This window comes from Bactrocera neohumeralis, chromosome 5 (genome assembly GCF_024586455.1).
Source record: "Bactrocera neohumeralis isolate Rockhampton chromosome 5, APGP_CSIRO_Bneo_wtdbg2-racon-allhic-juicebox.fasta_v2, whole genome shotgun sequence".
Classification (NCBI taxonomy): domain Eukaryota; kingdom Metazoa; phylum Arthropoda; class Insecta; order Diptera; family Tephritidae; genus Bactrocera; species Bactrocera neohumeralis.
In genome coordinates this window covers 30,013,789-30,078,499 of record NC_065922.1, presented here as the reverse complement: position 1 = coordinate 30,078,499, position 64,711 = coordinate 30,013,789, and the positions used below count along the sequence as shown (strand labels likewise).

Below are 64,711 nucleotides of genomic sequence, written 5' to 3'. Positions count from 1 at the left end.
GTAGGCACTCAAACACTGTGCTACACTTAGCACTTTATGTGCGTCGCAAATGTTATGCAAGAGCAATATGATAGTGTGCACTAAAGTGGAGGCAGCGCTTCACAATTTACAACGCAACTTGATTACAGAGTTAACTGCAGGCAATTTACTTTACCGCCGATAACTTTATCAATGGTTTTCCGTTTCTCATTCACTTTCGCTATTGACACTCACTTGTTATGAGCGTATCGGGATCCGCTAATTCAGCATCGTCGCCATCGTGTTGTTGTTGTTGTGTCAGTTTTGAGTGCTGCTTAAGTTGCACCTTCTTGCGCAGTTTCTTCAGATAGGCTTGCTTATACTCCTCGCTGGGTTTGCCGCCCAAACCGTAGCTGACTTCGAGCACTGTTAGCGGGATGACAGTCGAGGAAACGGGTACAAGATCTGCTTGGAAACGAATGTTGAGGTTATAGGGCGAGAGTGGATATTAATTGGTGATTTGTGTTTTCAGAGCGAAATCGAATCTGTTGCCTAAAAATACCTAAGTTCGAGAGCTTTTAAATCGAAGGAAATCTGAAGAATAAAAATACAAAATTTCCGACGGCGGCACTTGAAGTCTTGCTGGAACTCACCCCGCTACACCTAGTAATCGGCCATCGCCAAACACACTCTACTTCAAATGATAGGGTTTGGCAGAGGAAAGGTAACCTCTTCCCAATGTGTGAATGAGCTAAGTGGCCTAGGCATAGCATTACCAAAAATGTTGACTTCATTAGGAAGCTTAAGGTTACCCTCAGCAGTTAGTATTGGTGCAGGAGTGTATAGAACGACTGAATAGTCTGTCAGAACGTAACCAAGTGCACATTATTTTGGTGTCAGGTCACAAAGGTATAGCCGAGAATGAACTGGCTGATGAGTTTGCTCGCTCCCCAGCATTCACCAACATGGGAGGACCGGAACATTTTATTGCGATTGGTCCCCACAACATAAAGGAGCTGTTCCGCAATGATGAAGCAGTTGGTAGGGAGAAGCATTAGCAACAACTCCCAGGCATGCAACATGCCAAGTTGCTAATGGGTGCTTACAACCTCAAAAGCTTTAAATATGCAATCAACCTTCCATGGGAAAATTCAGGCTACTTTTCGCCTTATACACTGGCCATTTTAAGTAATTGCCGGTTCTGCGACTTGGAGTCTAAAACGCCAGATCCAAATTGGAGCCACATCGTCTCAATAGTACCTAGCCGTACTTTGGAACTTATTAATTTACCGGGGATATTTGAGATGTTGTGAATTAGAATATAAGGCACAAGACTCTAGGTCGCGGAGCAATCCTCATCTTATCTAATCTAATCTGAAAGCACTATATAACTGAACAAATTCGACTTAGACATGGTACATTTATAATGCGAATGGCGCTCTAAAAATGAGCCGAAAAGCAAAATTTGCGCTGAAAGCCAATCCAGCTTCTACCAAGTGTATGGACAACTGGAATTGTATTGGCTCAGAAGCTTATTTTGAAGGCGATAAAGTTTTGTATTAAAATACGTGAAAAAGTACCTTTTTTTACCAGTCCGGGTCAAATTTGATCAGATAGTATATAATAAATCAAAACCTGTAGATATTGCAAAAACTTATTCTAACCCGTGTTTGTCAGTCCGAGTCAAATTTGATCAGGTGGTACATAATAAACAAAAATCGATAGATATTGCAAAAGCTGATTCTAACTCGTGTTGAATAAATTTATGATCTCGAAAATGCATGAACGATTGGAAGAGGTAACACTAAGCTCACCACAAAAAATTATAATCGGGCCTATCGAAAACTCTGAAACTCTTTTTAAACGATTTATATATTTTCAATATTTTTAAATTTTTTTTTTAAATTTATATTATATTATTTATATAATATTTTATTCTCATTATGTTTTTCAAAAGACCAATAAGCCAACTCATGGCGAAAAACTAGATTTTAGATCAATATTTCCTGTTCCTCTATTTAAGCAAATTCGAGATTGCCTTATCAGCAACAGCTAAACTCATTTCACCCACATTTTCAAAACTAACTCGAATTAGCAAACCAAATTTGGCGGCTAAAACCAACACCACAAATCACTAGTTGAAACGTTGAAACAGATTCGAAATCACTCAATTAAAACACCGAAAGGTAAAGCGCATTAACACATCACCTGCTTCGTATTTGTCTTGTGGATTCTTCTTGTAGAGCATCGGTGTGCCTTGTGCGCAATTGCAGCATTGCAACAGCAACAACAACACAACAGCTAACCAAACAAAAGGTAATTTGTAGTTGAAACTAATCGTTTTTGTTGTCATTATGAAGGTTTCCTGCTTATTTGTATTATTTGTTGGGTATTTATTTGTTTATTTATGTATATGTTTGCCAGTTGCCTTCAATTGAATGGCTTTGGAGATTGTGTCTCTCTCTTGTTATAAACGCAAGCAATTAATGTTTTGATTTTATTTTGATTTGGTTCAAGTTTGTGTACAACTAAAATGCAATAAATAAACCACACACAATACGCTCGCTATTGAAGTATGTATATACGTGTGTGTATCGTAATGAAAATGAAAATATTTTCGAAACGATATTTTAGTTGGTCCGTCCAACTGGTTTAAACGCTCGCGCACAACTGAATCGCTGACGGCGCGCGACTTGAACAACTTGTAGCGGCAGCGATCGTTTTCATGCGCTTGCAAATTTGAGACGCCGCGGTTTGGCGGTTCACTTCGCCAGACTCAACTCGCGTTGGCTTGTTTTGTTGGCCATTATTATGGCATTGCGGCATTTTACTACAGACATGCAAGCATGTGGGTATCTAGACATATAATTGTAAATAGAAGCAATAAGTACTTGCGCTCGTAATGTCTAAGCAAATAGTTGCTGTTGCTGCTGCCGTCGCATTGCTCGCCGCAAATAAAAGTGAGAGGCGTCTGACGGCGCGTTACGATTTTCATTAATGTCAGTTAAGTCAGTTATGTGTGTAAGGTATTTATTGTTTTTGTTTTGGCTTGTATATTGTTGCTTTGAGAATTTTGAATTCATTTTAGCTCTTTATTTGCTTTGTTACATAATTAGTTTCGGACTTGTTTGAGTTGTCAGTGACACTGTAATTAGCAAACCTGTAGGAAATCAGTTAATTACTATATGTATATAAAAAACATAACTGTAATCTTAATTTTGTATGCAGTCTAACAGCGGCCGAGGCTATAATAAACTTCTAAGGTGCGATTTTTATAGCTTAAAAGGGTAGAAAAGCAACTTGATTTGAATCGGTCAATTTGTATGACAGCTATATGCTATATTAGTATCGATCTAATAATATGTTCCGAGGAATATATATAATGGGTTGTCAAAAAAGTCTTGCGGTATTTGTATTAAATTTTTTTTTTATTGAAATTGAAATGAATTTTTGATGACTCATGCCCAGCTCTTGACGGATGCTACGGCTGCTATTATGCCGGTCTCTTTCGACCAATTCAGCGATTTTATCGCAATTTTCGACGACAGGCCTTCCGGAGCGTGGCGCATCTTCGACCACCTCTACACCAGAACGAAAACGTTGAAACCATCGTTGTGCGGTGGAAATGGAAACTGTATCGGGTCCATAAACTGCACAAATTTTATTGGCGGCTTGAGATGCATTTTTGCCTTTATCGTAGTAGTACTGTAAAATATGCCGTATTTTATCTTTTTTTTTTGCTCCATGTTTGCGACGCTATAACTCACGAACGACTTAAAAGAAACGACAATCAATCAAACACGTGAGCTTTCCAAAAAGGTATAGCCATGACCCGATGCGACGAATAAAACTAGAACTACGCGCTTTCAGCGCCAACTAGCGAAAATACCGCAAGTCTTTTTTGACAACCTAATATATAATAGGCCTTATTTATATTAGTAATAATCTATGCCACATTTCGTGAAAATATCTTTAAAAAAAAAGTTTCCCATACAAGAACTTGATTTTGACTGATCAGTTTGTATGGCAGTTCTATGCAATAGTAGTTCGATATCGGATATTACGACAAATGAGCAGATTCTTGGGGAGAATTGGATATGTGCAAAATTTTAGATCGATATCGCAAAAACTGAGCGACTAATTCGGGTTTATACAGACGGAAAGACAAACAGTAGCCACGGGCTAAATCGTCTCATCTCGTCACGCTGATAATTTATACATACATATACTAGTATGAGCAAAATATAGTAAAACTTTGTTCATAATTTTAAATTTTTCAACTTATTATTCGAAATACAGTTGTGCGAACGTTTTTTCCAATTCTCGAAAAAGTTATTGCTGTCTTCAATTGACCCAAAACGGTTTCCCCAGAGCAGTCGCTTGAGTTTGCTGAATAGCCAGAAGTCACATGGAGCTAAATCAGACGAATACGCTGGTTGCGGCACAATCTTTGTTGAAAATTTGGCGAAAAACTCAGGAAGAATAAATGCAGTATATCCGTACGACGGTGCATTATCATGGTGCAAAAACCAAGAGTTTTTTTATGAAAAGCTTCGTGTAAATGAAGCATAACACTCAAATGGTATTCTTGTTGACAGTTTGGCCGGTCGGAAGAAATTCGGAGTGCACCACACCTCCCTAATCGAAGTAAACTATCAACATAACCTTGATTTTTGACATGATTTTTTCGGCTTCTGCTCAACTTTGCCACGATATTCGTCCGATTGATCCGGGTGTTACCGGGTCAGAAGCATAGAGCCAAGACTCATCGCTAATAATAATAGGTTTTATGACATCCTGGTAGTCGGAAAGCATTGTTTTACAGACGTTAAGGCGACGCTGTTTTTCGAAAAAATTTAATGATTTTGGTTTCCACTGATCCTTCCGATCTATTATCAAACATATGTAGGTATTTTTATGTGCGCTTAGACTGGCCTAATTCTTTAACATAATTTTAATTATAAAAGGAAACCTTCCCAACTTTTTTATGTTTGATTGATATTTTGTGTTTCCACTGGAAACCCAGAAGTACTTTGGAAAGTGTACTTTATTGCGACCACGAGTATTTTCGTGGAAAAACACATTCAGTGAAGGTTGTAAGGTCACCGAAAACGTCTCATGAAAGTCTATTAATGACGATGAGATCTATAAAATCGAAAAAGTTAAGAATACAATGCTTGAAAATTGCCCGGTTGTTAACAGAGAGATACCAGAAGATCTCAATGTATCTTCTTCTGGAAATTCAACGCAGGATTGCTCTTCTGAAAGCCGGGAATCTTTTGCAAAAACGACTTCGAGTATAGGCCGCAAAAGAGATGCTTGCTAATGTAGTTGAGGACCTTTCGTTTATTCATTAAACGCATCATGGTGATGAGGGGTGAACAATCTAGCGAATACCGCTCAAAAAATTAACAGAGACTAAGAAAACCGAAATTCGATGAAAGCACTATAGGCCATCGCAACCGAGGCTTATAGTAAGTCTAGGGAAAATTTGATTTAACGTTGATATTCGCTGAAAAGAAGCATATTTTGAAGGCGAATAAGTAAATCATTTTTTTTTAAAGTCCGGGTCAAATTTGATCAGAACGTTTTTAAGGAAATTTTCTCAAATTAAATAAAAATTCCATTAAATGAAATACGTGTAAACAAAACCGACTGCCGCATTAACAACCTAACCTAAAAAACATAAACAATCGTATATATGGTGATGGACTGTAAAATAAACGAAAAAAATCAAGCAAAAAAATTTCCTACACGCCCCCGGCTATTACAGCACATATGCCGCAATGTTACATAAAAATAAACACACTCTGTTTTCTGTTTTCGCATATAAAATATTCTATGGTAGAATTTACAACAACATAACAACCTGTCAGACAATCGTAAATCAAATATATGCAAATGTCATGCACAAAAATTATCTGATAATGAAAAAAGCAAATCAGCAAAGCAGAAATTGAACAAATATGCAAACTCACAGAGCCATACGTATGTAGTAGTAAATACATACATATGTACATATGTCTACATATGTATCCATGCAGGCAGGCGCATAATGGCAAAATAAACGCATTGCGATAAAAGTGAATCGCGTTTAACGGTAGCCGAAGAAATAAACGAAAGTGAAACATGTGTAGATGGGCAATTATATTAATAATTCAAAAAATCATACACACACATACTCATGTGTAGGTGTTCGTGCGAATGTGTCTATTTGTAATTGCTGGCATGACGATTTGTACTGCCGATGGCATTTAACGATACCCAATAGCCATAACCATTTGTGGTATTTGCAACTACAAAATTTAAATATTTACGAAGGAGTGTGTGCGTGCATACCGCTTGAACTGGTATTTACCAATGTTAATAATTAAAATACCAGTAATGCTCGGCAAACGGGTAACGTGAGCGTTTAAATCGAATGAGCGTTAAATGGATGGAATTTACTCGTATGAAATAGTTATGATATGAAGTAAATGAATTTATACATATGTACATACATACATATATACTATGTATGTATATACATATGTACATAATTGTAAATATATTATAGCAAACAAGTAAGGAAGGGCTAAGTTCGGGTGTCACCGAACATTTTATACTCTCGCATGATAAAGTGATAATCGAGATTTCATTATCCGTCATTTACATATTTTTTTATTTTGCTGTAAAATTAATTACATTAGTAGTTCCTGAGATATGGTTTTTGGTCCATAAGTGGGCGACGCCACGCCCATTTTCAATTTAAAAAAAAAAGCCTGGATGCAGCTTCCTTCTGCCATTTCTTCCGTAAAATTTAGTGTTTCTGACGTTTCATATTCGAACTTAACCTTCTTATGGAGCCAAGAAATACGTGTACCAAGTTTCATCATGAAATCTCAATTTTTACTCAAGTTACAGCTTGCACGGACGGACAGACGGACGGACGGACGGACAGACAGACATCCGGATTTCAACTCTACTCGTCATCCTGATCACTTTGGTATATATATAACCCTATATCTGACTCTTTTAGTTTTAGGTCTTACAAACAACCGTTATGTGAACAAAACTATAATACTCTTCTTAGCAACTTTGTTGCGAGAGTATAAAAAAAAATAAATGTATATAAATACACAAAAAAATGTAAATTATGTGGATACCTGAGGCATTGAAATCTTAGGAGCATGGCAGATATTCGATATGGTATGCGAATACGTCATTAGGGTGGTCTTTTAATACAAAAGAATGTTGACGTTGACTTTGAGAATGTATGTGGCTGTAATGTACACTTGCGGTCAATAAAAACGCACCACTACTTTTGTAGACTATCTGTAACTATAAACTGTACTTAGTACTAGTAGGTACTGAGAAATAAATTATTTTTTATGAAATTGGGTTGAACACATTTCAGTTATAAGTAGTAGTAAATTTATAAGAAAGACGCTCCGAAAAAAACCATTATTACCACAAAAAATTAAGGCTGCACGACTTTCTTGGGCTAAAAAGTACCAAAACCATTGGTAAAAAATTCACAAAATTAGTTTTGCTTGCGCCGTTCAGGTAGTGGGAAGTTCGAAAATAAATGTGTGGTAAAGAAAATTAATTTTCCTCAAAGACAAGTGGTTTGGGGTTGATCTTCATACCATGTTTTGAGACCTCTACACCTTGTTCATGGAATATGGTAATGAATGCACAAAAATATGCTAGACAGTGGATAACAATTGTGTTGTAACCGGATTGAAGAGCATTATCCTTATAGTACGTGTCGCCTAATCTTCCAGGATAATTCAGCGCTATTCCATCGTGCAAAATGGCTAAGTTTTGATTGGAAACAAATCATGTATAAACCATATTCTGGTTCTGGTTCTTCTAAGTATTCAACGCCTTGATTGGTCTGGAAACTTTCCCAATTTAAACTCCTTTGAGCACTTATGGCACATAATGAAAGGTGAAATTGCTAAACAAAAGCCAATAAATAAGTTAATTGGTAAAGATTTTATAAATAGATTAGTATTGTCCCGTTATAAGGAAATCAATTGAGGTCCTAGTGAATTCCACACCTTCAAGAATTAAGGAGGAACGACTCGTTATTAGAAGAGTCCATTTTGAAGCCTATTTTTATAGCATTTTAATTAATCATAAATAACATGGATTGTACATTTTTCTTATTTTTTGTTTAATTAATTGGTTATTTTATATAAAAATCATTTTCGAGAAAATTTTTTGTGTATAACTAATTAAAACTAATATTCTAACTTTATATTGCTAATGTGATCTTATTTCAATTATTGGGTAGTCGAAAAAGTCTTTTCGTATTTTGTCAATAGATGTCGTTGCAGTCGTATATCTCCAGTGCAAGTAAGGTCACTATACCACACCACATAGTGTGCCATACCATATAGTGTTGGAAAGGTGAGATTCGGGGAAAGTGAAAAAAAGGCTACAGCTGTTCAAAAATGAGTGAAAATAATGAAAAAATTCGCTAAATTTTGAAATGTTTGTATAAAAAAGCAAGCCATGTGAAGTTTACGGAGACGATGCTGTATCAGTTCGTGTAGCACAACAATTGTTCGTTCGCTTCTGTTCTGGAAATTTCGGAATTTCGATTTACACTGATGAAAGTTTTACGCTGATAGAATAATGTCCCTAGCGGAAAATTGACAAAAAGTGGTCGACCAAAATGGTATATAGTATATTTATTTATTTATTTATTATTATAAATATAAACAAAGTTAAAATTTGATTAGAAATACGAAAAGACTTCTGCGACTACGCAATAGTTTGGTATGGCCTCATTACAACAAAATCAACTGAGGTCCTAACGAATTCCACGCCTTCAAGAATTAAGACAGTTATTGAGGCTAAAAGAGAAGCGACTAGTTATTAGAAGAGCACAATTTGAAACCTATTTTTCTAACGTTGAATTATTTAATGAATGATAATAATGCGCTTTAATAGTTGTAATTCATTTTGAAAAATTGTATATTCCCTTGATTCATTAACCGATCTTCAGCAGGACCTCCGAAAAAGGTGTCTGTCGGTGAGGAAGATTTTTCTGCTTAAAATTATTTCAAATCCATAAACCCAAAGGAAAATATAATTACTTAAATGAATAAATTAAAATTTTCATTTTTGACAAAATGGTGGCTTCCCAAACAGAAAGTCGTTTTTTTGTGAGAAAATTTATGTTTAAAAGCCCGAAATTATTATCAACAATTTTATGCCTTTGAACATTTCCTGACTTTAACAGCTTGTGGCGGCCATGTTTGTTTGACAAATTGTGTCAAATTTTGTCAGTATGTACAGTAAAATTGATAGTTTGGACCTTATCTCTTTCGAAATGAGGCAGGAAATGCCGTTAACATCAATAACGAGCGTTATTAGACGATGTTGACCGACTTTTTTCCCCAGAATTTCATGACACCGATGTGGACGATCTCTATTTCCAACAGGACGGTGCGCCGCATCATGTTTCACATCTAAACTTGGGCACATTCCGCTCGATTTTCTCTGGAATTTGTTAAATCAAAGGTTTAGAACGCTAGGTTTAGGAACGCTAGAGAAGCTTGAAGACAATATGCAGCGCACTATAGCCGCAATGCTGCACCAAGTCAACGAAAATTGACGTAAACGGGTGGAGGGAGATATGCAAACAGAGCCGTTGTGGTCATTTTCCGGCATTAGAAAGGGCATACAATTTCTGCATAACAAAAAAAAAAAAAACATTTTAACCATTCTAAGTCATTCTTTTTGGTAGACCCTTTATATTTATATCTAAGGAGGTCGTGTGAATACTTCAAGTCGATTAGTGTGTATAGATAGATTAGATTAGTCAAACGTTTGAGACAAATTTTTCTCACCGTCTCTTATCAAGCGTTGTGTTAACATTTGGGTATGAAGCGTAGCATTAACCCGCTGGACTCGTGTCAAAAGACCTAAGCGACTTAGAGTAGATGTCGGAAAGTTGGAACTTGACAACATAGTTGAGGACCCTACGGTCATCAAAGTCACCATTACTGGCGACGAGACGAGGGTTTATGAATATGACATCGAAACTAATACAACAATCTGACAAATGGCGTTCTAAAAATGGCGCCGAAAATTGGACTAAGCCTTGGAATGTTTGTTTGATCTCAAAAGGAGCCTATTTTGCAGTAGATAATAAAGATTTAGGAAAAAAAAATTTTTTTCAGCGATAATAAATGATTTGTATTAAAATTTTCAATCAATGATTTTCTAAAAACAAGAAAAAACAAAAAAAAATTTTTTTCGTAAATATGTATATCTTGTCGATTCAAATTTGATTAGATGATTAATTTCGACCAATTTCTTATCATTGTTGTCTTAGAAAATAAATACCAAAAAGATACATTTTCAGTTTTCCATCAAGAATGATTTTCTGACAAATAATTGTCAATTCAAATGAGCAGCTTCTTGAAGAGAAAATGACGTTTGCAAAACATGGCTAAATTGACTCAGCTCAACATACCGATCATTTATATATATATGTATACTTTATAGGGTCTCCGACTCTTCCTTTTGTACACAAACTACATATGTGTATTCAAATAATATTATATGACATGGAATATGCTAAATTCAGATATTTGACTAAAAACATGCATACAATCAGATTAAATACACACACACACACATGCTTCTACATATGGTACAATCATTCAGCTAATTGCCTCATTTGCATTTAAAATCGTTTGCCATTTCCAAAAACATACAGTTACATACATATGTATGTATGTACGTATGTAATTATATGGTGGGTGTGTGTGTGCACATGCGCTTGCAAATGCTGTCAAATCCAGCCGAAAATGAAATGCATTTAAAACGCTTGAAATCCCTCCTCAATACTTATAATCTCTTCGCCACTTTCACATTCACGTAACATGTGTATGCATGTTTGTTAGTGTCTGCACTTGCGGGAACAGACATAAACAAATACGTACATACTGGCAAATATAATGAGTCAAAAATTAACTGTCATAAAAACGCATTGCAGCGCCGTTTTTGCACAACTTTTTAATAGTTTCCGCTCGTTGCAGTTTATTTTCGGTTTTGTTTTCCCTCTGGGCAGCTGATAGTAAATTTGATTGCCGCGCTTTGTTTTCATTCATAATAGGTGTTAAAATGTTAAAATGTGCACATCCGCGCATGAACACCGGCGAACTTAGTATACATATGCACAAGGGCGTATGCATACATTGTTTCAATAATAACAACAACAACAGCAATACAAAAAGCATAATAAAAACAAAAGTAAAGTTGTCTCTTCACTCACCAGTTTATGCAAATGTTTTCCAAATATCGTTTCGACGTGTGTTGAAACTAAACTCGCTAAGTGGGGTGTGTAGGTTGTGGCAGGTTTTCGGTCAATGACGGTCGAGTGTAAGTGCAACGAGTGCATAGATACATATGTATGAGTATGTGAGTCATTGAACTTTTTGACAGCTGAAATTAATAAAAAATAAATAAATAAAATTGGAACAAGTACATAACGTAAGTAAAAAATAATATATGTATACATACATACATACACATGTACATATGGAGTAAGAAACATTTTTATATTGTTGTTGTTGTTATAGCGGGTATGTAGTCCCCGTTAGGATGGTGGGGATTAGCTAAATTGTCGTCGACGTCATCCAGCGGAAAGCCCAAGAAACGTGCTGTTTCGACGGGGTCGGACCAAAGGGAGAGGGGTGTCAGATGAGTGGGGTTGGTGGGGCATGCAAACAGGTGGTCAGTGTCATGCGGAGACTCATTGCACGCAGGACATACATATGAATGTATATTGGATATGTCGGGGTCTATTTCTGGATAAGAGAGCTGGAGTTTAACCTGCTACATTATCCAGAATGAAGCTGCGCAAGGGCCACTCTCGTTTCTCGCGGCAACTCGAGCTCTTCGTCTGCAATTTTTATATTGTTAGTGAACGGTCAGTTTGCAACAACTTGCTACCCGATCTGAGCAGCATATTCGGAGACTAGCTTTGTCATGCACAATATTGTATGCCAAATTTTGTAAATATGCATACATAGACAAATAAAACAGTTTTTCACACAAGCACTTGAGTCAGATTCTTCGGTTCGGTTCGGCGATGCCTTGGATAATAATCTGTGACAAATTTCATAAAGATACCTTGACAAATAAAAAAGTTTTTCATACAAGTACTAGTGATCCAATTTCGGCGGTTTCGAGTTTCAGAGCGATATTTCGAATGTCATGGCAAACTTAAAATATCTAGTTCAGGGTATGATTATATAGAAAATAGATAAAAAATAAGTAATATTGGGAGTTGGAGCAGTTGGTTGAGATAACTTCCACCTCTGATTCAATTCCGAGTGGTTTTTGTTGTTTCTGTAGCGAATATTTAGAACCTACATAGGAGAAAATGGAACTTAAACCACCAAAATCATCTAACGTGAGGTCTAACATGAAACTAGCTGTATCCACAAAATTGGGTCCGACAATAGAGAGAATAGGTAAGAGTTTCGTAAAACACAATACACCAAGCGCAAATTCATGAAGATCACTCTTGTTTCACGTGTTCCCCTAGGTAAGGTGTTGTATATCGTCGACGCACCATAGGAATGTTGTTTGATGATCGTGGAAGACGGTTGCGCAGTAAGCAGCTAACTGCAGGATGCTTTTTGCGAAAATATTCAAGCTGAAACTGCTTGTAGAAGAACTGATTTTGTTCCCTAATTGGGAGCATACACGCTTCATTGTGAGAATATTCTCTACGAGACATCAAAAGACACAGGTTGTCTGGGTCGTGGCATTTTTGTTAGGTCTGTGTCTTCTTCAATTGTGTCTTAATGAAGCTATGTGACCATATCGATTCGGCGCGGTTAATAACCGACCGTCCGACTGTTTGTATTTTATCTGCAGCATCTCGTTGCCTTTTCTTTAGTTTATGGTGGCTAGCAACCTTGGGATCTTGTTGCAAATATGTATGTGTTATTTACCGAGAGAAGGAGACACGGTTATGTTAACAAGAACTTCACCGACAGATGACTTTGAGAAACCGTCCTTTAGTGGTAATAATATTGCGCCATGTTATCTTGTGATATCTAGAAAGTTAATCCGCAAGGGTAGGCCAGAGAAGCGCGCCCTGCTATTATTACAATTGTAGGCTCAACTTTTAAAAAGTCACTTTTTTCTATTACTATATAAAATATTTTACATCTCAAACTTGTTAATAAAATTTATAACACATTTTGTTGGTTGGGTAATTCGTTAAACAATCTATCGTGAATTATCAAACGTCAGCTGTTTTTAAATCAGCTGATTGACTGTTTTTAAAGTTGAAAAATATTCGATTTCAAAAAGTTGTTTAAAATTCATCTATTATAATTGTACACTACTAATTCTTAAACTTATTTTATGTTACAAGTGATCGAAAAACAAGAATAGCAAATTTCTACCAACGTAAGCCGAAACGATTTATATACCGGTGAAATTAATACAAAAATATACTGAAATGGACGGAGACAGTGCAGATGACTCGTTTGATGATGTGCTAGCAACCATCGAAATTCCCAGTGAACCTAAAGTACCGAGAATCGAGAAACCACAAAACAACTCAAGTAAGACCACAGCAAATGGCGTAACGGCACAAATTAGTGCTGCCCCGCCAGTGCCGCTGCCAAAAACTGCATCAAATCCACATTGTATACTAGTAAATCCCAAACAACGAGGTAATCCAGTACTTAAGTCCATCGTGAATGTTCCAATCGAGTTTCGAGATGATATCATACCAGATTATGTGGTGGGACGCACTTCATGTATACTTTATATATCTCTAAAATATCACACACTAAATCCAGACTATATATGCCAAAGGCTCAAAGAGTTGGGCAAGCAATATGAATTACGTGTACTCTTGGTTCATATCGATGCACCAGTAAGTGACCAATTATGTTTTTAATTGAACATAATATTGGATGATAGTTGTTTGCAGGAACCGCATTCTGCTTTGAAAAACCTGACACGTATTACACTCTTGACGGATTTAACGCTCATGCTAGCATGGAGTGCGGAAGAGGCAGGTAAAATTATTGAGACCTACAAGCAGTTCGAAAAACGTTCACCAGATTGGATAATGGAACGCGTTGAATCGAGCCCACATCAAAAGGTTATTTTGTATGTTCCCTTAGTGACATATTTGCTATAAATAATATCCATTTACAGCTGGTTTCTGCGCTCACTAACATTAAGCCTGTAAACAAAACTGACGCTGTCACGCTCCTACAGAATTTTGGTAAACTGGAAAATCTTATCAACGCTAGTGAAGAACGATTATCTCTTGTGATTGGTTTGGGTCCAAGAAAAGCTTCGAAGCTTTACAAAACTTTACACGAACCATTTCTAACAAAGTAGTTTGTCTTTCAAGTACATCAGCACATACGTTTATATTTTTTTGTAAAATGAAATAAAGCGCTACTAAATAGTATTGAATTCTTACCTGTCTATTCTACGTACTTCCTCCTTTATTGCTATATTGCATAGTTATCTGGCACGGCGAAACATCATAAATAAAATGCTCACCGGAAATTGTACAAACATAATTCCACACAGTCTTATTATCTGGTATGGAAATGCCTTTCTCATTACCAGGTGAATAGCGCGCCATACTTTTAATGTCTTATTATCACTACACGATACCAAACGTTCACTGTCTGCATCGAAATCAATGCTCCACACTATACTGGTATGTGATTCCAATGTAGAAGTGCAATATCAATCATTGTTTGTGGCATTTTCAGCGTACAATTTCATTGTATCATCATACGCATATGAAGCCAAATTTCTTTCTTTGGATACCATACCACATGCTTCACATCGTGTGTGTGGGAATTAAGCTCAATCAACTTCATCCTGTCCGGCTAATTCCCAAATCCAAAACAATTTGTCACGCGAGTACGAGATTGCCTGAATGGGACCAACTTAAATTTTTCACTTAATTTCCATGGCCTTCCAAAGTGGTAATGCACTCAAATTAACCTAAAAACAATAGATTTTAGAACAGACTTGTTGCTGAATTTATTAACTAGCATACCTGACGTTTTAGACCATATTGCAGTTGTCCCATTGAAGCTAGCGTGTAGTTTTCGTGGCCCATGTGTTTCCAGATAACAAACAAATGCATATTGCTTTGTCCTCGCTGCATGAGGCGAATGCATTAATTTTTGAGTGGCATAATACTACCCAAATTCTACATTGTATTTCTTGGTACAGTATGCTCCAAAGACAATTTTCTCACTTTCAAATGGTTTAATTACAAAATAGTAATACAAATTTTACTTTTTGAATGACTTACTTAAGTATGTAGGTGTATTAATTGTAATTTAAAATGACAAATCACTCAAGTATGGATGCTTCTTCTTCCTTTGTTTTCTTATCAACTGTTATAATTACAGCGTACAAACGGTAATTTACAGTTAACGGACTGTTCTTACAGTAGTGCACAGGTGAATTTTTGCACCCTACACAGAGTATATTAAGTTTTCCGCGAAGTTTGCAACACTCAGAGGGATGAGACCCGAGATCCTATAAAATATATAAATAATTATATAAATGATCATGGTTTAGCCATATCCGTCTGTCTATATACATAAATACAAACTAGTTCCTCAGCTTTTCAGATAGCGATCTGAAGTTTTGCACCCGTCCTATTCGATTAGAGCCAGTATAAAGAAATCTTAGCGTTAAATACTGTTAACTCATTACAGCTGTGAAAACAACTGTGGGGATACTAAAGGCAGAGCAGAGGTACTAGAAGACATCATCTTCGATGCCTTCCATGACAGCCGTTTTCTGACTGCCTCCAATCAAAAAAATAGAAACCCGTGGTGGTCAAACAAACTTTCGACACTAAGGAAATTGGTACGTAGACTTTTTAAAAGAACGAATCGCACAATACAACAAAGAGACATGGAACGTCAAGAGACACATAGTCAGAAAGTTTTGAGAGGATATGTTTAAAACTCCAGCGGATTCAGGGGTACAAAAGGCCCTAGCCAAAGGAGCTGTAGAGACAAAGATGTCAATTACATGATTACACTTTCCTCATCAATCACAGCCTTGTCCTGCTTATAACCCAAAAAGTGCAGGAATGCAATAGTTATCTTCCTACCGAAAATAGAAAGAACCTACAAACCTATTATTAATATTTCTTTCCTACTAACGGATATGGAAAAACTAGTTAACAACCACAAAATCCACTGCATCCGAACTAGTAAGCGTACAGAGCTGGTAGATCCACGGGTACAGCTCTCTACAGTCAGATCACCGACATAGAGGAATATTTCCAAATAAATTAATTTCTCTTCATTCAAGTACATATGTATGTACATACGTTTATTTTTTCTAAAATGTAATAAAGCGCAGCTAAATAGTCATTAGCGTTGAATTCTTACCTATCTATTCTATGAATTTCCATAATTTTATTGTACCATCGTCACTACAGGAAATTAACTGTCCTTCTTGTGATGGATTCCATTTAACGGCATTCACATCTTGTAAGTGTGCCTTATCTTCGGATGTGATCATTGAAAACGTTGGCTCATTTTTCTGTGAGTTCGCATCTTCTTTAAATATGCGTATTGCATCATCGCCACACGCAGTGGCAATAAGACCAGTTTTCTTACACCACGAAACATCGTAAATAACTCTGGAATGCTCTCCAGATATTGTACAAACACATTTCCACACCGTCTCGTTATCTGGCGTGAAAATGCCTTCCTCATTACCAGGTGGATAAGCGCGCCATATTTTTAATGTCTTATCATCACTGCACGATACCAAACGTTCACCGTCGGCATCGAAATCGATGCTCCACACTGTACTTGTATGTGATTCCAGTGTAGCAGTGCTGTACCAGTCATTGTCTGCGGCGTTTTCAGCGTACATTTTTATTGTATTATCATACGAAGCTGAAGCCAAAATCTCTTTTTTTGGATGCCATACCACACGCTTCACATCTTGTGTATGTGAATTCAGCACAGCAGCGCAATCAAATTCATCATCTCCTGCTAATTCCCAAATCCATACCGATTTGTCACGCGAGCACGTAGCTAAAAGGCTGCCTGAATGGGACCAACTTACACTTTTCACTTCATTTTCATGGCCTTCCAAAGTGGCGATGCACTCAAATTCACCTACAAACAGTAGATTTTAGAATATACTTGTTGCTGAAATATATTTGCATACCTGAAGTTTTAGACCATATTGCAGTGGTCCCATCGAAGCTGGCGGACGTCAAATACTGACCGCAAGGTGACCAACTAATTTCACGAATTGTGCGCTTATGACCATCAGATAGTATAGTTTTCGTGGTCCATGTGTTTCCAGATAATGACCAAATGCGTATAGTTTTGTCCTCACCGCATGAGGCGAATGCATTTCCTTTTGGGTGCCATGATACTCCCCAAATTCTACCTTTATGACCTTGTAAAGTATGCTCCAAAGATAATTTGCTCATTTTCAATTTGTATAATCACAAAATATTATCACAAATTTTAATTTAGAATATCCCAACTGTTTTGATTGTAATTTATAATGGCAAATCGCTTTAGTGTGAATGCTTCTTCTTTCCGTATTTTTTATTCACAGCTAAAAGAACAGCTGTACAAACGGCAATTAAGAGTGAATTCACTGTGTATACAGTAGTGTACAGGTGAAATTTTTTCTTATCAGTGTATGGAAATGGAGTGAATTTGTTTTTATCAAATATTTCAGATAAAAAAATAGATTTTATCAACATGAACGGATTAATTGTGTTTAATAGTGCCAACGATGTTGTTTTTCAACAACTAAATACCTCATTGGCTGAGCATTTCTTCGCAAAAAATCCCGATCTATTTCCGGAGAATGCAACTGCAGCTTCGATAGATGGAAATATTATCCTGCAGATTTTCAGTCCAATTATCAATTCCCAACGTATAATGCATTGCCAATTTGACAATACTTACTCAAGTTTTCAATGCGAGAAAGGACTGAATTTTGCTTTTGGTGATCTATTGGGATATACATTTGTTAAAATTGGACAACGTCCAGTAGAGATACTCAAACGTCATCTGGGAGTGGCAATTGCCCTGACTCGTCATCTATATGGTGCAAATTTATTTGCTCCACAAGCTAGCAGCGTGCAGGAAGAACTGCTGTCAACTTGCTTAGAAAGCTATGAAGAACATTTGTGGGATGAGGAACAAACAATGTTGTTGGAAGCGCTACCACGCTTGCTTGTCAATAATGAACTTAGTCGAGTTGTTCACAGCGCACTGGATGCTGCTTTAGAACGGCTAAGAGAAATGGGTCATCAACGCACACACGCACTGGTCTTTGTCACAAATAAGTTTGTCGCATCGGCTGCATCGAAACAAGCGCTCCCTTTAAGTCCATCTGATCTGATATTTCTAACATTACTTTCACGTTCTTTACAACGTCAAAACCGCCAACTTAATCGTTCTGTGGCAGTATTTTTGCAAGGCGTTTCGCATGACCCACAATCCGGTTGTGTACCGTGTATCGCACACCTGTCGCAACTATCGAAAGGGGTATTGTTGATACAGGTGATCGAGTATGCAAATCTGCAAGTAGCGAGCAGCATGTATGATACTTTCTTCGTGTTACAAAAAATCGTAACTCTGCAAATACAAGGCGACGCCGATGCAATGAGGCCCACATATGATAGTCTTGAATCCTTTGTTAAACAAACATTAGAAGCACTCAAGCGCTCCAAGTTGAAAGGTGATGAAGTGGACAACTCATTGAAGAAATTCATCAGTAAATGGGATAACTTAAAGAAAATGTATGCGGATTTCTTTCGCTCAGTGGAAAGAGAGTTGTTAGTACGAATTGAGTCCAACATTCCATCATTTATGGATGAATTAAAGCAGCTCTTTACACTGACGTGCTGTGACAGCTCCAGTATTGCTTTGGATCAGCTACCAGATGTGGCTGCACTAGTTGAAGGCAGGATTTTGGAAATTTCTGAATTTTTGGCCGTCAAAGCAGAGCGTAACATTACAATTGACGCTTACTTGGAAGACTTCCCTGGTAAAGTTAAATACCGTTATTATTAGTAGTAATCGCTCTGAAATAATTATTAAACTTATTTTTTTACAGGACTCATTCATTTTGTCTACGTTAACCGTACCACAGGCCTGATGATTGCTCCCGATTTGCGTGCAAATCAACTTATTTCAAAGGAACGCCTATGGTCAATGGTTGCATTCACACGCAATTACTTGAAGAAAGGACACACCACTGTAATGTGGAAGGATAAAACTTTCAACTACTCGTATTTTCTCTGGTTTGAGGACCAATCGGGGGTGCCTATGAAATCAATCGATATGCAACAACACATGGTAGCTTCGGCATTGTCCAGTAACGCTTTCAAATCACAATTTGAACCGGGTCTACTTGCCGCTGACTATTACCAGCAGCTAGCTGAAGTTTGCTTCCCCAAGATTACGCCTGGTAAAATAAAATGCTACGAACTGTTTTGTATTCACTTGGGATTAGTTACGTCAACTTGCGCTGTGGAGCATTCTAGACGTCTTGTGGCAACTATAGCTGATTTGGCCGGTGAAAATAATTAATAGAACTTAAAATATTACTCGTAATTCAGTTCAAATTGGCACATTCCAAAGATACTCATTAGATAATTTTTTTTTTTACAAAATTTGTTATTTGTAAGATTATTTTAACTTGAGCTTTAAACTTTAGTATTTAACATAAACAATTCCCGAACAAAAACTTTGTTCATTGTTTGAAAATGTATCAAACATATAATAAAATGCCTAAATTTACAAGCAAGTAACCTTAATTTACTTTTGCAGCGATTACTTTCAACTAGTCTTTGACGTACTCGTTATTAAATCAATTATGACTATTTTATTTTTCGCTTCTTTGATGCGCCACCAACGACCTAGTCGGTGCTCCTGCCCCACAGCCGCAAAAAGTTTTGTGCCATTACTATTAAACGCTAAGGCATTTATAAAGCCCGGCATTGGAATTTTTAAAATCTCTTTTAGTTTACGAGAATTGTCCAGTGACTGCCACAGACGTATATAACCGTCGCAGGAACCTATTGAATTCAAATTTCATTAATGAAAATGTCGTAAAAAATTAACATAGAAAAAAAAATGAATTTAAAATAAAACGTACCTGAGGCTAATAAATCTGTGTTTACCACACATGCGATCGCCGTTATCCAATTGGCGACACCATTGGTTTGGGCACCGTGCGCTAGCGCTGCAGTGCATAGCGACTTCTTTTTCAAAGCACTCCACATGCATATTGAACTGTAAAATATATTATGATTAGTACTTTAATTGATAAAATTCCATTTTACCGCATACCCATCTTCGCCACCTGAGACGAAATTTTCATCGTTTATGAATTTCACACATTCAATGCCATTCTGGTGACCATTATAAATCAATTGTGATTCTTCGGTTATTTTCCATATACGCAATGTACAATCAATACCACCCGACGTGATGGCACGTTCCCGGCTGAGTGCGTCGATACTTGTAATAGGCGCTTGGTGCCCAAATCTGCAAAAAAAATATAATCAATTACAACTTAAACTGATATATTGGCGAGTTTCACTCACAAGCTCTCCACGTAAGCCATTTCGTCGAGTGACCATATTTTTACAGATCTGTCCTTCGAACCCGAATACAAGTCATGCGTATCTTTTCTGAACACTAGCGATGTAACGACATCTCTGTGTCCCTTAAAAGTCTTCAAATGTTTCAGTTCTTTGGGACACCAAATTTGTATATTTCGGCCACCTTCGGCCAACGCTAAATATTTCATATCACTTGATAAACATAAAGCAGTTACGTGTGAGCGTCGTCGTGTGTCACTTTCCACATCTTCCGTATGCGGTTGTACATTGAAAAAACCTTCCAATTTGACTTGACCTTGTACGTGCCACTTTAAAACAAATTGCGTTTTGGCGCCGGTAAACACATATTTACCATCGGGCGACACAACTAACGCACATATTGGCAGATGTTGTTTTTTATGCTTAAGCACAACTATGTTCTCCGCATCGTAATCTTCAATAGACGCAGCTATATTACGACGCAACTTTCCCACACTATCCAGATATTCGGCTTGCAGACGCTGCGAGACGTGATCGTGTAATTCGCGATCTTCTGTGCGTTCAGCTTCTTGTTTTTCTATTTCTTCTAAATATTGCTTTGCTAACCGAAGTCGTTTGTCTTGTGGTGTTTCCTCCTCAACTTCATCCGATGAGAAAACAAGATTTGTTGCATCACCTTCACCGTCCAAACCACTCTCGAATTCTTCATCACTGGCAATTTCTTCATCTTCTTTCTGTGGACGTTTACGTGCTGGCTGCGCTTTGTAAGCGGACGCCTTTTTATTAGCTCCTGCTTTTTTACTACCTGTTGGAAGTGGTTCCTTAGCAAGCTAACAAGCGGTATGTTGATGGGAACGAAAAGTATTAGTTTATGTGTACATTATATATTAAAAATGAATGTTTACCTTCCGTTTTTTATTTGCCTTTGGCTCTTTTTTCAAGAAGAATGATGAGGACATATTGTTTTTAAATTACAATATGTATCTATTTATATTTTATACAATTTTATTGAATAAAACGAATTTATTTGAATCGGCGTGCACTTTAGCAATTGTGCCACACGTGAATTTCGGTTTGTTTTGACAGCAAGAGCAGCGACCGAAGCAGCGCGAAGCTGTCAGAATAGCTGTTAGCCATTCACAATAGAGCAAAGCTGGAGAATACAAAAACTGTTATACTGTACGAATTAGTGTATTTTGAAATTTCAGTTTTTAATATTGAGATATACATACATACATATATGTACGTATATACATATGTATATGCATATATAAATATTTTTTAATTAATAATAATAACAATAATAAACATTCGAATATCATAATCAATATGTTAGAAACTCTTCATATACGTAAATTATGTTTAAACAGTTACTATTTTGCAGTTAAGTATATTAATGCCGTTATTCTGCTTGTCACGATTGTCGATTGTCTCATGTCTCCAAAATGTGACTCCTGACTAACAGAGTCACTAAATTACGATTGTGACAATTAGAGACATGAGACAATCGTGACAAGCAGAATACCGGCATAAGTATGATCAGCAGGAGAGCAACCTAACAGAACGTAACTTCAATCATTTGTTGTGTAGCGAGTAGATAAGCTCTGTTTGGGAAAAAGGGAATAATTTTTCAACGAAATTACCGGCCAAGGGCTGTTATTTTGAAAATATAACAGTTTTGATCGAATAGTAAAAAACCACCTAATCCGTTGTTGTCTAATCCCTGTTTGGGAATAAGGTTTAAGTAGGTTAACATCGAAATCATCTAACGGGTGGCCCACAAAACATGCTGTCGACGGAGTCGGACAATATAGATTATGGTATTAGATGAGAATCATTGGACATGCAAAGTGGGGGTTAGGGTCTAAGAGTTCAACCTGCAACAATATCCAGAACGAAGTTGCGCAAAGGTTTCTTTAGATTCAAGGAGCAACTCGAGCTTTTCATCTGCAATGGGTGATGGATTGGCTCTGGTTTGAAGTACGCCGTTCACTGGGCAGAAGTCGGTGAAGGGGTTATTGGCTCCACTGCGTATAGCGTTTAGTGTGTGCCTCAAGTTAGTTGTGTTTGTAGTCCGTTCAGCGATGTCTTCTATGCCGTCGCCGTAATGAAGGAATAACCTCTTGATGCTCCTAGGAGGCGGCTCCATTGCAAGTAGCCGACTCCAGGAATAGAGAGCAGTGATTGGTGGTGTAAGCCTAGATTGTTCGATATCAAGGAACGTCCTCCACACGGTGGTTTCAGATGTAGATCTAGAACTATCTGGGCGTTTAAGAAGCTAAGTGCTTTGGTAGTGCTGTTCACCATGACCATGGGAGGCCATGTTGATAGTCTTCTAACTCAGCTGGTTAGACAAGGTCGGAAGTAACAATGCCTCAAGTCTCTTCACTACTGGGGAAAGAAAAGCTCTCTTAGGTTGACGGGTTTCCACACATTGAGTATACATATTAAGTTTGGTCAGTGACAGATTGAGGACCTTGGATGTATATTTTTTCCCCGTCGAGCCTAGATGCTTTAACATCAACATGCTTGTTCCGTCTGGTCCAATGGATTTTGACGATTTCATTCTAAACTTCGGGGCGGACATTTTGCCCAGCTGCCAGGTAACATGTCTTTGACTTTGTCATTTGAAGGATTTAGTTTAAACTGCCAGTTAAAATAACTCCCGCATTTCTTTGGGTTTCATTGAATTGGACAAAGCCTTGACAGACGTACAGATCTTTCTAACACCGGTGGAGAGTTTGATTGCAAGTGCTTTACCCATTCCGTTCGTCATCCGTTTACGCGGATTTATAACTTCCTACATCTTCAAACTGAAATCACTTATGCGGGGATCACAGGAATTGGCCTGCGTCAGGGGTCGTGTTCATTTGCTAAGATTGCTGCTTCGTCTGGGAAATTGGGGCGGACGTCTGCGATGACTCTGCCAAACATACACTTTTAACAAAGAAATTCTGAAATTTTTGGAAAAAAAATATTTTAAACTCGGCCATTGCGACGATATTTCCGGAGACCCCTCGGAAAAAAGATGAGCCCGGGTTGGCCGGATAACTCCTTACAGGATCATCTAAAGTGAAAAAATACGTGTTTTAGTTAAAACTTTAACTTAGAACTTGTACGAAGAAAAAGAAATTGAAAATTGGATTTTTGGCAGACATTTTTTACAAAAAAATGGAAATTCCAGTGAAAATTTCGCGACATAATCGAAAAAAAAATTATTCGTCCAAGTCTTTAAGAATTGTATCTCAAAGACCTGTGTAAAATTTCTTGGAGGTCAGTTGAGTAGTTCTCGAGAAATTTTGACAACCGACTTCAAAAACACAGCTTCTAGAAAAATGCCTTTAAAGGCGGCGCACTTGGCCTAGCAAGCCTCGAGCACCCAAGTTCTCAAGGCTGTATCTCGGAAACTATTACTCGGCTCAACCTGAAAATTTAGGACAATAGTCTACAGGTGTTGAAGAGGACAATAAAAACATCGATTTTTAGAAACCCGTAAACCCATGTAACCCCTTAAGGCTGTTACACTAGGTGTGCCCCTTAATGTTACTTACCGATCTAAATGGGATTATAGCATTAGTTCGCTTAAAACTCGCAAACCAAATATAAATAAAATAATAAAATATAAATTAAAATATAATAAATAACATACTAAAAATCATAACATTTTATAATAAAATAATAAAAATATTAATTTAATAATAAATAGTGATATAAAAAGTTTCAATAAGATTTCAAAAAGTATATTTTATTATTCAACAAATTGACAGTTATGGGATTTTAAAGTTGAACTCCATATTCTGTATAAGCTCTCCATCGACTTTGGTGGATATGTTTCCAACATTTGCTGAGCTACATTCAATTCCTATTTAAAATTGGGCGGCAATCGCATTTGCGTTATCTATATTTTGAAGTCAACCACACACACGTACATACATGTACATATATTTTTAGACTTAATGCCACGCAAAAGCTTTATTTTGTCGCTCGTCTAATTCTTAACAAATTCGAACTGAATACATGCATACAAATATATATGTGTATATAATATATAGTATATACATATATACTTACTTATGTAGTTATATAATAATTAAATAATTAAGACCTAGATAAAACGCTAGTACACTTAGAATGAGTATTGGTTCATAACTCTAAAATAATTATATATTAATTAGTCGTAGAGATACATTATATGCACATATAGCAACACTAATTAATAATTACTTATTGATAAAATCATACAAATACAAATAATGTAGAAAATATGGAAAACGTATATACCAGCGCAGTGGCTAGGCAGTAGTGGCCCCCCGATTCAGTCCTCCTCCTCTCATTTCCTAACCTACAAATCTTGCAGCTATTGTTGGAGGCGGTGGCTGCGCTTTGGACTGTGGCGTTGGCGTGGGCTCTGTCAAATCGGTGACTGTTGTCAAAATCGACTCATCCACCGAGGCGACGCGCGATGCGCTGACCGGTTGTGTGGCTTCATGCGCGCTGTGTGTGGCTGTAGTGGACGGCGCTACATTGTGTGCTGGTGATGAAGTTGTCATAACGGTTTCAGCGGCGGCAGTTTTTGTTGTAAACGCGCCAGCAGTCGTTGCACTTGCAGTCGTTTTGCGTGTCGTTGTTATTGTGTCCGCCACGCTGGTCACGCTCGACACGCTCGGTTGGAATAGATGAAAGAGGCTGGAATGTTTTGCAAGGGGCGGGAAAATCAGGTGACCGACAGCGCGCAACGGCCCGAACATGTCGTGATGTCCATGTATCGTGTGTGGTTGCTGTTGTTGGCGCTCTGCCGCACGGCCATTTAATTTGTGATTAGTATTATTACTATTTCTATTGTTATTATTATTGCTGTTATTGTTGTTGTTCAACGGTAGCTGACTAGCCTCGCTATGCAGCGCTTGCTGCTGCGCTATGTTGCCATTACTCGCGCTGGCGCTGTTGGTTTGTATGTTTGTCTGCGTCGCGTCATTCGTTTCGGCGCCATTCGCCAGTTCTGTGGAGGGCGTGGTGGCCGATGACTCGCTGGTGCAGGAAATCGTTTGCCTGTGACTATTCGTGCTTTTCACCACTACGGCCGTCTTGTTGGAGTTCTTGGTTAGACGCTGCGACTTCTTAAATTTACGCTTTCGACGCGGCGACAATGGGCTCGTATCATTTTCAATGACATAAACTCCGGAGTTGCTGAGACCCGACTGACTGGATGCGGAACCCGAATACAAGCCAATGCCGCTGTGCTCAACAGCTTCAGCATTATTGCCGGCGGTGTTGGCTGGCGCTGCTTTATGGGAGCTAAGATCCTGTTGTGGCAGCCGATATTGTCGCAGCGTGGTCAGCAATCTACCCTTTGCAGGTGGAGTGTGGCCAGCGCTTTGCTTTTGTACATCGTAGTCACTGTACGAGGAATCGGTGAGTGCGCGCTGATTGCTCAACACTTGGCTCTGGTAGTCTGTGTCATCGGAGCGTAGTTTCTCGCGCATTGCACCCGCTATCATTTCGCGCTGCTCTGTATTATGTAAATGTCCATTTGGCCTGACGCTTGCCACGCTATTACTGTCGCTGCTGTTGCGGATATTCGGTAGGAAGACTTCATCTAGTTCGGACTCATCCGGACTGACGTCATAATTGCAATTGTTATATGAGTAGTCGGGTGTATTGCAATGATCGAGCGAGGAGTCACGTCGCTCTTGTTGTGATAGGGGGGTTGGCGGCGTATTCGAGCTTCTATCTAGCGGAAATTCGTAATTGACGTCTTCCAGTTCGGCGCCACTTGAAGCCTCCATTATGTTCCACATATCACGTCCGATATCGGTGGGCACTGAGGCCACCGCGGCTACCGTTTGGTGTATGTTGTTCAAACAGGGCGTGATCACGCCACATTTGGGCACCAGCTGCGAGCTCTTGAGTGTCTGCTGTTGCTGGCGCAACCAAATTGGCGAATCTGCAATTCAAAAGAAAAATGTTTACTACAAAAACAGAATATATGTATATATCACAGTTACCGACCTATATAAATACGTGGCTGCAGTGAGTGCCGCATGCTGGCGTCGATGGAATGTAAGCGGTGCTGACTAGCCACCGAGAAGCGATGCATTGGATCTACCGGTTGTTCCACCTCAATTCCCATTATTTTCAGCAACAAATTCTTCAGCGCCAAACGGAAATCTTTCAAATGATATGCATACAGCACCGGATTGCCCGCCGAGTTCAGGTGGGAGAGTATAATGCAGAATAGTGTCAGCTTCCCAGGCACCTGACAATTCGGGCAGAACGCCTTGATGCAATTGATGGTGTATAGCGGAAACCAGCAGATCATGAAGAACAACACAATGATGGAGAGATTCTGTGTAGCCTTGACATCGCGTTTGCGTGATGCACCTAAAACACGCAACATCGTGCCGCCATGACAAGGACGTCCCGCTTGAACTTGTGTATTCGAATTGCGACGGCTGCTGTCGCTCATCGGATTCATGGTGACTATTTGCCGCACCTGCAAGCGTGAGGGTGGTTTTAACCATAAATTACTAGATGTTCGAATATTTTTCACGTTTCCTTTAGTACCCACCTGCTTGACAATGACGCGATAGATGTGTGTGTAGAAGGCCAACATTAGCAGCGCTGGCGTAATTATGGTCGCAAAGTACAGGAACACCAAATAGTTGTAGTCCATTACTTTGACGAAATGACAGGTCATGTCCGCTTCGTTTTCGGGCTTTACGTGCCAGCCAAATAGCGGCAGGAAGCCCACAATTGTGCCAGCGACCCAACACAACGAGATGATGACTGTAAAGAAAGTGCAAAGCGTTGAAAAACAATTAGTTTATGAGTAATTAGAAAAAACGGGGAGGGAATCTAAACACAATGGAGTAATGAAAGTGAAATTGTAATGCAAGCGACGCAATTACGTCATAGCTGAAGCCTTAGATGGGGTAATGGTGTGTGATTGTTTACAAATTCATTTCCATGTATGAATATACAAGGCTAGTTTGATAAGCTATAATAATAATAATAAGTATAGTATATGTATGTATATTAAATTCCGAAACCAGCTCTGATTCCCCTTTTGACAGCCGATCCCCAGAGCAATACTAAAAGCTTCGTCAGGATCGGGAAGGACTTCTCCGAGCCCTTCAATACTATATGAGGTTTCGGACAAGGCAACTCCCTATCTTGCGACTTCTTCAATCTACTGCCGGAGAAAATAATGCGAGCTGCAGAGCTGGATAGAGAAAATATAAGTACGATTTTCTACAAGAGTATTAAACTGCTGGCGTACGCCGATGACATCGATATCATTGGTGATAACAGCCGCTGTTAGTTCTGACTTCTCCAGGTTGGATAAAGAAGCGAAGCGAATGGGTCTGGTAGTGAACGAAAGCAAGACGAAATATCTCCAGTCTTCAAACAAACAGTCGTCGCACTCGCGACTTGGCTTTCACATCACTATTGACAGTCATAACTTCGAAGTCGTAGATAATTTTTTCTATCTTGGAACCAGTATAAACACCAACAACAACGTCACCCTCGAAATCCAACAGAACAGGTGCTACTTCGGTCACTTATTATCTCCGTCCTGCCATATGCTGCAGAGGCATGGACGATGTTGTCATCTGATGAGTCAGCGATACGAGTTTTCGATGGATGAAAACACTGCTGCTCTGAGAGTGTTCGTCGCAGTACCCGCCAGGGGAAAGAGAGGAAGACCACCACTCCGTTGGAGAGATCAGGTGGAGAAGGACCGAGCTCCTTGGAATCTACAATTGGCGCTTAACAGCGAAAAGGATTAGCAACTGGCGCCCTGTAGTAAACTCGGCTATAACCGCGCAATAAAGAAGAAGAACTTCAATAAAGAAGAAGAAGAATTTTTATGGCATAGTCTAGTTACATAAGTATGTATATATACATATGTCGTTGCTCGCTGATTGGCGGTCGGAAGACCATTCTCACGAATTTTGTCTCAGTTTTGAAAGTCTTAATCAAAGTTTTTCACGACAAATCTATAACTTTCGACTTTCCTGACTTTGGAAAGTTATATTCTCTCTTAATACTCGTTCTCAGTGGCATTGTGTCACTTTGTTATAAGACTAGTAAGGTTGCCGGGCTACAGCAGAAAGGGTAAAGCTGACTGGCAAGGAAAGGCATCTTAGCTACTGATAGCAGAGTAGCATCGGAACGGTTCGGTTAGCCACTCTACACATGAGTTCTACAACCAAAAGCTGGGTTTCTGCCACTGCTGTAAGATTGTGAATCTTACACGATGCTAGTTGCAGAAGGCAGCAAGCGTTGTCTAAGCATAACAACACTTCATTCTTGATTGTTCTGCGTTTGCGAGATTAAGATCCTGGACAAGACATCGAACCACTGCTGAATGGTGCACTACATACTGCTTCATGAGAATCTCTAAAGTAGTATTATCCAGTTTGTTGCATAAAAGAGCTCAAGCCTTGTCTCGATTATGAACTAAAAAGTTTGTCAAAAAATTAGACCTCTCTAAATGGACAGAACTTTGGACAGAAAGTTCTATTCTTTTTGTATATGTTCTTGCTTCTACACAAGAGGCACGAAAATTTGCCTTTCCTTTACTAATTGCTTGACCTGGCTGCTCAGAGAAAAAGGTGTTTATGAGAGCCTGTTTTAAGAGATCGAAAAGCTTGGCACTGCCTGGCAAAAAATAATGACTAATAATGAAAAACTTTTCGATGTTATTTAGAACTCGAATCTAATCCAGGTAGTGGGTAGCTCAAACCACAAGGCCATGACGGAGCCCTGAACCAATAATCCTCCTATAATATCTAATCTACGAAAGTAGAAGCGCTAAAGAAGGGGCTTTAGCTCAGAAAACTGGAAAGTGACAAAGTTCCGGAAAACCTTACGACATTACTCATCATTTTTATCAAACTACCCTCGTGCTGAATCAATAAACTAAGCATTTATAATTGCTCATTTTCTGCCAGCTAACAGCCAACAGATCACGTGAGGCAACTTCCAATATACGCACATAAAAAACGAACTAAATAACCACCCACAAGATGCACAAGAGCTGCCAAGCGCCTATTATGTCCACCCAACAAGTGTCAATTTCTTACGCAAAGCTAATGAAAAGAGTACAGTTAGGCTAATAGGCATACAGGGCAGCGGCACTCGAACGAGCCCCTAAATTACACGCCTGCAATACATCTTCTTTACATAAGCACGCACATAACGGCAGAACTAGTCGGGACGAGCCCACTATTGACTGCGCATTTAATCCACATAAATTTCTGCCAACATACACGTTAATGATTGTACTCGCCCTGTCGCTGTGTGCGAGTACTGTGGCTTCACACCGCGCCTCTTCAATGGCTGCCAGAGCGAATGAATTAAGTAAATGTGCGCGTCCGCCACTTCAATTGATTGCCGAGGCATTTCGCCGTGGCACATTGCATGTGTGAATCAACAATGCGAATACAATTCGACATTCAACTGCATATTAATGGGACAGCGTTCGTATGCTGTGAAGAGATTATTGCGCTTGACTTAATTGAAATAACTATTTTTAGTTGATTTGATTCATTCAATGGGCCAAAGCGGTCGAACTGGTGTCTGTCACTTGACATCGCGCGATATGGAATTTACCAGAAAAGCAAGCTGCGTGCTGTTGACGCTAGTCCCTGTAGTGTAATGAGCGGTCTGCAGAATAATAGAGGAGGAGTGTAGAACACTACAGTCCATATTTATATGGAGCTGATACACACAAGATAGTTGACATCGAAATTGATATACCGATAATAGTAAACAAATGGTACAGTTATTTTTTCCCGCTGACTCGACGATTCTCCCTTGATTCGGTTGCGGTCTGAATCCAAGGGGATCAAATCCCATTTTTTTTGCGATTTAACACATTACATAAGACTCATCGCTCTTGATGGCCTTTGTCTTTTCAAAATATTAATTTGAAAAAACTTTATTTTCTTCTTCTTTATTGGCGTAGATACCGTATATATGCGGTTATAGCGGAGTTTACAACATCGCGGCAGTCGTTCTTCCTTTTCGCTTTTTGGCGCCAATTGAAGATTCCTAGTGTAGCCAGTTCCTTTTCCACCTAGTCTTTCCAACGGAGTGATGTTCTTCCTCTTCCTCTGCTTTGCCGTTCGGGTACTGCTTCGAAAACTTTGAAAGCTGGAGTATTTTATTCCATTTGGACGACATGACCAAGCCACCGTAGCCGCTTTCTTATTTCACAGAACTCGCTGTGCCAATGCACAAAGAACCATAAATCTTCCGCAGAACCTTTCTCTCGAAAACTCGTAACGCCGACTCATCAGACGTGGTCATCGTCCATGCCACCATATAGCAGAATAAGGAAGATGAGCGACTTTTGAATTTGGTCTTTGTACGTCCAGAGAGGACTTTACTTCTCAATTGCCTACTTAGTTCGAAGTAGCACCCGTTGTAAACAGTTATTCGCGTTGGATTTCGAGGTTGACGTTGTCATTTTTTGACATTGGTGATCAATGGTCTGTACGGTCTAATGAACGCTTGCTTCTTTAGACGGGAAGCACTAAATTTTTCAGCGCCATTCGCAGCAACTCCATCTGACGTATGAAACGACTTGGCGAATTTACGTCGAAATATTAAATTGAAAGCATACAATGTACAGCTTATGCAAGAACTGAAGCCGCTTCACAGTCCCAAGCGGCATCGCTTTGCTCAATGGGTTCTTGAAAAGTTCCAAGAAGATCTGACGTTTTCGAGCCAAATTTTGTTTAGCGATGAGCCTATTGCTGGCTCAATGGGTATATAAATAAGCGAAATTGCCACATTTAGGACAAAGAACAAACTGAAGAGATTCAAGAGCTGCCATTTAATCTAGAAAAAACATCGGTTCGGTGTGGTTTGTGCGCCGGTGGAATCATCGGTCAATATTTCTTCAAAAATGATGCCGGTGAGAACGAAACCATCAATGGCGACCGTTATCCCGCCATAATAACCGACTACTTGATGCTTGAAATTGAAGATCGTGATCTCGGCGATATTTAGTTTCAACAAGACGGCGGTACTTCCCACACATCGCATCGACCAACGGATTTATTGAGAGAACACTCCGATGAGCAAATAATTTCACGTTTTGGGCCGGTCGATTAGGCACCAAGATCGTGTGGTAACACACCGTTAGACTTTTCCTGTAGGGATATGTGAAGTCTAAAGTCTATGCAGACAATCCCGCATTGATTCAGGCCTTGGAGCAAAACATGACGCGTGTCATTCGCCAGTTACTAGTCGAAATGCTAGAATGAGTCATCGAAAATTGGACTCAACGGATAGACCATCTGAGACGTAGCCGCGGCCAACATTTGAAAAAGATAGTCTTCAAAAATGAATGCCATAGAACATTTTTTCGATTGATAATAAACATTTCCCATTTTTAAAGTTTCTGTGTTTTTTCTTTATAAAAGTAGAGAACCTCGAAATGGATTACCCGTTAGAAGTGAAATTATTTTTATCAAAATAGAAATTTGAATACTTTCCCAGAAGCTTTATTGTTGCACCCAAACTAGTTTCATTGGAACTAGTTATCGACATACACTACCTAGATGTCTGTAATATAATATTTTCTTATCTCTTGACCAGTCAATAATTCTAACTTTCAACTTTGTATGTCGCTTGGCCTCCATTTCGTATGTGTCTTTGCACTGAGCTGAACCGAAGACAATTGCAATTTGCTAAAGATAAATGAAATGCGTCACGTTTATTTGACGTCGTGAGCGCAAGCATTACAAGTATTATACCCACATATACATATGTATATGGACATGTGTTGAGGATAATGCTGACGCGCGGAAGAACGTGCTCTCGTGTGTTTGGTTTCGAAATAGCGTGGCAAGGAAAGCGTGATAAATGATTGTTTTTCGCGCGCGTTAACTCACGCACTCACACGCATTCGAATTGCTCTTTAATTAAGTAAACAAATACCGTTGTTTATTTGTGTGGGAATGCCAAATGCTGTGGATTCGCACAGCTACTTCCCTACATTACTTAGGGGACGCATAATTGGTAGAAATTGCTGCTCGAAATTTGTTGTTAATTAGTTAAATGGTCATCGTCGCTAAAAATAAAGTCACTAGAGGTGAGTGAATCCTTTTAATGGAACGGATATTTGGGAATAATTTTGGTGAATTTATTTACTTTTCCAGCGTTTGCTAAGTAAGTTTGCGAAGGTCATTTACTGTTTGCATTCAACCTTGAAACGAATTGCCTTGCCCTTCTCAAAGCTTTTATCAAATTAATTTTACAGTTATAACTTAAGTATTGTAGAGCGCTAAAACTCATGACTTGCTGGAACATTTTTTTTAAGTATTTTTCGAGAAGTTAGTTTAAATAGTTAGAAAACACTGGATTTATGTAGAATTTATCTTATGAAGACAAAAAGAGCATACTTATAGCCGAGAGCTATCAGGATTCGTAGTCGATAGCGTTCAATTCATAATCTGAGAAATTTAGATTAGGTCAGGTTTTATGGCTGATTCTCAATAAGTGAAAGGAATCCCATTTGAATTGTTAAGGAGAATCCGCGAAGACACGTGATCTCTTGAGCGAGTTTCTTTGCGGATCTATTTTATGTCAATACGAATGTTTGCCTTGAACTAGTGCAGGGTTTACAAAATAATAGTGAATAGTCCTGAAATCCTCCAAAAGAAGTCATAAAAGGGGAAGCTTAATAAGGGCGAAGACCTCACTGGTACATTTTCGACTTATTTTGGGTTACAATGATCTTGTGACTGCACAAGTTTAACAGTTGCCCAGCACTTATCATTGGAATCGGACTACAAAAGACAGAACTTTGTAAAGCCGAAAAAATTCTACCCCAAGCCTCGGTAAAGGGTCTTGAAGTCAAAACAAATCTCCTAAGGCTTTCTAGTCCTTCTAGTTTAGTTATATGTCTGAAGGTGTCAGATCACGGCAATTTAGTCTTTATCTCGTAAATTCGGAATTGGCACCCAAACCAGTCTGATCATCAACTAACTCGATGCCTAACAGAGGCCAGGCGGCGTTCTTTAACTAATCTCGAGTACAAAGCCAACTGGACCAATGCTATTACCCCCGCCATGTTATCAGAAAAGAATATTGCTTGTTTGGAAGATTGCGGGGCAATACATAGATCGTTTATTTTCACTTCAAAGACTTTTCGAAGAAGTCACGTCAAGTCAAACTTGAAGAAATATTTGAGGACCTAGAGAACTTTTATTAAAGAAATTGATTAGTTTATTTAAATTAGAATCTAGCAAACTGCGGTCCAAATGGCTTAGGTTTTTAGCAATGAGGTTTCATGGATCTTGAATTGAACTTTTATTTTCCAAAGAAGGCAACTTTAGTGAGGTTTCAAAGGATGTCTAACTTTTGAATTGCTTTATAAATATCTAAGTTGTTCAATGTTTACAGATTAGAACAAAATATGGGCCCATCGCAGTCCAAAATTGGAATGGATCCAGTATTTTTCTATTAGTTTAAAGGTCAAATCGACGGCATTCTTCATATTATTTGTTGATAAAACATGAGATTTTCTGCTGAAGGAGCCTTAGCCTGAAACTGCCTTTGAAGATCATCCATTGGTCTTGTTATATGTTATCTTGCGTCAGATCTAGCACTGAACCAATGGACCTCGGTGCACTTAGTAGGCTCTGGTCTGGTCGAGGGGTCGCTCCTATGCGACTGCAATATTCGTTTCGCCGAGAGTAAAACGCAGGAGATCTTTTCTTAGCCAATAGCAAAGTTCATCTTTCCGCAATACTTAGTAGCAGAAATTTTCACTGGAGATTATTAAATACATAATCATGGTAAAGTTAAACATTTTGGGCGTCAATTTAATAACACAATGGACCGTACCAAATGGACAAGTGAGATCCCTATAATAATCAACCTCTTAACCTAACCTAATCTACTTTTGGGGACTGGAAAATAACCAGATTTTTTACCAAAACCACTGAAATTACGGATAACGCTTAATTTGGTTACCACCCGCGAGCACAATAGGCCTAATGATAGACTAAGTGCGGCCGCCTGCGCGCCTCCCTTTTCAACGAACCAACCTTATGTTCTAAAATTATAATTCATAAAATAAATAACTTATTGTATTACTTACTAATTGCAGTGCGCGTGCGTACATTCCTCGAATATGCCATCGGATAGAGTATGGCCCAATAACGATCCACTGACACGGCCACCAAGCAGAATATCGAAATCGTGCACAATACAACCAACAGCGAGACGGTGAAGAGGCAAGTATACAGATCTTTTGGCAAACCAATCGAAGCCAATATGGCAAACGGTACACCCAACGAGCCAACGAGGAAATCCGCCATCGCCAACGAAACTATATAATAATTGGTGCGTCGTCGTAGTTTACGGTCGCGTTGGAACACAACAATCACCATGAAATTGCCGACAATGGCAAAGATGGCAACCAAAATCTCAAAAACCATATACGGTACATTCAAGTCATCGGACATCTCGTTGTCATAAGCGGGTGTGCTCTTCGTCGAAAGCGCAAACGGCAAGGTGAAGAGAGACGAATCATTGCTGATGTATTGGAAATCGGCCAACGAAAAGAAACGAAACTCGGACATGTTTGCGGTTCAGTGCGCGGGGGGCGGACGGGCGTTGTAGTGGAATGTTTGTGCTTGTGTTGGGGAATACTTTTGTTGGTAGTTGGAATTTGGTTTGGTTTAGCTTTTATTTTTCTTATATTATTATTTCTTATTTTTTATAATTCGTTTGTTTAATATTTTTTCTAAAAATATTATTTTTTTTAATTTTTTTGTTCTTAATTTTTTTTACTTTTATTTTTTAAATTTTTTGTTTATTTCTTTTTTATTATTATTTATTTTTTTACTTATGGATTAAAACCGATTTTTTTTATTTTGATGTATATTTTTTTTGTTTTTGTAGCTAATTACTCCTTCGTATATTCTTCTCCAACACTTTGGCGTCTAATTGTTTGCTCGGTCACCTGTTGGCGCCGCTTTTGCAGCTTGCGGCAATTATACGATTCACCGAAGCGTCCTGTGGAAGCGCGTGGGTTTGCAATTATTTTGTACAAGAATTTCACTTGGCACGCCACCACGGTCACCACTGCCGCTGAATTCTTATTTACATGCGAGTCTTAGAGTGTGTGTGTATGTGTGATGTCTTGTTTACCGAAAGGATATTTCTACGGAAAGTTATTACACACACAAGCGCGTGGTCGCTCGCTGCTTTCATTTAATTATTAAAAACTTGCGCAGCGTGGCTCGTTAGTGCACTTTTCAACACTGTTTTCATTCGTTTTTTTTATTTATTTGTTTTTTTTTTTAATTATTTTATTATTATTTTTATTTCTTTTGTAATTTGTTTGTATTTACTTTTTTTACTTCGCTGGTTGTGATTTCTCTTGCATTAACGCTTTGACATGTCTTTCATAGCTCGTAAAATGCCGTCTGCACTGTCTTAGTGTGACATCTAGTTGTTGTTATTGTTGTTACTTCAGAATTTTTTGTTGTCGGTTTAACACTTACGTATAAAATGTTGAAGCTCTGCTTCAGCTCATATCTCATATCTCTTGCTATTTGCAGTTTTTGCAATTGCTTTTGTTCGCATTTTCTCATTCGTGAGGAATGTGAAATCTCTTGTTGGATAGTTTTACACTTTTTTCTATTTTTTACTTTTATTGACATTCGTTGATTGCCATTGTGCATCGAAGCCATATTGTATGAATCAGGTTTTTTGGGAGATTTACTACTAAGAGCGCGCTGCTGGCTCGTGATCTGTAAGAGATAAAGAAATACCGATTATTATTAGAAGTTTTTTGGAGAGAGTTTCTTTTGTAATAAACAGTTTTTTTATAAACTACTTTTTGATAATTTTTATACATTTTTATTTTTCGCAAAATGTTTTTAAGGATTTATTATAGTTTTGTTCACATAACGGTTGTTTGTAAGTCCTAAAACTAAAAGAGTCAGATATTTGGTTATATATACCAAAGTGATCAGGGTGACGAGTAGAGTCGAAATCCGGATGTCTGTCTGTCCGTCCGTCCGTCTGTCCGTCCGTCTGTCCGTCCGTCCGTGCAAGCTGTAACTTGAGTAAAACTTGAGATATCATGATGAAAATTGGTACACGTATTGGCTCCATAAGAAGGTTAGGTTCGAAGATGGGCAAAATCGGCCCACTGCCACGCCCACAAAATGGCGGAAACCGAAAACCTATAAAGTGTCATAACTAAGCCATAAATAAAGATATTAAAGTGAAGTCTGGCACAAGGGATCGCATTTGGGTGGGGCATATTTGGACGTAATTTTTTTGGAAAAGTGGGCGTGGCCCCGCCCCCTACTAAGTTTTTTTGTACGTATCTCGGAAACTACTATAGCTATGTCAACCAAACTCTATAGAGTCGTTTCTTCAGGCATTTCCATATACAGTTCAAAAATAGAAGAAATCGGATAATAACCACGCCCACCTCCCATACAAAGGTTATGTTGAAAATCACTAAAAGTGCGTTAACGGACTAACAAAAAACGTCAGAAACACTAAATTTTATGGAAGAAATTGCAGAAGGAAGCTGCACCCAGGTTTTTTTTTAAATATTGAAAATGGGCGTGGCCTCGCCCACTTATGGACCAAAAACCATATCTCAGGAACTACTAGACCGATTTCAATGAAATTCGGTATATAATATTTCTTAACACCCTGATGACATGTACGAAATATAGGTGAAATCGGTTCACAACCACGCCTTCTTCCAATATAACGCTATTTTGAATTCCATCTGTTGCCTTCTCTGTATAATATATAGTACATTAGGAACCAATGATGACCGCGGAATAAAACTTTACACAAATACGGTATTTGAAAAATATGTAAATGACGGATAATGAAATCTCGATTATCACTTTATCATGCGAGAGTATAAAATGTTCGGTGACACCCGAACTTAGCCCTTCCTTACTTGTTTATAATTATTTTTATTTAATTTGAAGAGGTGACAAAATTCATTTAGAAATAATTTCGTTGAATTAAGCGACCTTGAAGTAATGGGGGAAAAGAAATGTGTCCTTAAAGTTAAATAAAATAAAATTAAATTAAATTTAATAAAATAAAATAGCGGCAACTAAAAAAAGTCGATCTTTCAACCCTTTTTTTTTAACTTTTTAAATTTTTTTTTGAAGTAAATCGGGTGATTGGAACTTCAGATATTGTGGCAACTGTATCGAAAAAAATAGTTTCATGAAAAATTCCAAGTTCCACGACACTAAAACGGCTATAAATTCGGAAACAATTTGAATTTTGAAAAATCTTTTTGAGGAGATATTCTTGAATTTCTAAAGTATCCGTATTATCGAATTTTGAAAAAATTACTTAATTTTTTATATATGCATTTTATATATGGATATTTAAGTTATATATAGTAGAATATCATTTCTAACAAAGAATTTTTCATTTCAATATTTTTTTTTTAATTTTATAGTATAAGAAAATTACTAACGATTGCTAATTGAAATAATTATAACATACCTCAAAAGCTCAATATTTATTAAAATCTTACAAAAGAAAATTGCACCATTGCGTGAATTTGCAACAACAGTTTACTTTCACATATGTACTTTACGTATTTACACTTTTCAAATAGCATTCACAGATTACTCATACGCAGTGTAGGTTGCAATGAAATTTCAATTAATATGACGTTTTTATATTGCCACTTAAAGCTTAGCATTTTAGTATACACTTGTTTATTGAATCTACTTAGTCGTCCATAGAGTACATCGATTACTCATACGCCATGACGTCAGACATATTTTGAAGTCATAAGCAGGTGTGTTTGCTACTACTCACGACTAATTGGGAATTAAATGAATGCTAATTGCAAATATAATGTATTTTTAAATATTTAATATAAAATAAAGTAAAATGATACTTAATGGGATTTTAATATAAAAGGAAAATTATATAGAAAAACGTAATGCTAAATTTTTTTGTAATTTAGGTTTATATAATCAATTAGAATCAATTTAAAAATTAAGTGATATTTATGTATTTATGGTTAGGCTAGGTTACGCTGGCTGGGTTTCATGCTACACATATATGTACGTACAAGTTCTTTCTAACGCCAGATGGAGGTTTCTTAACAATGCGAGCTAAAGTTTATAAATTTGTTAAAATATAGAACTGCAACTAAAAGAGTTTAAACGGAGCAGGAAATGGAATATCAATAATCTCATAGTAAGCTACACGCGTTCTAGATATCGCAAATATTTTTACATTTGTGAAAGATAACGCAGATAAACGTGATTAAAGCCGCAATAGCCTCATACTTTATTATGTGATTGTTCAGATATAAATAAAACAAAGTAAGGTAGCGAAGTTTTTCGAATGGAATCAAGAATTTGAGAGCTGTTTAAAATATTGGTAGTCGAAAAAGTATTTTCGTATTTTTTCAATAGATTTCGTTGCTGTCGCATATCTCCAGTGCCACCAATTACATTGTGTCATACCATACAGTGTTGAAAAGACAAAAAAAAAATTAAATTCGGGAAAGTTGAAAAAAAGTAACAGCTGTTCAAAAATTAGTGGAAATAATGAAGAAATTCGCTATATTTTGAAATTTTTGTATAAAAAAGGAAGAATGCCACGCAAGCCACCAATAAAATTTGTGAAGTTTATGGAGACGATTCTGTATCAATTCATGTAGCAAAACAATGGTTGCTCGCTTCCGTTCTGGAAATTTCGAAATTTCGATTTACACTGATGAAATAATGTCTCTGCGGAAAAATGACAAAAAATTTTGGACCAAAATGGTACATATTTGTTTATTTATTTATTATTATAAATATAAAAAAATAAGTTGAAGTTTGATTAGAAATACGAAAAAACTTTTTCGACTACCAATATTTTGAAATACATATGCACTAAACTTTTACAAATAAACTTTCAAATATATGTTTTCAAAACTTTTCGTAGAAAATTCCAGCACTTCAATATCTGATTGAAATCGACAGAATTTGCTTGATAAGTATCAGCATTAAAAATACAAAATGTGAGCCTGAGATATTTACTAATACCATCTGATCAAATTTGACCCGCACTGACAAAAAACCTACAATTTCAGCTATTTTGATTCAATTCTTAATAAATGCTTACAAACAAACTTGGAAGTAACGTGCCAACGCCTAATCAAGTTTTTCATACATTTGTTATAGTCCTTGGCTGAACCTTTATGGCATGTCTTTTAATGCCTTCAATCATGACGCGTTTATCGAAACCGATTTTTCAGTTTCGAAGACAGAAAAGGCCGCAAAGAGCAAAATCTGGTAAAGGCGTTGGCTGAGCCATGACTCTGAGTTCATGTTTGGGCAGAAATTCGGACAAAATCATGCTTTTGCCCACAAAACCGGTCGTTTACGATGAATTGCTGCACGTAGATGTCTAAAAGTGGCCATATAGTATTTCCCTTTGATCATCAAATTCTGCCAAAATAATTCATGATGATCACACCATGGCTATAAAATAAAAGAACCTTGATTTTTGACCAACTTCGACATTGTTTTTTAAATTTCTTAAACCAGTTTCCTCACCAATAATAACACAGTACAACAGCTAATCTGGGGGGTGAGAAATTCCTCACCTCCCAGACAATAAGCCCAAAAATGTTCCACAGTGTAATGAGTATTGACTACGTAATATTTCTTCTAAGGCACAAATCATGAGGTAAACCCTCAAATGTTATGAGACGGTATTCATCTTATTTTTATTATATTAGTAAAAACTTGTAAATAAGCACGATTTAACAAAAGCAGCATGTTGAGCTCCCGTATAAATGACTATACAAAATATATTTTGACATAAATTAATGCATTGCTGATATACATGCTATAAAAAATTAACAATCATTGTACTAAATGCAATATTTATAGCATGATAGTGCACAAAATTGGCAGGCGAAATTAATAACACATATTAACAGAGGGTCTACAATAGAAGCGAGAGCAGAAGGAGAGGAAAAGTAAAATGAAAAAACAAAAATCAAAAAAAACATGAATGAAACAAATACTTTCTGAAAATATTTCGCGTCTAACACGCTTTCAAATACTGGCTGATTAAGTACGCTTGCGACAGGGTTTGGCCGGTAAGCAGCGAGTGACAGGAGGCAGCCAGACAGGCCATAAATTAGACAACGCTGCAGGTCGGCACATATTGTTAGCTATCTACGAGTGCGGAATAAAATGGCCAATTGTCAAAACAAGCTGAAATATAAAAATAATAAAGCCAAAAATACACCGAAAAAAGAATGCGAACATATTTATATATATGTGTGTAAATATGTCAATATATATGTTTACAAAGCAGAAGCGATAACCAACGTGATATCTGCAGCACTTCTGACGTCTATTGTAATAAAGTTATGACACAGCATAAGAAAATGGCCGAAAAGCTACAAAGTGAAAATAGCAAAAAACATTGGGTTAACGGTTAAATTGTCATGAAATGGCTAACTCAAGTTCAAGCATGCGAATAAAGCGGTTAACGGCTACGAAAAAGAAATAAATGTGGAGCGCATATTGGAAAAGCGTAAAAGGGTAAGTAAATGAAGTGAAGGTCACTAGCACAATGCGTGGAAAATTAAGTGAAGTGTGGTGAATTGTATTATTATCATTTATGTATTACTGCACCTTCTTTACTCTTTATGAAGTTAGGCCATTCAGCAGCTTATTTCATTAAGACAACTGGTCCTTTTTTCTCTTTGTTGGATCTTTATGCCATGCAATTTGTTAGCAGCTAATTTAAACCTCAGTTTTCGCAACGACCTTAAAATAAATAAGTATCAATGGAGGCGGTCTAGTCAATGCAAGTTTCTTTCAATGGTGAGTTAAAAAAAATTAATTAATGAAGTTCTTGGAGTGGCATTAAAATTTTGATAAGCATTCATTATTTGACAATAGCAGACACAGGTAACTTATACGCCACGTAGGTTAGAACTTAAACTTCAAATGAGATATCCACGCATAGAAAATGAATTCACAGCTGCTTAATTGCTCAATTTTGTTGAACATCAAGTAATAGATAGATACTCATACGCCATGGCGTCAGTTATATTTTGATTTAAAAGTGGAAATTTTGGCTTGTGAAAAGACGAAGAACATCTTGGGTGTCCAAAGAAGTTGAAAGATGAGGAACTAGAAGCACTACTCAATGAAAATTGAACTCAAGAAGAGCTCGCAGCATAATTGTTACCATTTCAAAAGGTTTAAAGCCAGCCGGATATATTCAAAAGCAATGAAATTGAGTATAATATGAATTGGTGCAAAGAGACATGATTTTGCATCTCAGAAATATTGCTTGAGCGCTACTAAAAGAAATGGGTTTTGCATCAAATTATGACTGGTGATAGATCCATTATAATAACTCTAAATGCAAAAAATCATATGTGAAACTTGGCCAACCAGCCAACTCAACGGCAAAGCCATATATCCATGACACCAAGGTAATGGTCTATATTTGAAAGGATCAGAAGGGGGTGCTGTATAAGCTTCTAAAGCCATTAAAGGAAATACTACCGACAACTCATCACCTTGATGTGATAAATTGCCGACAAATGACCGGAATTCGCGACTAGACACGAGGCAACAATTTCCATCATAGCAACGTTCGGCCTCCCGTTAAAAACTATTTGGAAAACAGCGGCTGAAAAGTTTTGCCTCACCCGCCTGATAGTCCAGACTTTGCCCTTTTCGACTACTATTTGTTGCGGTCGATGAAAACGGTCTCACAGGCATACGATTCACATCAACACAAGGTATTTAAAATTGGCTTGATTCATTCTTAGTGTAGTACTTTTGGGATAGAATCCACAAATTATTAGAAAGCTGAAAAAATGTCATACATATCTTCAGACAAGCAATACTTTGAATTTTTACTAAGCATTCAAATCATAAAAAACAGGAATATAATTATAGATCCATACTATGCTCACAAGTTTAGCAATATTCTTAGTTCAAAGTCATAAGAACAGCATTTGCAAATATAAATTTATGACGTCGAAAAATCAAATCAAAACAAAACAACAATCCCTTTTAAAACTTAATCTCACCTAAACTTTAATTGAATTCAGAAATTTAATGTTTAATGACTGCAGAATCCTTTCAGTTATATCAGCAGCACATTAGTCCTCAGCTGCAGAAACAAACATTACTTTTCTTTCATGATTCACAAAAATAAAATTTAGCAATCCTAACAAATACATACCTCCTTAAGCACTACTAATTATTTTCTGTTTTTCTAAGAAATGTGAAGCTACTTAAACGAAATTAAAATTCTTGAACTTCACTTCGCAGCGCTATCTGCTAACAAGTTTCTCCTTTCGCTGGCGTTGTCAATCTACATAACCCTATTATTAATAGAAGGCGCTCGTTCGGCTGCACGCACATTAATCATACAACGCCGAGTTGAGCAGTCTTAAGAAGAAAAATAAGAAAAAAAGGAAGAAAACACAAAAAAAAGATTAACTTCGTTTGCACAGAAGCAAAAACACACTTCATAGATAGAAAAGTTTTCCATAGAAAATCTTGATTTCGACTGGACAGTTTATATGTCATTTACCATATGTGCTACAGTGGTCCGATCTGATCGTTTTTTTCGGAGATTGTAGTGTTACCTTAGACAATAAGCAGTCATGATCGTTCAGTTTATATGGCAGATTATACTACAGACGGTTGGACAGACGGACATGGCTAAATCGACTTAGCTGGTCATGCTGATCACTTATATATACTCGTATATAATTCCAACGATTTCCGATATTTCTTTGCAAATTTTACAAACTTTGTAGAAAACTTTATATACCCTGTTCAGGGTATAAAAATAAAAAAACTAAAAAGGTTCGGACAAGCATTTTGACCTGCCGCACAACACGTTTGTTCTTGCTCTGGGCTAATTCTTTCATTATTTACGTTCTTTTTCCTGTTTTTGCTTCCTCACTACGCCAGCATAACTAGTAACTAGCAGACAGCGCTTGCCTGTCCGACACTGCGAGTGTCTTTTTGTAAAATAAATGGAAATTTATGACACACTCTACTAGTCCTATTATTCTATGCCACCCGACAGTTGAAAGAGCTGCGTGAATTTGCGACGTTGACAAGTGACCTTGAGGCGGGCGTGGCGCAAGGGAGGGGCAACAAGTAAAGCGAGAGCAAAGGCATATTAGTTCAGTTAAGTGCTAAGTGTATAAGTAGATATGTAAATACATATATAGGCATATGAATGTACTTGATAGTATGAGGGGTGGAGTTAATGTTTCGGTAGGCGTACGTCGAGGCGTTATCCGTTTATACATAAATGAACACATATGTATACACATAAATATATATGCAAGCGAAGTATTAAAGCTGTTTTAAGAGAAACTTAAGTCATTTACTACTAATATTTATTTCCTAAATAAATCCTAATACAAGAATGGTGTTCAAATTTACTACAAAAATACTTATTTGTAATAAAGTCACTGAGGGACTATGTATGTTGGAAAAAGCTTGAAAAAATAAAAGCCACTTCGACGCGTCATTTCTTTTTTTAAGGTTAATAGAATTTACCTCCTTCACCTTACTCAGTGGAAGTCAGTAAAAGTCTATCGTTTTCCTCTTATTTTTGCATTTTTCAATGCCTTCATCAAGTTTTTTTGAGTTAAGTAACCTTATGAGATTTTTAGAAATTAAAAGCGACATCTGTCTTATGTTCAGCTTAATTATGTTTACCCTTTGAAGCCTTTTTACTAATGGAGTTATAGTTAGTTCGTATTTATGTATATATCAGGTTAGTTGGGGTAATCTGAGCTCGTCATCAAATATTGATCTATTTCTTCAGGAGAGAATATAAGTTTAAGATGTGGAAATCATAGGTTGATTAAAGAAGCATAGTCCTAAAAGTGTTACTTAGGAGTTTTGAGCAATTAATGTTGCTGTTGTTGCAAGAAAAAATGAACCAGATGTGTAATAAGGCTATTTAGCTATCGTTTACGCAGAAGTTGAGCCACTAATGCTTAGATAATGCTTTCAAATTCGAAAGAGTACTTAAAAAGCACCGGAAATTGTGGCAGAAAGGTTATTTTTTCGATCAGAACAAGTTTTGCGTCTTTGAAGTCAAGGAGCTTAGGATTTTATAGCAAAAAACGGGCACAGGACTCATTAACGAAAACTTGATTCATACTGTGAAGCATGGTGGTGTTGAAGTAATGATATGAGGGTACATGGCTAGTAATTTTGAGGGCCGAATGAAGTTTATAGAGTCCACCATGGAAAAATATGCATACCTTAATGTCTAGAAAATCAATTTGGAGCGAAGAGTGGGAAATTTAGGTTTAGAAAGTGACTACTATTTTCAACTGTATGTAGTATACGGTAGACATAGCTAAGCTTTAGTTATTTTACAACGTCCCCAAGCAGCTTCGAATACCATCAGATTCGCCAGATTTGAATGCTAAATTACAGCTATGTGATTCACTGGATGGTAAAATCTGCCAACGCACAATTACATTAAAGGATATGCTCAAGGAAGGGATGCAGAAAAAAATGCGTTCAAATATGTTAAAAAAATCTCTAAACTTGTCAATTTTATGCCAAAAAGTATTTGAACGTTGGGGCATCAGTCATCCTATTAAATTTAAGGAAGAATCCAGAGGAGGAATATCTTTTTTCTAATAATGTACCTCTTATGCAGACTTTTTATAATGGATTTTCTGGTCGCCTGTATGTTCTGTTTTGCTTTGTTATTATAGAAAATTTAACCTCCTTCATTTTCGTACAACTACATATATAAGATCGTTTAATAAATATAAAAGAAATTGAATTTAATTAAACAAATTATTTTTTTGGTACCATATATGCAGACTTTTTTCGCCTAGCGTAACAGTTCAAATGAAAAGTTCCCGGCCTACCATAGTAAAACGTATTTGTTTGGCAAAGTCAATTTTTATTTTTGATTCGACATACTCTCCTTCCTTCAAAATAGGCTTCTATTTTAGCGATCCCTCTTCATTCTTATTTCTTCCCAACGAGCATTCTTTAGTAAATAAAAATTATACCAAAATTCATACGCCATAACCTTTCCAGCCGATTGTTGTGTTTATCCACGGTTTGGTCTGGTTTTATTGTGTGCAGTCCAATCGGATGACTATAGATTGAACTTCGTATTGAAATAATGGTACCATGTTTCATCCATTGTCACATATCGACGCAAGAACTCGAGTTTATTATACTTGAACATCCCAAAACGCTGCTTCGAATCATCAACTCGTCGTTGTTTGTGGTAAAAAGTGAGCTCGCGCGGCACCCACTTCTTCACTTTACGGACATATAAAAATATTTTGGGGACTTTTTTGTTGTTTTCGTCGGTAACAACCTCTTTTGGGGGTCCACTGCTCACTTCACCACTTCTAAACCTAACATACCAATCCTTGATGGTTGATTTTCCTGGGGCAGTATCCGGAAACTCGCCATCAAGCCAAGTTTTTGCCTCAGCTGTATTTTTCCACTTCAAAAAGCAATATTTTATCACTCGTGAAATTCCTTTTATCTATTTTTTCACAATAACAAAAGTTGTTTCACTCAAAATGATATAATTCACAAACTAATGATCCGACAATTGTTAAATTTATGCACCCGCTTTTTGAAGGTTAGGGCTAACAAAAAATCAAACAGATTTCATTATAGTAGCCCCATCTATGTGTCAGGCCGGGAACTCTTCAATTGATCTGTTATTTTCATGAAATTCGGCATGGAATATTCTCTAAGGTAATGGTGCAACATAATCTCCGAAAAAATTGTTCACATGGAATCACTACAGTCCTTGTAGAATTATTTGCGTATGTATGTATATACATATGTACATTGATTCCAATTCTAGTATATTCGTAAGACGAGCACAGAGTGTGAACAGTCACGCGGCAAAAGTGAATAAATCAATTTGTTTGTTGACATAAATTAAGGTCAATCTGTTAAATGTTTGTTGATGTCAAGAAATTTTTAGAATTCAATAATTGTCGTTGTGTTTGTAGCTTTTATGTAAATTAAATTATTAGCATTATAAATTGTTAAATTGATGTATTCAATTAACAATATGGAGAAATTACTTCAAAAGCAAGCCAAAAAATTTATTTAGACATGATTTCACTTATGCAAAGAAACTAAAAATTTCAACTACTGTTTTATGCTTTAAATTTCAGAATTTCCCCGCTCTCAAATAGCACTTAAACGCTTACTTTTCTAATTGTTTATGACAGTTTCTTGAGAAAAAACCAGCAAAGAGAATTTAATAACCAATTTTTTTATTGTTTCATCTCAACACTTCCAAGTAGTTTAGGTAAATCTACACTTATTTGTTAGAGTGAATCATCAGCTCTAATTTGCGCATTTTATCGCATTTTGCAAAATAAATTATTATTGGAATTAAGTTCTCGGAAATTTCACATGCACACGCCGTTATGTGCAGTACTGTCTGGAAAAATTTCTTTAGAAAACTAAAACATATTTTACATAATGCACTCTGGGGCATCAGTCTACACGAGCTTGAAGGCATGCCTAACACATGCTTGCAATAGAAGTTAAGTAGCTTGGCAATTTGCTTTAAGTATTGCCACCGGGGGGTCAATTATTAAGCTCTGCGATTGCATTTTATTATTTACTGGTTTATTGTATGCTCCGCATGGCGTATAAACCGTCAGCATTACAGTCTGTTAAAAATAAGTAAATATAAGGGGAATAGTGTATGGGTAAGACAATCGATTCAGATTAGATTTCATTGTTAGTAGGAAGCGATTGCGTGTTGTTTAAAATAATTATATTAACATCAGTAATTTTTTTTACATTTTAAGAGTATTTATTATAAAAAAACTAGTTAGGATTAAATCAAAATTTTTCATTTGGGATACCTATAATGACTTTCTTTATTTCCCTTGTAGTTTCGTCAAAAAAATCTAGAAAAGTAAGAAAAAATAAGGTTTTCCAATTGAATTCCATAAAATGAAAAATTAATTTATCTCATTATTGTATTTTACCAAAGATATTTCCTCTATTCGATTGCGCTATTTGTTTGTTCGATTCACCGCTGTAACAGTTTTGGCATTTTTGAATACGAATACATAAAAACAAATTAATATACATATATTATATCTATATTGATACAAAAGCTAATACTTTTTTGAATCCATAATAATTGCTTATTTGAATATTCTTGGCTTTCCCATGTGAAAGTCGGGAAAACTTGCCTCATGCGAGTCGTCCAACAACCTCTGTTAACGACGTCAACAGATGTTAAGTTAATGAAGCAGTCATTGAAAATCGCGGGGACAATATAAGAAGATGATCCAACACCTCTTATGGATAGATATCTTAATAGAATTTGATTACTGTTTTGGGTATGAAGCATGTCAATGCTATACTTGTATCAAAGACTTGAATCTTTTCCAAAAATGGCAAAGAGCAGAAACCACAAAAGACATTTTGATTATCCTGGTGATTCACCGTGAATTCGTTTCAAAGGGTAGAAGAAGACACGTACAATTTTCAGTAGTATATGTGAAGCAATTCATTTTAAACGACCAGATTTGAGGGCAGAAAATTCATGAATTTTTCATCACGATGAAATGCCGTTGTATTTTAGCATGGTTGTGACTTAGTTTTCTGCCAAACTCGAAACGAGAGTCAAGGCTCAGCTACCGTATTGGCCAGATTTGAGTCAGAAGCGGCTGAAGGCTATCCCAGCCGAGGCTTATGAGGTGGTAAATCTAATTCTCTTGGGGCAGTTAAGACCAAATTTTCATACAGTTAGATTTTCTCAAATTAATGAATCTCTAAAATGTATAAAGATATTATAAGGGGTAATCTTTTGCCATTATACCTTAGCGAATTTATCGGATGACGACAAACGTTGTTTTGTTAATAGTTTTTTTTCAAAATAATGACAAATACGTGCCGCTAATCTGAACTGCAGTGGTGCTGTCGACTCTAAAAGTACAACCCCACTGGGGTAGGCAGATGATATTGGCATCCTAGGCCTTAATAACAGAGTCGTCAGAGCAACCTTTTCCAAGCTAAAAAGATAAGGTTGATTTTGTGATGAGCGAGGTCATGACGAAATACCGGATTCCCACACATACAATTATTTCTCTTATCCTACGTCAATGTTGGCACCTATATTGAAAAAGTTAAGGACTTGTATATCTCGGAACTATCAAAAATTTCCACCCATAATCTAAGTCTGGAGATCAGAATAACTCCTGATAAGCAATTGAAAAGCAGATCCTTCTCTGGACGAACAACAATTAGGCTCCAGAAGTCGTAGAAACATGGACCCGAGATTAGAAAGCACTTGAAGCATTCGAGAGAACTGTTCTTCGCAAGATCATTGGAGCCATCCGCGTTAGTGATGAATATCGAAAAAGAGGAAAGTACAATCTATATGGGCGGCACATAAAAATTCAACGAATGCGGTGGTTAGACCATGCCGTTTGCAAAGAAGATGATGCTCTAGCAAAAAGCTCTTTCAACTAGCAACTCGTTGATGGACAACGTAAGAAAGTGAACTCACGCATCCGATTGAAGGACCAAGTGCATAGGGACCTGTCTGCTCTTGGTATATAAGTATAACTGGCTTGACCACGAAAAGGATGGAGGCAGCTGACGAAGTTTCAAGTTTTTGGGCAAAACCGCTTCAAATAACTGTTCAAACTTTTAGGAATCAATTCAATATATTCTCTCTTTCCTTAACTCTCAGTCGCTTAAATTTCATTTGAGTCTTCCGAAACTTTGCTTTTCCAAATATTTGTCAACGAAATTCACTTTCGACTAACGAAAAACACATTTTGCGTTGATTCAATTGGCTGCTAAAGGACATTTTTTGATTACTTTCGTATAAACAAACTCCTCTCTACTCGACTGTGGAAACATACATATATGCACAATGCGAAAAAACATCAGCGACGCTACTTTTTTTTGGCACGTGCCTGCAATTTGTATCCTTTCACTGGTTGAATGAGATCGCGTGCTGTCACTGACAGCTTGTGACCCAGCATATACCCCAACTTACATATAAATATACATATATAAATGTATGTAAGTATGTTCCTAGAAGCCCGCTAACTACACTCCTGCTAGTCGATGCGTCCTGCTGTTCAGGCGTGAATGCGAGTAAAGAAACTTGATTTGGTGGAAAAAAGCTCCACTGATATTGGAGGAATATTAGCTATATGCACTACTACATACATACATATGTATGTTAGGTCTAAATGGTGAGAGAGCTCTACGCATTGGTATGTGGTAGTGCAGCCGATAAATTGGCTGCTAGCCAAAGCGTTTTTGCCGAGTCACTGAAGTGTCTGCCATTGATGGCTAGTGGGTGTGTAGAGTGTTGACAAACATCATTTATTAGCACTTTGGGTATTGTGACACTACTGGTACTACTTATATCTGTTTCCACTAAAACCAAAAAATGTTTTACAAACATATGTACTTAGACGAAGTTTATACTTGAGTTCTGACATGCTCATTTTTTAAAGTTTATGTACAAAATTGTTTGACATGAAAAATCGTAACCTCACGCATTTGTTACTCGGCAAACTTTCGTGCAACATTGCCTCGAACCAATTGCTTGCGCGCTTGTAAAACTTTTATTTTTAATAAAACACCGAATTTGTGGCACAGCAAGTGCACAAGTGAAAGTTTTGCATTCAACTTCACAAGCTGACGTGAATGCAGTTGCACTAAGAAGTGAGTGAAACTTACTAATAAATATTTTAAGAGAAAAAGTTGCAATTTGAAGTTGAAATAAATCAAAAATTTTATTTATTCATTGAAAGGTTAAAAAATTCTAAAAAGATTTTAATCCTTCAAACAGAACCAAGTAACTGACTGACTGGAAGTTTTGCTCATAATAAAGACAATGTAAGCAAATTAAAAGGGGGACCTTGCCTTAGAAGCTTCAAAAAATAGATTTTTGTTTTTGCTTAAATCTCTTTAAAAAATATTTAAGAATATGTTCCCAAAGTTATAGATGGAATTCGAATTATTGTCGACGATAGAAGAGAAATAGTGACCGAGCGTCTAGCAGAAATATAAGTGCTTGGGCAGAAAGCGAAAATTTTGACGCGCGATTTTTCGGTTTTTCAGTTTAACTATTCTTCTTAATTGGCGGGCAGGATAGAAAAAAAAACTAAACGTCATACGGAATAGAGGGAAAGTTTATTATCTTTGACAATAAATTATCTTCTATTTAAACTAAAAAAAAAACTAAGAAAAGTCAAGTTTGAATATATTTTTAAACAACATAAAGTAAAATTTTTTTTGGTTAAAAACCACTCTTTTTCAATTTTAAAAAATTCTAGAATTTTACACTTTCAATTGGAATTTTCTTAGTTTAGCTAGAAGATCAGTTAATAACAAATATGAATCTCTCTGAATTTTTTGTTTTTGAAAGAAATTGCGACCTGCGTCCTGCTCGCCGTCCGACAAATGCACAGGCGATATGCATCGGGCAATTGTTTCCCAAAGGCAGAATATCAAAGATTTCATATCTAAAAAGTTTTCGGATAATGTTTAAATATGTAACTATAAGCCCTAGAAGTTTTGCTTTAATCAATTATTTCTTTCCATCCCCTAAAGCAGGCTCCCCCCTTAACAGCCCACACTTTTTGGCACTTTTTATTGAGTTACAGGCTTCTAAAGCATTACTACTGAGTTCAATCTGCCCGATCATGTCTTTAATTTTTTGGTTTTTCCAAACCATAAGTCATTGTCAAGTATCTTAAATCGAGGATATGGATCCAATAATATCGGGTATTATCGGATATGTATTTCATATCATCATCCGGTGTGTTTAACGTGAGTATTTGCCAGCGACGACCTTAATACACGATGCCCAAAAGCTCAACGGATCAAAACAATGCGTTGATCAGCGCCCCGAAAAAGAAGAGCATTTTTCAGTACAATTTGGCAGTGTGGAATGGACGCACTAACCACTTTGCTTTCGAAGCCTATCTAAAACATCTGCAGTTCTTTGGGTCCGTCACCCGTTTGCAAACAACTCCGCTTTGAACGATCAAAATATTCTGTCCGCATTCGCGTATTAAACCACAACCACGGGTCTAGTCTTAAACCAGCCGGTTGGAGCGAACTTCAACTGATCCTGCTCCCTATGGTACCAGAATTAAGTCTCCGGTCGGACCTCTTTGCCGAAGCTACTACCAGTTGAGCATCCATACTGCTCTGGACTGGTGACCAGGGGTCGGACGCCGTACTCTCATCTCAAGTACACACAAATCACACAAGAACCTAACCTTAAGTTTCAGCCAATTGTCTGCGCCGCCTAAATAATTTACGTGTTAACCTTTTAAACAACCCTAACTGTTCGGCATTCCAACTAGTGGAGATCAGACCGCTTAGATCTAACCGTCCATCTGTCCACTAAAATCCCCATTCCCTCAAGGTTCCTGTTGTCCGAGTACATTAAACATCCAGCAATGACATGTAGCCAATCCTCAATGTGTGTTCCACACACACACTCAGACCTTTCCGATAAGTTTCTCTTATGCAAAATTGCATTCAGAGGTCCATGCCCATTAAGTAGGAAGTCCAAGCTCAGACAAAATCTAAAGTCTGGGTTTGATTCTATAAACCTAACATCCCGAATGTATTCGTAAGGCACCCTACCGTTATGGCCATTATCAAAATGGTTTTGCCACTAGCTCCTAATCCTGTTATCTAGTAGCATCCTCCGTAGATATATCTCCCTCTCCACATCGTCATCAGAAATCAGGTCATTCTGCAGCAATGACACTCTCAAACTAAATGTGTTCCATATAGTATGCTTATATTTGCTTTCTTGCATGAATTATCATCCTATTAGACTTGATGGGGCATAGTAGCCACAAAACTAAAAATTATAGAAATAAATTTGAAACTACGAATCACCAAATAGTACTCTTAGCTAGGGCTGCGAATTTTATAATTAAAATTTTTGGGATTAAAAATTAAATTTTCGATTTTTAATTCAAGATTGTTGAGATTGGGGATTTAAAATTATATAATATTTTATTTTTTGATTTGAATGAAGAGATTAATGAAGAACGATGCACTTAAACTGTGCACCCAAACCGAATCGATAAGAAGTTTGATCACCATATGTCAATTACTGTATGTTTTAGCAGCTCTTAGTTCTTTATCAAGAACACAACCATTTAGGTGACACAACCCATTCAGTTAAGGTCATGAAATCAGCGAAAACTTGCCTATTGCGAGTTGTCCATCCGCCTCCTTTAGAGACGATTACATCGAAAAAGTTAAAGAAGCAGTGCTTGAATATCATCGTGCTGACAACAGAGAGATAGCAGAGGATCTCAACAGCTCTGTCGGATCAAACCATCACATTTTGAATATTGTTTTGGTTATAAAGCGTGTCAATACCAGACCTTTTTGAAGAAAAACGTGAAGTAGTGGTCACAAAAGGGACACTAGACAATGTAGCTGAAGACCCTATACTCAGCTAAATCATCATTACTGGAGACGAGACGTAGATTTATGAATACGATGTCGAAATTGTTTAACAGTCTATCGAATGACGCGATAAAGCGCAAAAAAAACAATCCACATCAGTAAAAAAATATGTTGATGTTGACAGTTTTCTTTGATTACCGTCGTGGGGTTCACCATGACCTCGCTACAAAGGTCAATCTGTGAACGAAAAATATTGCCATACTTGGCCATTTTGTGGTGTCAACGTGAAGCAATTTGTCGTAAGCGACCAGATTTGTGGGCAGAAACTTAGAAGATGTTTCACAGTGATAATGCGTCGTGACATTCTAGCTTGACTGTGACAGAGTTTTTGGTCAAACATGAAACGAAAACCTTTGCTTAGCCAGCGAATAGGTCAGATTTGGCTTCCTGTGACCATTCTCTGTGTTCAAAACTGAAAAATTCGCTTCGTGAAATGCGCCAGGGGTCTATGAAGTCCTGCTTTTATTGTATTTTGAAGGTGATAGTACAAATTTTTAAATACAGAAAAATGTCCTGATCAGTTTTTCATCGGTTGCTCACTTACTCCAAATAAGGACACTTTGGAGCAATGTAGGTGTAGGTAACTCTATTTGCCAAGAAAAATTTTTAAATAATTTTTTATCGAAATAGCAAAAAATTTTTCGCTTTCCATAATTTTCCATTATCTGAGCTATTTTCTAAAAATAGTTGATAAATAAAGCAATATTTTATTCGATATCATGTAAAGATATTCTCAGCACGCAGTCAACAACTGCGCCCATATTAAATTGCGCCACTTCGTCGAACAAATCTCAATTACTCATACGCCATAGTGTCTCTTCAAGCGCTTGTGTTTCTTTATAAATTGGTAAAATACTTGTAAAAAATTGAATTCAATTCAATAGAAGCTTTGGAATACTATTGCTCATAATTCTATTCATCATTTTTTATATTTCCGATTTTTTATAAGCACCAAGAGACGGTGAACTCGGTTCAATGCACTTTGGCCGCCCAAATCTAATGAAATCGAAATCAAATTGTGTGAGTGCAATTAATTATTAATTACATCAACGCTAACAAAACAAGCATACTGCTTGCGATTATTGTTGTTATTGTTTTGCTGTTGTGTTATAGTGGCGACAATAATTTTATGCTGTGCACATAGCGCAAATATTTCAAATTTCAATTCAAATGTGATACAAATGAACAAATATGATTGAGTCGCAATGCGCCAGCTGATTACTAATGTATGCAGATATAGAAACTTGCTGATTAGGGTTGTCCGTATTTGGTTGGAGTTACAGTTTTTCAATTTTGATATGAAATAACGGTATTTGGTATATGTTCAACATTTTCGGAGGTAGATATCAAAGAATTTATATTATTAATATTAACTTTTCTGAGAAACATTGTCAATAAAGAGCTTCAAATTAAAAAAATCAACAAAAAATTAAGTACAATAAAAATACATGTTTTTTATTAATGACCAGCAATAAATGACAAATTTTCAAAATTTTGATTAAATTTAATTTGTTTGGAAATTTTTTTCAAAAAGTAAAAAAGAATTAAATTAAAAATTGGAACATCCCTAATATATTAATAGTAAATGAGCTGCTTTGCATGCGAATAAAATGTTAGAAATTATATATACTAACATATTCATATACATACATACATATATGTTTTGTAAATATGAGTCGATAAAAATATATACTTATAATGCACATACCATATACATATATACACATGTACAAACATATATGTATATCAGTATTAAAAATCGCTTCGAAAAAATATGAATTTATTTTGCATTTTAAAGGTCATATGCACTTGTGCGCCCATGCGCAATTGTTAGGTGGAAAGAGTGGGCAGCGGAGGAGGGTGCGTGTGTCAATTTGTGTTATCAGACGTGAGGTGCGTGGCGAAGTGGCACAAAGCAATTATTTTTAACATACTGATGTGATGCCACACATGTGGCTATACTGACCTATTCATACATATGTACATATGTATACTACAATATGTTTACACAAGATTACTTCAGAGTGTTGAATTCACCGCGGAAACTTTAAAGAATGGAATTGCTGAGCAGATGTGCATATAAAGTAATTTGATTCTTGCGTTTGTGGTTTCAGTGGCTTTCTAATATAAAAAGTAATCAGTGAAATATTCCATATCAACTGACTTATTCTACTTTTTAATGTATGTAGTTTCGGTGAAGGAAAGTAGAAGCTCTCTCGAGGGGGCCGATTTATATGCATTGATCTCTTATTTAGATATACACGAACCGAAATGCAACTATAGGAGTTATCTCATGCTAATCGATACTCAGACCAATTATTTAATCACTATAAAATGTTTTCTGTATGTTATATATACAGTTTTCCATACAATGACCTCCCGAAAATTAACAATTCAATTCAAGCTTTTCAAAAAAGCCACTATTTTGTCTATTCATAAGGGGTTGCATGGGTATACCGGTTTCAAAAAATCTAAATTTGATTTTATTAAATTTTTTTTCAAGTTGATCCGAGTAATAGTTTCGGAGATACTTGTCAACTTGTGCGCCCGAGGCCAGCTAGACTAAATGTTCTGTCTTTAAACGCGTTTTTTCGAAACTATGGATTTTGAAATCGGATGGCGAGATTTCGCGAGAACTACTAAACCGATCTTCATGAAATTTTACACAGGTCTTTGATATACAATTCTTAAAGAGTTGGGTGAAGGATCTTTTTCAATTACAACCCATTCGAAAAAAAAATCTCGAAATTTTCACTGAAATTTTAATTTTTTTGCAAAAATGTCTGCAAAAAATTCAATTTTCACTTTTTTATCCTTCGTCCAAGTTCTAAGTAAAGTTCTTAACTAAAACACGTATTTTTTCACTTTAGATGATCCTGTAATGAGTTATTCTGCCAACGTGGGCGCTTCTTTTTTCCGAGGAGTCACCGGAAATGGCGTCGCATTGGTCGAGTTTAAAATATTTTTTCCAAAAATTTCAGAATTTCGTTGTTAATACTATATGTTGCAACAATAAAAATTGTAATACAATCTTTCCTTGTATATATGAGAAAAAAATTGTTGAAAAAGGGCTGATTTTTATCCGAGGAAACCCATGTATTCCTTTAAAATAGATTAAATGATCATATTGTAATAGAACTTGGGACAAATGCTATCTGAACCTTTGATCCAAGAATGCTCACAATCAATTGGTACTCCCATATGGTATACCACATAAGTTCTATAAAATTTAGTTTCTCTAACCTTTAAAAGGCGCATGCATAAATTAAACACCTGTCGGATCATTAGTTTGTCTATTATATCATTTTACCGAAGCAACTTTTGTTATTGTGAAAATAAGTAGATAGAACGGAAATTCGCCCGTTGATAAGATATTGAATTTTGAGGAAAAAATACAGTTCAAACAAAAACTTGGCTTGGTGACCAGTTTCACTCCACTGCCCCAGTAAAATTAATCGTCAGTCGGCTGGTTGTTATGTCGTCTGTTTTTTAGAATGCTCTTGGAATAATTTTAATTGACTACCTTGAGAAAGGACCATCAACAGTGACTATTACATAGCATTACATTTGAGGGACGAAATTGCCGAAAAACGGTCGTATTTGAATAAAAAGAAAGTGTTGTTTCACGAAGATATGGCACTATGTCACAAGTCGGTGAAAACGATGGCAAAAATCCATGAATTGGACTTCGAACTGCATCCGCATCCACCGTATGCTCTAGTCCTAACTTTCGGCGACTATTTTCTGTTCTCAGATCTCAAAAGAATGATCGCTGGGAAGAAATATTTGTCGAATGAAGAGGTGATCGCCGAAGCTGAGGCAAATTTTGTCTCAAAAGACAAATCATACTATAAAAATGGTATCGAAAACTTGGAGGCCCGCTATAATCAGTGTATCACCCTTGAAGAGAACTATTTTGAATAAAAAAAAAAACGAATTTTACCAAAAAAAAAAATTGTTTTTGTAGGCCGAGAACTTTTCAACTGACCTATTATGTCTGTTATTTTAATAAAATAAAGCAATATGTCAAATATGCGTGAAATCGATCCATAATTTCTCCTAGCTAATTAACGCGATGAAATATTATTCATTTAACCCACTACCAATTTAAGTCGTCGACCTGTGACAAACCGCCCACATGATAACAATTACCAAAATATGCTTCATGCGATTCATTATCTGTGCAAAATTGTGCCAATCAAATCGAATCGTAATCAAAGCAGTGCAAATGCTTTCAATTCATGGAAATATAACATACACTCACGTGCCTTCCACACTACCAATCGATTTCCATAGCCAGCAGCAATGCTTTACACAATAACAACAAAAACGACGACGATAAGTATATAAGCATTTAAGTGTGAAAACAGCCAATTGACCAGGCACTAATTTAACCGAAATTGTTTGGTAAACTCGTGTCTGAATTTCGGGTATTTAGTGGGAATTCACTCGCATACACTAGTATTTATATGTATGTATGATATGGTACATGAATATACATATACATAGATACTCGTATGTACAAAATATATTTCACAAATAAGGTGACTCATATGGTGGCAGATAGAAAATCTGCTAATGGTATTTAAAGAAGTACTCAGAATTCGGTTTAGCTACTACAATATTTATATTTTAGAGAAACTTTTTTCAAGAAACAATGTTTGTGTAAACAAATTTTATCCGTTTCAATTACCTACTTTGAAGCACCCTGTATGAGTGTATTACCACTAGCTTGTTAAACATTATTTCCAATCAGTTCGGCAAGCGCGAATAATAAACAAAAGACCTAAAAGGAAAATGAGCAAGTAAAGTAAAGCGAAAGTGAAAAATGAAAATAAACTCGTTTCATGTTGCGAATTCAGTGGAATTTCATATTGAAAATAAAAGCAGACATTTGAATACAAAACATAAAATACACATAATCAAAAAATGAACTTGATCTGGCAGTTTTAACCCACCTGTTCGTTTCCGCTGCATAAACGAGACTTGTCTTACTTCAAAAACATTAAAAAAGCTGTGAGCTTCTCTAATAAATATTTTCGACATAGATGAGCACACAAAATGGATAAAGCTGAGAAACTATAACTTAAAAAAATGTTTTTTATTTTCATTCAACAAAGTTCTCTTTGGTGATGCACTGAGTATAACGACACTATAAATTTTCGACACCATTTTTATACCCTGAACAGGGTATATTAAGTTTGCCACGTTGTTTGTAACACCCAGAAGGAAGCGTCGGAGACCCTATAAAGTATATACTTTTATATAAATGATCAGTATGTTGAGCTGAGTCGATTTAGCCATGTCCGTCTGTCAGTCAGTCCGTCTGTTTGTCCGTCTGTATATATATTACGAACTAGTCCCTCAGTTTTTAAGATATCGTTTTACGAAATTTTTCATTTTCTTTGGAACTTTTCGTTTTTCGGAACTGGAATCGGAAAAAAGTCATATTCTTGTATACAAACTGAACGATCTACAAAAAAAGTTCTTGTATGGCAATTTTTCATTTGACAATACTTCACTCCTTTAAAAGTTATTTTTTAGGTTAACAATGTAACTTCGCGTTGGTTGATTCACTTCATAAAGCTGCCATATAAACCGACGATCGGAATCAAGTTCTTTTAAAAACTTTCAATGTCATTTCATGCGTATCACAATTTGACATATTAGATAAGGAATAATATAATCTTCGAAAAAATTTAATTGGATGTCAATAGCTTCCATAAAACTGAACATCACGAGTTACTAAAAAACTGCAACTGTGTAGGGTATAATTTCGAGGCATCGAAAAGGTTTTTTCTTATTTTACTACTCAGCCCTATACAAAAAGAGGATTGCGATCATCTCTTTTCAATTCATATTTTTATAGATTAAACAGGGTAAATTCCTGGATTTTTTCCATCTTTTTGAGTTTATACTAACATAAAGTTGCTGTTGGTGGTCAATGGAACACACGATGATATCGAGTTACTAGTGAGAAACGTAGCTGTTATATAAACTGAATAATCAAAATCGAATCTTTATATGGAAAACTTTATTACTTGAAACAATAACTCAAGCAGAGATCATTGTCCAATTCAAAGCTCCAATCTCCGTATCTGACAACTAGATTAGATTAGATTTAGACAACTAAAACATATAGCTGCCACACACACTGGCCAGTCAAAATCTAGATATAGTACATATATACTTTTTACACTATAAGAGATGTACTTGTGAAGGGTATTACAGATTCGGTGGAGCGAAATTAAATTTTTTTCTTTTTTTATTATTTCCTTTACGCTTTTGTAAATTATTGAACATTTTTTAATGGATTGAAATTCATCCAAAGTAATTGACTGTTAAAAACCACTTTACTAAGTACATATGCCATCACACACATACATATATATGTATATATGTGGTATGTGTAAATTCTCTTATGCAGCACGCTTGCAAAATTGATGTGTGGCGATTGTGGCGTGCAACTTAATGAACTACTGAACTTTTCATCGAAACCAATCGAGGCTGTTCACACCCAACATCGACTGCCACTGCGGCGGATGATGGTGAAATGTTTTGTTGCGCTAGTAACCACCAACACCAACACGAAGCGCACACACACAAAGCGAGTTTATTTAGCACGCAGTTGCATACTTGCAGGCGTTGAACACCAGTCATCATGAACACAAATATAAAAGTGGGCATCGAGACGGCGTCAATTGTTTTTGATTTTTCCTTTCTGTTGCATATATGTATGTATGTATGTATATTTGTTGCTACTTTTGCCTGTAGTTTACAACACAAGTTTCATTGCCTCAGGGCTACGCGTGGCGCTATTACTCACTGCGTGTGTGGCCGCCACGAGGGCTAACAAATAGTCGCAATTAAAAAACAATTGTTTGCTTTAGAGTTGTATAACGCGCATGCATACTTTCAGGCACGCAAAGAATTTAATTACCCAGTTAATTTGCCTGATATCTGCGAAGGTTAAATATGAACTGAAATATTTCTCGCTCAAATGGATATAGGAAGGCAGTAATACGAAATATATGTGGTGTTATAGTGAATCATTTCCATAAGCGAAAAATTATTATGAGCGCCTACTACGCGGCAATTATTTCGCAGTAAAACTAGCGACACTTGAAGTTGCCAAAAATGGGTTTGAGTGCGCAAAAATATACTTAATCAAGAAACTTTTCTTGAATGGAAAAAGCCACGAAAATATTTCGGAAAATATATATACATAGGTATAAAACGAAAAAGTAAAGAAAGCGATTGCAGACAAATTCATCAGAAACGCAATAGTTAACTCATGGCCTACCATATTTCGAGAAATAATTACGTGAGCAAATAATAAGCGGGGAAAATAAAATAAAATTAGTAACGAAGTAACTTTCTTTTGCCGAATTCATGCGACCAAACTCGATGGTCGGCCATAAGTTGACCGAAAAGTTTATTACCCATGCTTAAAATAAAAGTTGGCGCTGAAAGGTTACACTTAGGAATATGCCTTGAAAAATTATGACGTAGCAGAAGAGCGTTAGTGTGGCTGTGTATGTGTGTATGACTGCTCAAGAAAAGTTAGGGGGCAGTAATTCACAGAAAACGATTATGTCTTTATTAAAGAGAGTGGAACTTGTTAAAGCTATGCGAGCGGCCGACAGCATTAGGAGACGTATTTGGGTAACGCGCGTGTCAACATTGAAGCGATTATGGCATGTTTATGCTCTTACTCTAGCTTTAGTTCTTCATGTGCTAATCAAATTTCATGAGTGTTGTTTTCAACTCTTGGTAGGTCTTTATATATACATATATGTATATATCCTTTCCCACAGGCTCTTTGTTCACAGTTTTTGCTGTGTCTCTCAGCTAATTAAGATGAAATAAGACCTTTAAGGTCATTTTTAGAATAGCCATATGGCAGTGCTCGTTGTCAAAAGAATATTAGTTGGCTTACCAAAATTGCTTTAAGATTTTAAGTTCCTAACTTAATTTCAGCAACCTCTATGGTATCGTCGACATTTTTGAACTCAGTTGATCATATCGGGGGAATACAAGTATATTTAAGGAAAAACGCGTTTCAAAGAAGCAGATATGTATTCAGTTTACGTCTTACTCTAAACACACTAGACATTTAGGATATCAATCGACTTCAGCGGTGGAATTTTGGTTCAGTCTACGAATTTTCAGAACACACTGAAATGAACTGAAAATCTAGATGAAAAACTTTTTATATTTTTATTAAGTGCATTGCGTTTGCTATTCATGTATTTTAATTATACTTTACTGACTTGACCTTGGCAATACTATCAGCCTTGAATTTCAAATCAAATTCGAATCAACGCTGCGCAAGCACCTGTAATAGAAACATCTGTCAGTGGTGGCAACTCAAGAATGCGGATGCGATTTTACAGCATTTTCACCACTCCAGTAGAAGAGTATTTGCCGTTATTGCCCTGTCAACTGACGTCACGTCAAAACACATGCGCAAAAACAAGCACAGTAACAATGTTTAATGTAGCGTTGTCTATTAAGGCTGCCAGTCTGTCGTTTCATGATAGAGACTAAAGCAAATATAAAATTACGCACAAAAATAATTATAAAATCAGAAATAATGCCAGTGCAGCTAATGGCAGACGCATAAAACTTGAACACACACATTGAAATATGTACTTCTGAGTTGGTTCGCTAAAATGTTTGTGGTGTTTCGTATGTAATGGCTTCTAATAAAATATTAGGGTCAGTTTAATGTAATTATATTATTTTAATGTCTTAATTTTTAATTATATTGCGTTAAATGTAAATATGTAAGATATCTTTAATACTTTTACAGGAATACTCAGAATTTTTCAAGTACATACATTTCGTCACCTAAAATGCAAAAAAAGGGTAACATCATTTTTCATAAGGAGGCGAAGGAAAAACGGTATAATAGAAACCACTAATATTGAAGCAAAATTTGGTTATAAAACGGTTATATATTGGTTATCATACACTCATATTGAAATAAAATTATGGTTTTCGTTATAAATTGGTTATTATTGGTTATTATATCTGACAACGATTTTAATTTTTTATTATAAAACGGTTATATATTGGTTATCATACACTCATATTGAAACAAAATATGAGGTTTGGTTATAAATTGGTTATGTATTGGTTTTAAAACGGTTATATATTGGTTATCATACAGTCATATAGAAACAAAATTAGGGTTTTCGTTATAAATTGGTTATTATAACTGACAATAATTTTAAATTGTTGTTATAAAACGGTTATATATTGGTTATCATATAGTTATATTGAAACAAAATTAGGGTTTTGGTTTTGAATTGGTTATATATTGGTTATTATACCTGACAACGATTTTAATTTTTGGTTACAAAACGGTTATATATTGGTTATCATACACTCATATTGAAACAAAATTAGGGGTTTCGTTATAAATTGGTTATATATGTATTGGTTATTATATCTGACAACGATTTTAATTTTTGGTTATAAAACGGTTATACATATATTGGTTATCATACACTCATATTGAAATAAAATTATGGTTTTCGTTATAAATTGGTTATTATATTGGTATTTACTATCTAAAAACGATTTTAATTTTTGATTAGATATCTTAAATTTTTCAAGTACATACATTTCGTCACCTAAAATGCAAAAAAGGGTAACATCATTTTTCATAAGGAGGTGAAGGAAAAACGATATAATAGAAATCAATAATATTGAAACCAAATTTGGTTATAAAACGGTTATATATTGGTTATCATACACTCATATTGAAACAAAATTAGGGTCTTCGTTATGAATTGGTCATATATTGGTTATTATATTTGAAAACGATTATAATTTTTTTTGTGTTTGCTTATTCAAAGTATACATTTATGATACATTGCTTTGCATTTTAAGTGACGATATAAGGGGTGTGAAAAATTGTTAGACGTTAAAAAAAATGTAATAAAAAGTTTTTGAAAAATAAATTGTTTTTTAAAGTTGAGATATTATCTAACTTAGAGCTTTACCGCATATTTGAACTATTATTGAACAAAAAATTAATTAATTGTGCGACTTTTTTGGCCACAGATTTCTTTTTGTAGCCTTTTCAATTCATTTGTTAAGATTATTGAACGAGATGGCGTGGAATTTCTAAGAAATGTTACTTAAGCTTGTGAACGGTCCAAGGATAGCTTGCGTAAAATTTATTTTCAAATACTTTTACAAAAATACTAGCATTATATTTATTTTAAATATTTCAAAAGTCAATTAGTAAACTTAAAAAATTCTTAAGCCTTACACATCGACACAAAAGCTGTTGCTGTTTAGTTCTATATATAAAATTATTGTATTTTCTACAGTAGCTTTAACAAACCGCGAATATTAATTCTATTGTCTGCTGTTCTAAATATTTGCTACAAATTGCTTATTCACCCAAACAAATCAAGATTTTCGTGGTATGCTTAATCGCTTTCAAACCGCAGTCACACCCACAAATATGCTGCTATGTGCATAAAGGAATAGCAATACCCACGCAGATGCCAACCTAACCGCAATTACGCAGCACGCATTCACTCTATAAAGCAGTGCAGAACGTTCACTGCTACTGCGTCGTACTTTAGCTTATCTACAGATGCTTGAGTCCATTTGAAGATCACATTTGATGCCTTTGGAAATTGGAATCTGTCATTTATGTTCGCTTGTTTTATGCGTCGACGTGTTTGTTATGGGCAGAGTCGTTTAAATTAGGAAGATATTCATGCAGTGGTATAAGTATGTATATGTATATAAGTGTGTGCTGTTGATACGATTTTCCAGTTCTATTCGGTTTTCCCAATGACCCTTTTGATTGTTCGCCTGCATAAATATCTATACTATATATACCTCTTTATTTGAATAAGGTTAAAGCTACTTTCGCCAAACATATTACATGTGTCAGTTGAAAGTAAAGGCTAACGGAATTTCATGTGAAAGACAAGGAATTTTATGGACGAGATCAACACACACAGAATACTTTTGTTTGAAATCCCTTGATAGGGTAGTGAGCAGAATCTTTTATTTAGTTCTGTTTTCTCTAAATTTGTGGAATTCAAATTTGTTGCTTAAGAAGTTTCAAAATATCTATATCTTTAAAATTTTAATAAGAAATTTGATGTTTTTAACTCAATTTATTCTGAGTAGAATTTAAAAAAGTAAAAATAAAAAACCGTGTTCAAGTGCAAGGACAGCAGTAGCAAGTAACAAGCACCCATTGCGTCCTTCCATTGTCCAATAAATATTTCATTGTTTATTAATGCATTTTAATCCTTTTCAATTAAAATTTTAATGGAAAATGTCACTTCTAGTCGCTGTCATCGATATAAACGAAGAAGATAAAAAGTTGCTCATACGCCATGTCTAACTCATAGTACAATTTGTTACTTTGTCAGTTTCAAATAAAAATTTATATGAATTTGACTAAAAATTTAATGCCAATCAAATGCATAATAATATTTTTCATTGAAATATACATCTGCTAGAAATTTTTTTTATCTGCTACAAATTGTGTCTTAAAAATATGCAAAAAAATAATAAAAGATTTAAACTCACAAGAAAAATT

General features: G+C 36.4%; 6 protein-coding genes and 1 pseudogene across 6 annotated transcripts in view; 2 read left to right on the top strand and 5 right to left on the bottom strand.

Moving 5' to 3' along the window:
- LOC126758887 (uncharacterized) overlaps nucleotides 1-2,614 on the bottom strand; it is a 4,413-nt gene extending 1,799 nt beyond the window's left edge. Inside the window, exons 1-2 of the mRNA XM_050473318.1 lie at nucleotides 2,167-2,614; nucleotides 214-423 (exon numbers count right to left, since the gene is read on the bottom strand). Of these exons, the coding sequence (XP_050329275.1) occupies nucleotides 214-423; nucleotides 2,167-2,311 (355 nt within the window). The 5' untranslated portion in view covers nucleotides 2,312-2,614. The remainder of the gene's footprint in view (nucleotides 1-213; nucleotides 424-2,166) is intronic.
- A 10,638-nt stretch (nucleotides 2,615-13,252) lies between these two features.
- Nucleotides 13,253-14,418, top strand: LOC126758884 (DNA excision repair protein ERCC-1). Its single transcript, XM_050473314.1, has 3 exons — nucleotides 13,253-13,864; nucleotides 13,922-14,095; nucleotides 14,152-14,418. The coding sequence occupies exons 1-3, from the start codon at nucleotides 13,442-13,444 to the stop codon at nucleotides 14,338-14,340; spliced, it is 786 nt and encodes a 261-aa protein (XP_050329271.1). The 5' UTR covers nucleotides 13,253-13,441; the 3' UTR covers nucleotides 14,341-14,418.
- LOC126758374 (probable cytosolic iron-sulfur protein assembly protein Ciao1) lies at nucleotides 14,274-15,746 on the bottom strand (annotated as a pseudogene).
- A 547-nt stretch (nucleotides 15,747-16,293) lies between these two features.
- On the bottom strand, nucleotides 16,294-17,556 carry LOC126758879 (probable cytosolic iron-sulfur protein assembly protein Ciao1). The gene is made up of 2 exons (XM_050473298.1): nucleotides 17,173-17,556; nucleotides 16,294-17,120 (listed from the first exon to the last, which is right to left on the bottom strand). The coding sequence occupies exons 1-2, from the start codon at nucleotides 17,441-17,443 to the stop codon at nucleotides 16,384-16,386; spliced, it is 1,008 nt and encodes a 335-aa protein (XP_050329255.1). The 5' UTR covers nucleotides 17,444-17,556; the 3' UTR covers nucleotides 16,294-16,383.
- A 75-nt stretch (nucleotides 17,557-17,631) lies between these two features.
- On the top strand, nucleotides 17,632-19,782 carry LOC126758874 (uncharacterized). The gene is made up of 2 exons (XM_050473291.1): nucleotides 17,632-19,020; nucleotides 19,090-19,782. Exons 1-2 carry the CDS (start codon nucleotides 17,724-17,726, stop codon nucleotides 19,563-19,565), a joined length of 1,773 nt encoding a protein of 590 aa, XP_050329248.1. The 5' UTR covers nucleotides 17,632-17,723; the 3' UTR covers nucleotides 19,566-19,782.
- A 30-nt stretch (nucleotides 19,783-19,812) lies between these two features.
- LOC126758876 (U3 small nucleolar RNA-interacting protein 2) lies at nucleotides 19,813-21,727 on the bottom strand. Its single transcript, XM_050473294.1, has 5 exons — nucleotides 21,487-21,727; nucleotides 20,585-21,411; nucleotides 20,328-20,525; nucleotides 20,134-20,270; nucleotides 19,813-20,053 (listed from the first exon to the last, which is right to left on the bottom strand). Exons 1-5 carry the CDS (start codon nucleotides 21,538-21,540, stop codon nucleotides 19,815-19,817), a joined length of 1,455 nt encoding a protein of 484 aa, XP_050329251.1. The 5' UTR covers nucleotides 21,541-21,727; the 3' UTR covers nucleotides 19,813-19,814.
- Nucleotides 21,728-24,305: 2,578 nt separating this feature from the next.
- LOC126758872 (uncharacterized) lies at nucleotides 24,306-35,394 on the bottom strand. Its single transcript, XM_050473289.1, has 4 exons — nucleotides 34,704-35,394; nucleotides 27,150-27,367; nucleotides 26,591-27,074; nucleotides 24,306-26,525 (listed from the first exon to the last, which is right to left on the bottom strand). Exons 1-4 carry the CDS (start codon nucleotides 35,185-35,187, stop codon nucleotides 24,919-24,921), a joined length of 2,793 nt encoding a protein of 930 aa, XP_050329246.1. The 5' UTR covers nucleotides 35,188-35,394; the 3' UTR covers nucleotides 24,306-24,918.
- Between the last annotated feature and the right edge of the window lie 29,317 nt (nucleotides 35,395-64,711).

Excerpts from the sequence above, each read along its gene's own strand:
- LOC126758874 (XM_050473291.1), top strand. The coding sequence starts at position 17,724 with ATGAACGGATTAATTGTGTTTAATAGTGCCAACGATGTTGTTTTTCAA. Across the intron at positions 19,021-19,089 it reads TTACTTGGAAGACTTCCCTG|GACTCATTCATTTTGTCTAC; the intron begins GTAAAGTTAAAT and ends ATTTTTTTACAG.
- LOC126758876 (XM_050473294.1), bottom strand. The coding sequence starts at position 21,540 with ATGTCCTCATCATTCTTCTTGAAAAAAGAGCCAAAGGCAAATAAAAAA. Across the intron at positions 20,526-20,584 it reads ATGGCTTACGTGGAGAGCTT|ATTTGGGCACCAAGCGCCTA; the intron begins GTGAGTGAAACT and ends TTTTTTTTGCAG. Across the intron at positions 20,054-20,133 it reads CACAGATTTATTAGCCTCAG|GTTCCTGCGACGGTTATATA; the intron begins GTACGTTTTATT and ends TGAATTCAATAG.
- LOC126758884 (XM_050473314.1), top strand. The coding sequence starts at position 13,442 with ATGGACGGAGACAGTGCAGATGACTCGTTTGATGATGTGCTAGCAACC. Across the intron at positions 13,865-13,921 it reads TGGTTCATATCGATGCACCA|GAACCGCATTCTGCTTTGAA; the intron begins GTAAGTGACCAA and ends AGTTGTTTGCAG. Across the intron at positions 14,096-14,151 it reads AATCGAGCCCACATCAAAAG|CTGGTTTCTGCGCTCACTAA; the intron begins GTTATTTTGTAT and ends ATCCATTTACAG.
- LOC126758872 (XM_050473289.1), bottom strand. The coding sequence starts at position 35,187 with ATGTCCGAGTTTCGTTTCTTTTCGTTGGCCGATTTCCAATACATCAGC. Across the intron at positions 27,075-27,149 it reads ATCGCGTCATTGTCAAGCAG|GTGCGGCAAATAGTCACCAT; the intron begins GTGGGTACTAAA and ends TCACGCTTGCAG. Across the intron at positions 26,526-26,590 it reads GCAGCCACGTATTTATATAG|ATTCGCCAATTTGGTTGCGC; the intron begins GTCGGTAACTGT and ends TTTGAATTGCAG.
- LOC126758879 (XM_050473298.1), bottom strand. The coding sequence starts at position 17,443 with ATGAGCAAATTATCTTTGGAGCATACTTTACAAGGTCATAAAGGTAGA. Across the intron at positions 17,121-17,172 it reads AATATGGTCTAAAACTTCAG|GTGAATTTGAGTGCATCGCC; the intron begins GTATGCAAATAT and ends TACTGTTTGTAG.